This window comes from Archocentrus centrarchus, chromosome 18 (assembly GCF_007364275.1).
Source record: "Archocentrus centrarchus isolate MPI-CPG fArcCen1 chromosome 18, fArcCen1, whole genome shotgun sequence".
NCBI lineage: Eukaryota > Metazoa > Chordata > Actinopteri > Cichliformes > Cichlidae > Archocentrus > Archocentrus centrarchus.
Genome location: NC_044363.1, coordinates 7220781 through 7281728, shown reverse-complemented (window position 1 = coordinate 7281728; position 60948 = coordinate 7220781). Strand labels below are relative to the sequence as shown.

The following is a 60948-nucleotide window of genomic DNA, read 5'->3' as shown; positions in this document are numbered from 1 at the left end:
ACACACACACACACACACACACACACACACACACACACACATTATTAAATTGCAGCGTGCATTGGTTGCATTTGAGTGATTTATATTACATTATAAAGCTTAACTTAAACATGTATAAAATGCTCCCTGCAAGTCAAAACCTAAAGCATTCTTTAGGAAATGCAAGTATCTTTCAAAGGAGATGCATTTATTTATTTTTGTGCTAGAACTTCATCTTGGGAAATATAACCAAAAAAAATTAATAAATAACAAAAAACATAAACAACAACAGGAAAAACCAGTTGTGTTGTAACAGTGAATTTTTAAAAACATGCAAGGCCGTTTTTGGCCCTGACACACACTGCCTGGCCAAAAAAAAAGTTGCCTCGTGGATTATGATCTGGGGTTGCTGCAGTTGGTCAGGTCTAGGTTCAGCAACACTATTATGGATTTTTTCTTCTCTGATGGCAGGGGCATATTCCAAGATGACAGTGCTAGAATTCAATAGGCTTGAATTGTGAAAGAGTGGCTCTGGGAGCATGAGACATCACTTTCACACATGGATTGGCCACCAGTCCAGACCTCAACCCCACTGAGAATCTTTGGGATGTGTTGGAGAAGGCTTTGCTCAGTGGTCAGAATCTGCCATCATCACTGCAAGATCTTGATGAAAAATTAATGCAACACTGGATGGAAATAAATCTTGTGACATTGCAGAAGCTTATCGAAACAATGCCACAGTGAATGCATGCTGTAATCAAAGCCAAAGGCGGTCCAAACAAATATTAGTGTGTGACCTTTTTTTTGGTGGCGACTTTTGTTTTGGCCAGGCAGCGAATTTCTCTAATGACAAATTAATGTGTCACCATATTTCATTTTGAGGTATTCAGAGAAGGAGCTGTAAACCTCTTGTTTCAATCAGCAATCTGATCCATTTTTAGTAAAACTCATCAGTTTCAAATATTCCATAGATCACACATGCAAACACATTTTTATTTAGTCATTATTTATTTGGTGCATTTAGTGTCATATAGAACTGTAACATACAGCGTTCACTCCAGCTACACAGGCAAATGTCACCACAGATGCTGGGGGGGGGGGTCCTCATACACCTTGGGGCCTCTTACTACCAAATGAGCATCATTTAAATGCCGTACATGTAGCCTCCTCGAGCATTGCTGCTCACCATGTTGATACCTTTATGAGAACAGTGTACCCATCTTCTGATGGCTCCTTCGTACCAGGTGACAAACTGGTTTGTGGAACATCTCTGCACTCAAACGGCCTCCACAGCACTTTAAGACGAGATTCACATCACAGATGTGCAGCCAAAAATTTTGCAGCAAATTTGTGTGTATGAAAAATGTAAATTATGTTATATTACTGTGTGTTCCATAACAAGCTCATTTGTTTGAGCATCTGGATAAGACACATCCATGACAACAAGCAGGCAGACAATATATATATACACAGAGGGAACGAACAAAATGACACTAACGAGGCAAAGGAAGCAAAACTAAACACAACACATAGAGAACAGGAGAGCGACAAATTAAAACAGGAAGTGAGACAACGAGGAAACAGAGACAAACTAGATAGAACACAGGGAGACACACTGAGGAACGTTTCATCTTTCTTTAATTTCCCTGATGGGATCTCCCTAAAGGGATTAATAAAGTTTTATCTAATCTAGTTCTAATCTAACGAGATTAAGATATTCATTATATGTTATCATTACCATTTTTTAACATTCCCAACACAATCTCTCTCTTTGTCCTCAATCCTGTGTATGTGGCATCTGTCTCTCTCACACATACACCATGCGGTGCACACACAGCAAAACTTTGTCTTCTCTTCAGTGACAAAAACATTAAATGTTCTAAAGTGTGGTCACACTACAAGTTCTTAAAATAGTTTCAGTGACTTTGATGGTTTCCTGAATTCGACTCAGAGAGGTTTAAAATTTTCAATACTTTTGTGACATGTTGCAGGAACGTTGACCAAACTGAGGATACGAGCACAGGAAACTTGAACCACCTACAAAGTTGCATCAAACACAACATTAGTCTGAACTGCTTCCTTGTTCCACCCACTGAACTCAAACACTGAGGCTCGACACTAAAGCAGATCAGCTTCTCTCAGAAGTAAAACTAGATGACTGAATTGCACTGAAGTGATATTAAAATTATTTTGGCAGCAGGAGGAGGATAACTCTGTTCACTGTTTTTATGCTTCAGGTTACGCTGCAGACTTGATGCAGCTGCAAGACATCATGGATGTCAGAGCTCAGTGCCTCAGACTGTGTGAGTATCTCCTCTGTTTATATGTTATCCAGGGCAATGAAAGGAAGAAAGTTTAACTGAACATTGTCAAGACTAGTTATGAGATGTGATATCATAATACTTTACTAATAGCTGTAAGTCAACAAATGTAGTAAATCTGTAGCTCTGTTCTGTGTCTTCAGTGATGACCATCGTGGTCCTGCTGGGTGCACAGGAGCAGTTAGCTGGTGAGTTAACAGGAGTTATGATGATCTTTTTTTGTTTTATTGACCCTTTTATTCCTTCATGGTTTAAGTTCACTGCAGCAGTTTCAGCAGTAAAAGTCTAAACTGAATCTTTCTTCTTTGTTTCAGATGCAGTTTCTCTGAGTATCGCTCCAAACAAATCGCAGTTCTTTGAATATGAATCAGTAACATTTTACTGTGAAGGAGTCGATTATTGTCAAATTGTACATAAAGTCAAAGGGAAATTAGAATCATGTAGCAACACTAATAAGAGAACACCAACAGGATCATCCTGCAGCATCAACAATGTTTATGCAGATGAAAGTGGAGAGTACTGGACTGAGACTGAAGGAGGGAAGAGAAGCAACATTATCAACATCATTGTCACCAGTATGTTTGCATCAAGACAACAAGGAGACAGCAATATTCATTTTAATTAAATGTAATATGACATAAATAACAAATGCATGTTGTTTCAGATGGTTCTGTGATCCTGGAGGTTCCTGCTCTTCCTGTGATGGAGGGACAAACTGTGACTCTTCACTGCAGAAACAAAATCGCTTCCTCCAACCTCACAGCTGATTTCTATAAAGATGGACATCACATCCACAGAATCTCCACAGGAAACATGAACATCTACAGAGTTTCCAAGTCTGATGAAGGACTTTACAAGTGCAGCATCTCAGGAGCTGGAGAATCACCAGAGAGCTGGCTGAAAGTCACAGGTGAGACATGAATGATACTGACGCTCTTTTTAAGCAAAGCTGTTGAAGGTCGGAGTTTTGAAAAGCTGAAATTTCCAGTTTGCAACACTTTAAATGAGTCAGTATGAAGAAGCTGACATGAACATTTGTACAGTTTCTCAATTCAGTCTTTCTGTCTTTTGAAATCTTCGTTTAGACTCAGAAACTGATCCAGAAGTTCACACAGAGGAGAGCCGTCCCTCCTCTGCAGCCACACCTTGGATCACTGCCACCATTTTATTGAGCGCTCTGTTGATGACAGCAGTGGGACTCTGTCACTTTGGCAAAGGGTGCTGGGTCCGAGGTAAAGAAAATAAATATATTTCATGCATACAGTAACTTCAGGTTCATTGCTTCTGTTTTGTTGTACTGCACACTCACAGTACGGCCTGTTAAAGCAAAAGTGTATGGCAGCTGTAATCTGGAGTCACTGCACCTTAATTATTGCTAGATGGAAAATGTGCTAATTAATTGCATTTGGTCAGTAATCTTTGAAAAACATCGCTCTTGTTTTTTCTTTCCTTCTCAGGTGCAGCATTGCTCTGTCAGTCAGAGGGAGAGGGTTCAGGATCAGCCGAGGATCAAACAGGTCAGAACACAGATGTTTATGAGAAATCCTTTATCGGCGCCTGCTTTAATATTTTTATAATGTTTTTCTCGTTTTGTCTGTAGAGGCCAACACAGTGACTTATGCTTCTGTGCGAACAATCAGTAAAAAGAAAGGTATGCTGCAGAGCAGTTTTTCTATAACAGTAACACAAAAGTACTCACAAAAATTAAGAAAAACTGGATCGCCTGAATCTTTGTTCAGTGTGAACAGTGTGTGTTATTTATAAATGTGTAGATGCTAGTGATAATTTGAGCTTCACAAAGTTGCGCCTCAAATAAAAACCACAAGCCTGAAGCAGCTCTTTTAGACATGCACTGCATCAGATGTTTCCTCGTGCAGCTCAGAATGGTCACATGTGACATGAAGGTCACCTTCACATATGCACTCAGTTTCAAAATCAATTTTAACTTCAACACAGAACAAACTTTTTTGGAAATAATGACACATTTCAAAAGCACTGAAATTATAAATGTTTATAATGTCATTGAAACATTTGCTTTCATTGAGTCTAAATGAATCCAGTGAACCTCATCATCACTGATGTTGCCATGGTCATCTGTCTCTCTCCATCAGAAGATGAAGGTGGACTTTCCTCTGGACCCATTTACTACAACTTAGATCAGAGTGACACTCAACAACAAGGTGAGACTCACTGTGACCAGAAGTCATTTTAATACCTGCACTGAGAATAAGAAACATCAGAACCTGGAACATTGTGATGATCTAAGATAAATAAATGTTTTACTAACTAAAAATGTTAACTATCAACTGATGTAATTCCATGTGTTATCAGAACAGAACCAGGAACCATCACAGAGCCTATTGTACACTACAGTAGGTAAGCTGCATTAAGATAATATGTAATAAAGATTAATACATATGGACTGTATGGTTTGCCATCTTGTGACCTTTACTCACTAATGCTGACATGATATAAAATTGTAGATTTAATCCTTGATTTAACTAAATAAAGGAAGAAAGCTAGTCTTAAAAATCATCATTCATGTTCATAAACTGTTCTATTAAGTGAATATTGGTGTGTAATATGCACCATAAATAATTGCTTATGTTCTCTTTGTTCGTTGTTCTGTACTTCCTGTTTTTCTAACAGCTTGCAGAGTGAGAGCTGACAGAAGACATGATAACATTTGAGAAACTGAAGCAATGAATTAACCCACAGTTATGCATTGTTCTGGTAATTTAACAAGCTCAGTTTGGTGTGCATGTCTATAAACTCTAATATCTTGTGTCTAGTCAGTTAATAAGGCGGGCCTGACAGCCTTCTGTATCTGTGCTCATATAATCTTTGAATGCTAACAAAAGCATCTGTCTGTTAATTAAAGGTTGAACTTAAATGAACTTGTTCCACCTGCTCTGTCTCTGTACAGGCATCAATGCTGTTCACAAGAAAAGAGCTGCTGCGACCTGCACACACACTCGCTGTGGTCAACCGCTTAAACTGTCACACGGCTTTTTCCAAAACACATGCACCGCATATGTGGTCAGCAGTGAAATATACGTGTGAACTTTGATACTGAGCAAGACTCTAACTGAAACATGGCCTAGAACCCAAACAGAATACAATGCTGTGAAAGCAGATCCCCTTCCTTATTTCTTGAGGTTTTTTTTTTTTTCACATTTGTCCTACTTATATGTCTGAGATCATCAAACTAATTAAACAAAGACACGTACAAAATACAAAATGCAGTTTTTAAATGATGATTTCATTTCATATTATAAAGGGAAAAAATGATCCAAACCTGATGTAGGTGAAAAAGCATCAATCTAAAGAGATGAGATGAGCATCCTCTGAAGGGTGCCTGGCCTCTGCCTTAGAGATAAGGTGAAGAGTGCAAACATTCAGGAGGGGTTCAGAGTAGAGCTGCTGCTCGTCTACAAGGAGCCAGTTATGATGGTTCGAGCATCTGATTAGGATGCCTCCTGGGTGCCTTGTGGGTGAGGTTGTTGGGGCATGTTTTACTGGGGCACACCCAGGGCACGCTGGAGAGATTATATCCCTCGGCTGGCCTGGGAACACCTTAGGGTCCCCCCGGATGAGTTGGAGGAAGTGGGTGGGGAGAGGGAAGTCTGGGGGAAGTCTCAAAATCACACAAATCAGCTCAAATTCATCTTCATAAAATATTTTATTTTATTTATAAGTTATATTTAAATGCAGTGACTAGAAAAGGAGGCATTGCCATGAATACATCGCCCTATGGGCTGTGGATTTAGTTAACACATGATGAGTTGCCGTCATCTTCAAGTTGTCTTACTGTGTTCACCGAGGGGACGGTGGCTCTGCTGCTGCTGGTGGGAGTTCACTGTAATCAGAGCTGTCATGATACAGGAAATGATGACAAACAGCACAAACAGTAACTTCACTGATGCATTCATTTTGTTTTGTGTATTTTTAAGCTTCTATAAGCAGATGCATCATGTGCTGTGACATTTGTAAGAAATAAACATGTCAGAAAACAACATAAAGTCATGTCTGTAAAGTCCCACCGTCTGATAAACAGTACCCACAACAATGCTTCCTCTCTATAAAAGACTACTTAAACATTTCTGCACATCGTCAATTTTTTTTGTTTCCATGATTGAAATAATAAAGCCTGAAAACCAAGATTTTATTTTATAGTTTAATTAATTTGTAAGATTAATACAATATCATCCATATGTTTCTTTTTTCTGCCCTTATTGCAAAAGCGTTCACGTGCAGACTCTCATGTGCCCTCTATAACAGGCACAGGCTGCACTTTTAAAGCAGAGGAACAGGAGACGTGTCACAAGTCTTACCTGTCTTATTAAAAAGGAAGTAGTATCATTTGTAATCATTTGTCTGACACCACTGATTTTTCGAGCCTGTGTTGGATTTTTCTCTATAAAAGACCAAAACAGACACAGTTGAAGCACATTTTATGGTTAATGAGTCCGCTATTGACTGACTGCTTTGCCTTTATTTACTATCATTGCTATCCCCTTTTGATTTTGGCTGTCATTTCCTGAATATCAGAATCAGAATCAATTTTATTGTCGTTATATGTGAAACATATAACGAAATGGCGTTCCAGAAAACCCATCCAAGAACATCCAAGACAGACAGACATTTTTATTACATTCCAAAAACCATTCTTGCTCTTCATTCTGGTGCTCATGACTCCCATCTTTGTGCTGGTGGTGTCATCATAGCTCTCACTGCTTGCGATCATAAAGCATCTTGTGACTCTGGAAGCCCATCACACCTTTAGTAGTAGATCTATTTGTTGTTGTTTCCAAAAAGTTTGGATTTTTATGGGATTGAGTTGTTAGCTCATGTCCCAAAAGGACCACAGATCATCTTAGTCTGATCACTAACCTTTGACCCGTCATTATGACTGAACCTAGGGCAAATCTCTCAGGCATTCATACACATACTTCAAGATCCTCTTGTGCCACCAAGAAAACTGTTTTGTTTGTTTGTTTTTTTGGTGGACTTAAGAAAAAATTGGTACAAACACTAAATATTGGTGATAAATATTTAAGTTTTGTTCTTCACGATGTGAGCAGGGGAAACACAAACCACTCTACAGGCTGCATCAAACGCAGCATTGTTCTGAAGTTGTTCCTTGTTCCACCCACAGATGGTGAACAGAAACACTCAGACTTGACTTCACACAGAAGCTCGTTGGTTTCACTGGAAACTGCTTTTGTAAAAGTGGATCATTGCTTTAAGCTGTAGAAATATTTAATATTAAATATTGTTGTAGCAGCAGGACGACACTCACTGCCTTCACAACGGTCTTCAGTCTGCAACAAGGCGACATGAAGGTCGGAGCTCCCAGCATCAAGTGTGAGTACTGTCTTCATCTCTACTTTAGACAACAGAAATAAAAAGAAATATTAAAAATGTGATGATTTTGTGTATTTTTGCTTTAAGACAAAGGAAACTATAAGATGTGATAATACCTTTACTAGTACCTGTGAGAATCAACAATTTTCTCAGTAAATCTGAGGCTCTTTCCTGCCTCCTCAGTGATGATGATCATGTTTCTGCTGGGTTTGCTTCATCAGGAAGTCAGTGAGTATCAGCTGTTTGTTCAATCAACCAAACTTTATTTAACGTTTTGGAGGACCAACATTTTAGAAAAAAGTAGCTATCAAAAAGAAAAAAAAAAAAAATCACATTTAATAAAGCTTGTCTGAATCATCAGAGGAGTTATGCACTTTATTTTATTTAGACTTTTAGTTTCTTGATGTGATTTTCTTTGTAGTCTAAAATGTTTTCAGTAAAAACCATTTTATTTTTTTAATGGATCACAGAAACTGAAATATAAAAATATAAAAAAAAAATGTTAAAAATATATAAAAGTATTATATAAACATTATTTTTAAATATAAACATAAAAGTCCCAAAGCTCACAGAATTCATGGTCGCGTTCTTTAAACAGTTTCTCCTGTTTCAGTGCCGGCTGTACCTGAAACAGGCTCCCCTTCCACAGAAGACGCTGGCTGCCTCAGTTTATCTTTGTTTATCGCAAACATGCGTTTTAACAATTAAAGGAAGTTAATGAAGAAGACAGAAAAATAAAAGCAGGAAAACACAAATTCACATTAAATTTATATCCTGAAAAACCACATGGACCAATATTATCAGCGGTATATCTAAATTTACTAAATATGTTTGTCTACTTTTAAATAATATAAAATACTTTTAAATAATAAATATTAAGTAATAAAGTTTTTACCCAACAATATTTGAGATTTTATCCATACAAGTTTTAAAGACTTCAAACATGAATGTGTTGGTTCCAAAATTTTATACTAATGATCAACTTCATATGATGCAAATATTCATATTAAATGAAGCACATACACTGATTACTTTAACCAGACCAAACAGCTTTCCCCACAGTGTGAGGAATTGTCTATTCAAAAAAAATTTATTAATTCAATTAAACCAAGCACACTTTAAACCAGAGATCAGCACTGAAAATCAAACAAATTTCTTTTTTGTATAACATTCCCATATTTCACCTCACTTTTTCTTTTACTCCAGACTGTCTCACAGAGGCGAGGCGTTTCCCTCCTGTTCCAGCAACGTGGATTGTTACCATTGTTTCAATGAGCGCTCTGGCGCTGCTGTTTGGAATGTACTTGTGCTGCGAATGCTTGGACGGAGGTAAAAGACATGTTTTGTTTTTCCTTTGCACTTTAAGCCTCGTCAACTGGAAAATTTGTTCTTTTGATTTTGTGCTTACTTTTGAAAAACTTCACTTTGTTGTTTCTGCAGTTGCTCATCCTCCTTCTGCAGCGTTGCTCTGTTGACAAAGTCACATGGTTTAGGCTCAGAAGAGGATCAAAATACAAATTTTAATTCTAAATTAATTATTCTGAAACAGAAACACTTTAAATTTATAAAACAGGCAAATTTGGTGACGTCAAAAGAAATTCACCGAATTATTTTTCAAAGTTTTGAAAGAAAACTGATTGGCATTAAAAAAATGGCTTAAACAGAGTAAGCCTGTTAAATGTGCTTCTCTTCTTCATGTTAGTTTTTTTTTTTTTAAGCTCACTAATCTCTGTAGGGTCGAGCTCATCACCTCATGCTACCAGTAGCGACACTGAACAGGTCCTGTTTTTGGTACTTTCTCACTGTTGTCTAGAGCACCTGTTAATTTCATTGAGGCCAAACCAGGTGAAACTAATGAACAACCCCCTCTGCTACTTAACTGACCAGATCAATATCCCAGAAGATTAACTCACACGCTACACTCTAATTTAAAAAAAATGTTCATTTGTTTGGCCTAAGGCACCTGGGATAGGCTCCAGCCCCACCGCGACCCTGAACAGGACAAGCAGAAGAGGATGGATGGATGGATGGATGGTTTCAGTATAGTTTAGGCCACAGTTAGGATGGATGGATGGTTTCAGTATAGTTTAGGCCACAGTTATTGGGAGTTGTAGTTTAGCACAAAGCTAAACTGGTGAAATGTAAAGAAAAACCAAGAAGCTGTGAGGAGCAGGTGATGTGGGAACGCTTGCTTTTACGGCCCGCCCTTAGGCCGTAACTACGCTAATTTACAGGGATTTATCCTGTAGGTAAATTTAAGTTATGTGTAATTAGGCTGTACTATTTTTAATAAGGCCGTAATAATAATAATAATATATTATATATATTATATATCATTATATAATAATATAATGTAATATATACACCATAAATCAGAGTATGTACTAAAAGAATCGGGAAGACAGCATCAAGAGGATATAATACAAAACTTGTATGTTGGATCTTATGTCCTGACAGGTGTGTACCTGTCACAGAAAGAAGAGTTATTATACAGTTTTATGGAGAATGGTATGAATGATTTCTTTATGGCAGTGAGGTTGTATCAGTTGAAGCTCTGCTGCCTCAGCAGTTTGGAGTGGAGTTGTTTAGATGGGTTGTCCATAATAGAGAGCAGTTTGTTCAGTGACCTCCTGACCCTCACTGACTCAAACGTCTCCAGATTCTGACCTATGATGGTTCCAGCCTTGCGAATCAGTTTGTTGATCCTGCTGGCATCTCTGGCACGGATGCTGCCCCCCCCCCAGCAGACAACAGCAGAGTAGATGGCACTCGCTCTCACAGACTGGTAGAAGATCTCCAACATCTTGCTGCACACATTAAAGGATCTGAGCTTCCTTAAAAAGTAGAGTCTGCTCATCCCCTCCTATACACAGCATCACTGTTGGTCCTCCAGTCTGTCATTCAGGTGAACGCTCAGGTACCTGTAGCTGTCCACCGTTTCCACCTACTCTCCTAAGATGTTAATGGGCTTAGTCACAGTTTTGTTTCTCCAGAAGTCCACCACCATCTCTTTTGTGTTGCTGACACTGAGAATGAGGTGATCTCTGCTGGACCACTCCACAAAGCTTCTCACTAGCTCTCTGTACTCTGACTCCTGCCCACACTTACATAATGGGCTGATGTAGGAGTGACATTCATTTTCTGATTCACCTTTGAAAAACCTGATTGTTTTTTTTTTTTTTAGAATTTCCCATTAGACCTCACAAATACAGTGAACAGCAAACAGGGATCATCATCACTGGTTGTCAGTCCTCTCACTCAAACTGTCTCTCTCCATCAGATAAAGATATGTTGTTTTCTACAGTCATTTACTACACCTCAGGCCAGGGTGGTGCTCAACTCAAAGGTGAGCACCACCCTGGCCTGAGGTGGTGCACACCTTTGAGTTGATAAAGATATGTTGTTTCTTTATCTCCATCAGATAAAGATATGTTGTTTTCTACAGTCATTTACTACACCTCAGGCCAGGGTGGTGCTCAACTCAAAGGTGAGACTAATTGTGATTAATAATGCCTTATGTGTTAAATTCACATTAATATATCACTTAGCTTAGCACAAAGCTACACTAATAAATTGTAGGGGAAAATCCAAGAAGCTGTAGTGGTGATAGTGATACTTTTCTTTATTTCTGAAAGATCTCAGATATTAGAGAATTTCAAAATAAACCTCACAGATAACTTGAATATTGAACAGGGATTTTAATCATTAATGTTACTGTGGTTATCTGTCCTCTCTCTCCATCAGATGAAGATGCATTGTTTTCTAGAGCAATTTACTACACCTCAGAACAAGGTGGTGCTCAACTCAAAGGTGAGACTAATGGTGATTAATGATACCTTATGTGTTACATTCAGATAAAATGTGAGGTGATAAATAAAAAATACCAGCTATAAGAAAACTAATGGTTTATAATAAAAATGACCATACTTGTCCTTTAAAGTGAATATTGATACATAATATGCACCAACGAAAACCATTTTTCTATCATTGTTTAAAATACTGTTAATTCCTGTGTGCCTCACAGGTCTCAGAAAGAGAACTGGATGAAGACATAATCATATCTGAAAGTGAAGACGAAGGAGTAACCCACATATTGTAATTGAACCAGCTGTGCATCGTTAGCCGAGTTTAGCGTTCATGTCTATAACTTGTCATATCTCGTGTTCAGTCAGATAAGCTGGCTATCAGAACCGCATGGTTATGAGTACATATAAAGTTCAAATGGTATCAAAAGCATCTGTTTGTTATTTAGAAGTTGAGTTTACACCACCTTGTTCCACCTGCTGTCTTTTTGCATGAGTATGAACTCTGCTCAGAGCTGCTGCAGCTCTTTGCTTCTGAAGAACAGGCACTCCCTGTGGTCGACCGCTAATTTCAAAGTGTGGCATTAAACATGCACCTTTTTTTTTTTAAAGCACTGAAATAAACCTGCAATGTTTGATGCCGAGTATGTACCTATGAGAAGTGCAGTCTAGTGCACAGGTGTTCTGTTTCATGCAGCTGTTCAGTAGCAGAACTCAGGAGCTGAGTGGGTGCTGCTGATTCTATGATAATAATGAAGAGGATGAGGTTTAGATGCTGGGAGGAGGTTCTCAGGTTATTTGGGCTTAGTTCTATACTGTGTGTACATATATAAAATAACATCTACTTATAAAGTTTCAAAGCTTGTCATGTGTGATATGAATATCATTATGCAGAGTAACAAGTTACAAAGTTATCAACTGAATTTTAAATATTCATGTTTGAAGTAGTTGCAAAAAATGTAAATAATGCAAATGAACTTTATGAAAATAATGAACTTTCTGTATTTTATATTACAAAAATTGCTTTGAATCTTAAAACACACAGAATCCACTGTGTCCAAACCTTTGACGGGTAATGTAATTGTAAGACTTTAAAAATAGCATAAATTTTTTAATTTTTAAGGTTTGGCCGGACGGGTAAATTGACCAACTGAGTAAGATTAATAGAATCACAGAAGGATTTCAAATCATCAGATTCTGTCTTAAACCAGTCTCAGGTTAGATCTTCAGCTAAAAAATCACTATAATTTAAGCCTTTTTTTTTTTTTATAAGCCTGTCATGTCTGGCAGTTTTTGCAATCGGAATATGATCCGGATGCTCTGGTGTACCAAACATATTTGCTTTTCCAAGAATAGCTCTGTAAGTTTTCCAATAGGCTACTCTTGTTAATGTTTGTATTTTAATTCAATTTTATTCATTTACACCAGACCTGACAGGTAGAAAGGAAAGGGTAGGAAAAAAGAGTGAGAAATGGGGGCAAGAAACTGCAACCACGCCCCCTGTGATCCAGAGGCGAACAGGGAAGGACCCAGGGGACGCAGCCTATCCATGGCCCACTAGGACCTCAGAAGATGGGAGGCCACAAATCCCGATGGCAACTGCGTACACACCCCAGGGGAGGAGGGAGGGAGACCCCAGATGGACCCCCCCCCCACGGTCAAATGGCAAGAGTCCAGAGAGCCAGAGGCAATGATCAGCCAACCCCCGCCGCAGGCCGAGAATGCGGCCCCAAGGCCCCAGGCGCCCGAGAACCACCCTACACCCAGCAGAGCCCCCCCCTCTCCTATGCCAAAGAGGCCCGAGCCACCCCCAGGCCACAACCGCCAAGGGAGCGGGCCAAGAGCCACGCCAAGACATCCGGCCATGAACCCCGGGACCCACGGGCACGCGACGCCCCAGGGGAGCAGTGGCAATCAGCGGGAAGCAGCAGGAAGCGGTAGGGAGTGATAGGGAGGGGTGACTCCCACCCTCCGAAACCATGTCCCACAGGTGCCAAGGCTCAGTAAGCCACAGACCCAGGCCCTATAATTTAATCCTGATGAAAGTTGCTTTAAAGATGAAGCAGATGGAGGCCTGTAGCATCACACAACAGTTATACAAAGACCTTTGGCTTTGGTTTTCACGTTTATTGCCAAAAATTCCAGTTGTTTACTGATTGATTCTGAGAGAACAGTTGATGTGTGAACTCGTGATTTAACATCTATATTACTCAATTAGTGGGGCGGGCGGGCGGGGGGGGGGCACGTCTGACCCCCAGGAACATGCTTTCTTTGCCATACTAGAATAAAGTGTAATTGCACAACCACAACAGTAGGTAGCAGTGGCGCTCTCATTGTCAGAGTGTGAGCAGTAAGTAACAGCTCCATATTCCAGGCCTCTGGATAGCTGTTACTAGCTACAGCATGAGAGCAGGCTTCAGAGCAAGTGTAGCAGGCTGTGAATCCTTAGAACAGCTCACAAGATATGGCAGGATACATGAGCCAAAGTCCCCAAAACATAAAAATGCTTCAAATTAATTAGCAGACAACAACTTAAAACCGTTTTTTGTAAAAGGGCACGAGTCCTGTTAACAATGATGGAAAACAAACAAACAAACACTGAGCAGACGAAAGACAAACAGAAGGACACGCACATATGTGTGCACATATCAAACAAATATGTAGGACTGCTTTTTTTGCATTTTTGCAATAAGAAAAAACTTCCTGTCTCTAAGTGATACTAAAAAGCTAATTCGTGCATTTATTACTTCTAGGCTGGACTATTGTAATTCATTATTATCAGGCGGTCCTAAAAGCTCCCTGAGGAGCCTTCAGCTGCAGCATTTTGGATTGGCTGGCCTCACATGCATTTTAATCAGCTGACAACAATCATGATAAATTTATAACACAATTGTTTTAGTGTTTGCATCAGCCACATGTACTCAGTGTAAACTGCATATAACCTTTTTTTTGAGCCTGAGGAAAATAAATGTTGCAATGTTTCCTAATGCACTGTAGGTGGCAGGGTTGGACTGCAGTGAATACATCCTACTGTTACTGCAAAGAGACTTGGTCTGCATTCATTGAGGCATACAGGTGCTGGTCATATCATGAATATCATGAAAAAGTTGATTTATTTCAGTAATTCCATTCAAAAAGTGAAACATGTATATTATATTCATTCATTACACACAGACCGATATATTTCAAATGTTTGTTTCTTTTCATTTTGATGATTATAACTGACAACTAATGAAAAAAAGGCAGGATGGATCCATGCTTTGCTGTCATTTATGCCAGATTCTGATCCTGGAATTTCTGTCACAGCAGCATTGAGACCATCAGGCCAGCCAACATTTTAACAGTCTGACTGAATTTTATGAGCTTGTGTGAGCCGTGACCTCAGATTCCTGCATTAGAAACATCACCATAAACAATGAAGCCACTGAAAGGACAATGATATATTCTTTTGTGTTTAATCTTTAATTTAGGTTTAGTGCTAATGAATGTCTGTTAGCGTGCTAATTCATCAGAGTATGGAAGTAAACATGTGGAATATGAAATGATTGAAAGCAACGTCTGCCTTTTCCTCCCCTTTGATAGTGAACTGAAACACAGAGCAACAAGAATGCAGCTCAGCTTCTCTGAAGTCTATTTTTAAATATTTAGCATAGCTTTGGCTGCAGGAAGAAGCCACACAGGAAATGCCCCTGCTCACTGACTTTACACTGTCAGGTGTGCACACAGTCAACAGCAGGACGTGGAGGTCAGAGCTCAGTGCCTCAGACTGTGTGAGCACTTTTATGAGATCTTATAATAACTTTGCCAGCAGCTGCAGAATTAAACTAAAGTTTATATAATCGAGCTCTTTTTTGTCTCTTCAGTTATGATCGTCATTATCCTGCTGTGTGCACATGATCATAAAGCTGGTGAGTATCATCTGTTTGCTTATTGATGTGAATGTTTACTATTTTTGTGTTTGCTGGAGCAGACAGTGTATGAAAAGTGTGCTTTTGTGATGATAGTGTTACATGGAAGAAGTGATGATGCACTTTCAATTATTTTGGTTTCATTTTCTGAATATTTAGTTCAGCAGGTTTAGAAGTAAAAGTCTAAACTCGAAAAAAGTCAAAGTGTTAATTAATTATTTCATTACTTAATTATTTTTATTTAATCAACATATAATTTACTTTATGATTTCTATTTAAATACACTGTCTATAATAGGTGGGCATGGCCACAACATCCACTTTGGACTGTGGATTTAGTTTTGAAGTGACATGTCTGGCATGTTGCCTGCTGCCACTTTGACTTTTTTTTTCACTTCAATTTAGTTCAATTCAATTTTATTCATATAGCACTAAATTGCAACAAACAGTTGCTGCAAGGTGCTTTATATTGTAAAGACCCTACAGTAATTACAGAGAAAACCCAACAGTCAGAATGACCCCCTATGAGCAGCACTTGGTGACAGTGGGAAGGAAAAACTCCTTTTTAACAGGAAGAAACCTCCAGCAGATCCAGGTGACCAGCTGGGGCTGAGGGGAGAGAGACAAGACAAAAGACACACTCTATAAATAAATCAACCATTTGAAAACATATAATGAATATAATGAATATAATGAAAGGACATAATGTCATTAAAACATTTGGTTACTCGTGTCATTCAGGTTCTGTTTCAATTTTGCCACTAAAAAGCATAATGTTATAAAACATTGATATTAATATAAATGTAACAGTCATCTGCATAATAATGCTGGAATACTAATTATCTTACACTAGATTATTCTGCAGGAAAACTTTGGCTCCTGGATTTCATGTATTCATGTACAGTATTCTACTTTGTAGATAACAGACCCTTTAGTTTTATTTTTGTTTGTTTGTTTGTTTCATTGTTGTTGTTTTTCATTTGTTTGTTTGTGTTGTTGCTGATTAGTGTATATTCAACTAGGAATTTTGCCATTTGACAACCCAGATAAAGATAAAGGAGGAACACAATAAAAGAGTAAAATAAATAAATAAACATGTCAGATTATTGTTTTTTTTTAGAAAAATAGAATTTAGAATCTAAGCTTAGCTTAGAACAAAGCTAAAATTATAAAATGTAGCATAAAAACTAAGAAGTGTTATTAATGATGAGTACTGTAATAATCTAAGATAAATGTTTTATTTACTATAAATGTTGGCTGATTTAATTCCATCTGTTTTCAGAACAGAACCAGGAACCATCACAGAACCATCCTCAGCAGGTCTGAATCTATAACAGAGGATCCCTTCTATATTACACTGCAGTAGGTAAGACTGGGCGGTAATGATGCTTTATGTGCTGCATTCAGATAATACCTAATATGGATTAATACATGGTTTCATTATAAAGACATGTATGTGCTATTACATGTCAGTGGAATATGTAATGTATGGTTTGCCATCTTATGAGCTTTCCTCACTTCCATTAATGCTGAAATGATATAAAAGTGTAGATTTAATCCTTAATATCACTACATAAAAGAAGAAAACTAACCTTAAAAATGTCTGTACAGCTCTGTTAAATGAATATTGATATGTAACCATAACAAATTGTTTATATCCTTTTTTAATGCTGTTTGTTCTGTACTTCCTGTTTTTCTTATAGCTTGCAGAGTGAGAGCTGACAGAAGACAGAATCACATTTGAGAGGTTGAAGCAACGACGTAACTCACAATTATCATTTATTGTTTGGGTAACTGAACAAGCTGTGTGTGGTGTGCATGTCTAACAACTGTAATATCTTGTGTCTAATCAGTCAGATCCAGCTGGCTGCTGGACCCACATGATTTTGTACATATACGGTTTGAACAAAGCATGAGTCTGTTGATTAAAGTTTGAAGCTAAATCAACTTGTTCCATCTGCTCTCTTTTTTTAGATGCATGAATGCTGTTTACAAAAATAAGAGCTGCTGCAGCCTGTACACACACTGTGGTCAACCGCTCATCTCAAACTGTCGCTTTTCTTTTCTTGCAAACAGATGCAACATGTTTGTGGTCAGCAGTGAAATATATGTGTGAAGTTTGATACTGAACAAGGCTCTAACTGAAACATGAGCGTGTACCCAAACTGAATACAATGCTGGGAAAAAATATTGGTGCTCCTTATTTATTTATTTCATATTTGACACGCTTATATGTCTCACATCATCAAACTAGTTGAACAAAGATAACACAAGGAAATAAGAAGCCAGCCAAACGTACTGTAGGTGAAAAAGCATCAATCTAAAGAGACAGAGTGATAAACATTAAAATCTGGATAGAGTGATAAACATTAAGATGCATCCACAGAGCTTCTAAGTTGGATGAAACATTTAAAGAGCTGGAGACTCAGCAGAGAGCTGATACAGGCGAGACACTAACAACTGTGAAAAAGTGAAACCTGCAGTTTAAATAGGTTATGACTATAGATTGGTGTATAGTACCTGTGGCAATACCATCGGCGGGCCAGATGGAAAGCTCTGGTGGGCCAGATGTCGCCCGTGGGCCACCAGTTGACGTTCCCTGTTTAATGGTTTCAGTGACATCAGCCTGAAAATCATCAGAGTGCGGACTTGAAAGTGCAGTAATGGTATTATTGTGGTAAATGCTGTATTGGTTGAGCTTACTATGTCTACATGACACTAAAAATGACCTGCCTCTACACTGCGCTTACCTGATCATTTTTGCAGAGACCAGCCTAACCATGCCTGTAACACCAACTGGCCTGTAGGGCAGCAACAAAGGCCCTCAACTTCTGTCTGCTTTTGGATTCTTGGGTGATTTACCCCAATTTTTCTTTAACTTTAAGTCCCATTTTTCTGCTTATGGCTTCATCATAGCTTTCACCACTAGAAATCTTGTGACTCTGGAAGCCCCTCACACCCAGCAGAATTAGATCTATCTGTGGCTGTTTCCGTAACATTTGGGTTTTTATGGGATGGGGTTGTTAGGCCATGTCCAACCTCATCTTGGAGGACCAGGAATTATCTTAGTCTGATCTGTACTCTTCAACCTGTCCAGTATGGCTACGACAATTCTCTCAGGGTCATTGAGACACACAACCCCCCATACCACAACAAGGTGATGATGCAGTGGGGAGACCATTACAACAGTAACTCCTAAAACAGATTGTTCATCTTGATGATTTTTCCTGGTTTTTAGTCTGAAAATATGAAAACTGCATCAAAGCCAAAATAAAAGAGGTATGATCTTTATGAACAAAACTCAGCATATTCAGACTCTTATGTTAAGTCTCAATTATTTGGAGCCTATCCCAGCTGCCTTAGTCAAGTAGCAGGGTATGCTCACATTGGCCAGTTTAGAAACAGCATTTGACCCATACATGACTTAGGGAGGAACCTGAGTACCCAGAGAGAACCCACGCACACACAGGGAGAACACAGGCACCAGGCTGTTATCTCACCTGGTTTTATGTGAGCCAGACACCTCTATCTTTCTCATGACCTGCAGCACACATACAGTAAGACACATAAACTCAAACTAATGATGTGAGCGTGGGAAACATGAACTGGCCTGCAAGGTGCATCAAACGCAGCATGACTCTCTTGTTCCACCCACTGACAGTGACCAGACACACTGAGACCTTACTTCACACAAAAGCAACTCGGTTTCACCGAAAACTGCTTCTGTAAAATTGTTTCATTGCTTTGGGTTAAGCTGTAAAAATATTTTTAGATTAAAATAGTTGCAGCACCAGGGAGAATCTCACATTGACTGTCTTTACACTTTGGTCTTCAAACTGTAATAAGACAAGAAAGAGCTCTCAGCATCAGTGTGAGTACTTTCTTCATTTCCACATTTGAAAAAATACATAAATAAAAAGTTTTATTAATGTTTTTTTTTTTTTCTAAATAGTGAGTGTTGTTAATTTTTTGCTTTAAGACAAAGTATAAATTTTTAGGAAACAGATATAAGATTCAATAGTACCTTTACTAGTAACTGTAAGAGTGAACAAGTATCTCAGTAAATCTGTATCTTTTGTATCTCCTCAGTGATGATCATCATGATTCTGTTGTGTGGACAGGATCAAAAAGTTGGTGAGTATCAGCTATTTGATCATTTACATGAACATTATTAAACATTTTGGAGGATCGAGAACTTTAGAAAAAAGGACGAAGCAGGAAAACGTGTTATTTAGTGAACCTCATCTTTGTCTTAATCACCACAACTTATAATTTTTTGTTGTTGTTTTTTCATGTAGTCCTTTAATTCTTGATGTGATTTTCTTTTGTTGTTCAATTATAGGCCGAAAATGTTATAGTCAAAAAAACAAATCATTGTTTTTTCTTTATTTAATGGTTAATAGCAACTGAAACAAATGCACCAAATGTTCCAAAGGGGTTTTTAGAAGTGTGTAACATTTATTTATTTTAACCTTCATTCATTTTAACTTCTTTTTTTTTTACATTCGACTTTCATCACAGAGACGGGCCTTTTGCCTCCTGGTGCCGCACCGTGGATCGTTAGCATGGCTATATTGACCGCTCTGGTGCTGTGTCTTGCAATGTACTTCTACAAAAAAATGTGGGACAGAGGTAAAGTCATACTTTATGTTCATTGCTTTTGCTTTGGCACACACTCACAGCATGGTGTGTTAAAAAAAAAGAATCATTTCTGAACAGAAATAATCTGCCATCGTACCTCAACTATTGTTAAGGCAGGTGCTCTTCCCTCTTCTGCTGCAGCTTCGCTCTGTCTGCCAACAACAGTTCAGGCTCAACCGAGGAGCAAACCGGGTCAGAGCACCAATGTCGTGCCAACATTTTATGTTAATTTTTTTTGTATTGTGAAACACATTCTTATCTGTTATTAAACAAGCAAATCTGGCAGAGTCAACAGAAATCTGGTGAATGTTTAAATGTTTTTTAAAGTCTTGAAAGAAAAAGATTAGCATAAGCTAGTGTTGTAGTACTCAACATCGGTCTTGGTCTCAAGACCTACACGAGACCACTTTTTGATGGTCATGGAATCGATCGATTTGTATTCGGTCTTGTGTCGGTCTCCGACACTGAGGACTTGGAGTTTTATTTTAATACCAGTCAAGACCACAACTGTGGAAATATCACTAAATTGCCAGAATATTGTCCAATTTATTTGTTAAATGTGCTGATTCAAATACAAAAAAGATTGCACTCCCCACGGACTCCACACCATCTGCTATTATTGCTGCTGTATCATTTCACTGCAATTTGCAATCTACCATAGGGCACGGGCAGTTTCATTCACAATGTGCACATCTGATCTCGCTACGGTCATGGCTGCGCTTGATTTTGCAGGCTACAGAAATTGAAATGAAAACCGTGTCTCTCGTTTTGGCCGGGAAACTCACGTATTTTACCCCTCTGTCCCGCCGTCCTCCCGAAATAGTATTTTCCCGTAAATTTCCCGTATTATAATAGTTATTTAAAAAGCATTCCTGAGCCTCTCCAAACTGAATTCTGTCACTAGCCTCATGAGAACCGTGACCTGCGGCGGCCTTGGTGGCAGTTCTTGCGAGGTTAGTGACGTCAGCGGAAACAAACCCGGAACAACAACTGGACCTCAGTTGGTCTCAGTGTTGCCAACTTAGTGGCTTTTCAGACCCCCGAAGCAACTTTTTTTTTTTTTTTTTTACAAAAAAGCAACAAGGGAGAAATTTAGCAACATTTAGCAAAGTTTGGGAGATAGACGAGAAACCTGAAATCTTCCATCAGCGGCATTAAAGTTCTTTGTCACTGCGACAGATTTCCATCATTTGGCAAAAAAATTACCCTTTAATACGAGTAGATCATTGCTGAAAGTGAAACTTCCTCTAGCTCTTTCCGGTCTCTGAACGAGCTTTGATTTAATCCCTGATTAGTGACTAAAAATAGACCTGCAGTAGAAACGTAATTTGGAGGATACTTGTGAATAAAAAGCATTACAGCATTAAGCTCATGCAACGCCCAGTTTTTCAACAAAAACACAACAACAGCTGTTTTACGTACAGTCTGTCTGCACATGTGCAGCAAGCACAAAGAGGCGGAGCCATTACTGAGACGGTGAGCTCAGGTGGAGCAAAAAGAGCGCTTGTTTCTGTAACCACCTTAAAACCTTTACTGGGAAACAGCTGGAGGTCCTTCATCAATCACCTGATCAGCTACATGAAGAAAAGAGAACTTTGTAGTTGCTCCATGCACCCTGTTTGTTTCACACAGAGAAACATCTGTATGCAAATTAAAATATGCAGATGAATTGTTAATACAAAAAATTATTACTTGATTAATTGATGGAGTAATCGATAGAATACGAAATTACAAAAATAATTGATAGTTGCAGCCCTACTTGTATTCAGAAAGCCATAGTCAAACATTAGTTTTCAGCACCAGTGGAGATATGAAAGGCATTCAAGAAAAAAACTACAGTTCCCAGCAAGATGATGCCACTTCCTGTTGTTGTATTAGTTTACGCTTACAACATGGTGGCTGATATTTGAAGGTAGGAAATGTTTTTAGCAGATCGATCAAACATCTGGATTATGTTTTTGTGGTGTATGCTTTTCACACGTATGCAAACCCATTAATGGAAGGAAACAGCACCCTGGGATACATTAAATCCATGATATATAAGTGTAACTGTTCTGGATTATATGCAAAAATGATCAGTCTATCGATCTAAAAGGGCCTGATTTAGAGTTCTGTGTTGGTCCTCCGTACATAACCGAAAATCCTCTCTGAACCAAAACTGATATGCATCTCAAGAAATGTAACTACACATCCTCAAAGACTGATTACAGCCTAATTATATAATATAATAATTTGGTTCAAATGGAAATTGTTTCCTCACACGGATCAAAAAAGGTTAATGTGGCATAAAGTAAAACCAAGAACAAACCTGAACCTAACCTGAGTCTGTGAGCCTAGAAAAATAATGTTCCAAAATATTCTTAAAAGGTCAATCTGTGATGCTAGGTAACATCACTTAGCTTAGCACAAAGCTGAGAGTACTAGCTTAGCACAAAGCTACACTGGTGAAATGTAAGGGGAAAACCAAGAAGATGTGAGGAGCAGGTGATGTTCTTGCCATCAAAGTGTTACTGCCAGAAAAACAGTAAATTTTGATTTAGTTTAGTGTCCTGTTACCAGTGTTTTACATAATGGGCTGATGTAGGAGTGACATTCACTTTCTGATTCACCTCTGAAAAATAAGATTTTTTTAGAGTTTCCCATTAGACCTCACAGCGAACAGCAAACAAGGATCATCATCACTGGTTCTCAGTCGTCTCACTCAAACTGTCTCTCTCCATCAGATGAAGATATGTTGTTTTCGAGAGCCATTTACTACACCTCAGGCCAGGGTGATCAACTCAAAGGTGAGACTAATTGGGATAAATGATGCCTTATGTGCTACATTCAGATAATATGTCACTTAGCTTAGCACAAAGCTACACCAGGAAGCTGTTCAGAGCAGCTCTTGTCATCAAACAGCAGAAACTTGATTTAGTTTAGTGTCCTGTTAGCAGTGACTTACATATTGAGCTGATGTAAAAGTGACATTGATATTTTTCTCAATCTCTGAACATCAGATATTAGAGAATTTTAAAATTAGCTTCACAAATAATATATATCCAACAGGGATTTTCATCACTGTTGTCACTATGGTTATCTATCCTCTCTCTCCATCAGATGAAGATATATTGTTTTCTAGAGTCATTTACTACACCTCAGGCCAGGGTGGTGCTCAACTCAAAGGTGAGACTAACTGTGATTAATAATGCCTTATGTGTTACATTCAGATAAAATGTGAGAGGTGGTAAATGTAAAATGCATTTGTTCATTTTTGTTCTCTACTTCCTGTTTGTCTCACAGGTCGCAGAAAGAGAACGACTGAAGACACGATCACATCTGAATGAAAGTGAAGACAAATAAATAACCCACGTATTATTTCTGTGATTGAACCAGCTGTGCATTGTTAGCTGAGTTTGGTGTGCATGTCTATAAATTGTCATATCTTGTTTATATTTAGACAGATACAGCTGGCTATCAGAACCACATGGTTATGACTACATATAAGGTTCAAATGCTACCAAAAGCATCGGTCTGATACTTAGAAGTTGCATCTAAACTGTTTCCACCTGCTGTCTTTTTGGATGCTGTTCAGAAGCAAAGACCTGCTGCAGCTCTTTACTAGTTTTTTTAAAGAGGACAAAACAAAAACAACAGCAAACAGCACCTGAAACAGAAGCATAGGATAGAAAACAAGTATATACTCTTTTGCTTGTGTGTGTGTGTGTGTGTGTGTGTGTGTGTGTGTGTGTGTGTGTGTGTGTGTGTGTGTGTGTGTGTGTGTGTGTGTCATGAAACGTACTTGGTAAGGAGGGTGAGAAACCACAACAATGAACCCTAGAGCCAGAGATAGACCCCCACCCCCACCCCCCCCATGGGCACTGAAGACCCAAGACCACACATTTCAATGACAACTGAGTGCCCAACCTAAGATGAGACCACCCCTTCATGAGCCAGTGGAGGGCCCCAGGACCCCAGGTGCCCAAGAGTGGCCCCAAAAATGAGCAGAGCCCCCCCCCCCGGTGCGGAAACAGCCCACCCCCACCGAACCACAACCCCCCAAGGGAGCAGGCCAAAAGCCATGCCAAAACAACCCGCCCTGCACCCCAGAACCACTGAGTGCCCACCTCCCAGGTGGGCAGCAACGACCAGCAGGGAGCAAACATGTCCCAGAGGGGAGAGTCACAGCAAGCCCCAGACCCAGGACCAGCCATACACACACACACACACACACACACACACACACACACACACACAGACAAAGAGACGAACGTGACACACTCTTCCACTCATCAACGCATCTACCGACGCGTGGGCGAATGAGGTTCATTAGAGCCAACAGTCACTTCAGAGCCACTCCAAACACCCTAGCCAATCCCCATCCTGGGTCGGGTGCAGAAAACAGGGGTGTGAAAAGACCTGCCTGCTCTCATCCCCACTTATCTGGAAGTTGAAATGTTGGCTGCATGTGTTGGCATACCTGACTGTATGAAGTGTGAGTATATGATTATGTATGTGAGTATGTCTGTATGAAAACTAGAGTGCTATTAAAATTGAGCTGACAGAAACATGATGAGCACCTGACTGTCAATCAGCATGATTCACCCACACCTACACCCCAAAATCCTCAATGTCTAAAGTGTAAATAAAACTGAAGGGCAGACAGCAGTTAAGTACAGTAGTCCCACCACGCAACTTCTGGGGTACGTCTGCCACCCGACGCCTTGTGCGTTTCGTGAAGTGTTGTTAGCAGTAATGTCTATACTTGTGAAGAACAGGTACTCTCTGTGGTCGACCACTAATCTGAAAGTGTCACATTACATTTTTCAAAACAGATGCCACAATTTTGTTGTGAGCAGTGAAATATAGCTGCAAATTTTGAGTGACGTATGGTCTCGTGCACAGATTGAGTAAACGGTGCCTTGTTTCATGCTGCAGCAGCAGCTGTTCAGTTAACTCAAAGAAAATGAACTGACACTGACAGTGAAGCAACAATGAGCTCTACATTTGTTTGGTCATTTTTTATTCCACCATGTATTTACATCATGTACCTGTCTGCTACAAGTAAACATGTACAGTATAAGGATCCATGTTCCCTGTAGAAGTCCTGAATTCCAGCCTAGGGGGCATACCTGATGATATAAACATGCATGACAGGAAGGTCTCAGTGCTGGACATGAAGGACTAAGCCTGATTTCACTCACAGGGTCATTTGTTGCATTGAAATACAGGAAAAAAAATCAGTATATGTGTGGCAAAGTGGAAATAATGGATGATCTCCTACAAAGCATGGGCTTAGGATGATTTAATGTTAAGTTTTGCATGCTTTTGTTTTTTTTTTGTTTTTTTTTTTGTGATATAGGCCACACTCATGTGGGAGTGGAGGTCCCACTCTAGTCCAGCTGCTGGGTGTTCGGAGTTGAGTACTGGAAGTAAGTGATTGGTGTGGGTTTGGACCCTCCTCTATAAAGGGGAAAGAAAGGAGGAACACTGCACGTGTGGGAGACAGGAAGTAAGAGGGCTGTAGAGCACAGGAGCAGCTGCTCAAAACGCATCTGTAGTGATGAGAAAATGAAGCTTTTGTGAAGCACTGAACCACTTGAACAACTGTTTCGAAAATAGGTTAATTACTCAAAGCTTCAATTATAGCGCCCTCTCCTGGAAAAGTGCAATGTTTTCAGTTACATACCTGTAATCTTGATATGACAGCGTCCGTCATCACGTTGAAAGGATGAGCCAGCAAAGGTTGTCTTTAATTCATAACTCAGCAGTAACTGTTGGCCATCACAACACTAAAACTGTGTGAATATGAACCTGGCTGACTGTCTCGCTCTCGCTCCTTCACTTGTAACCAGCAAATCACCTGAACCAGTCACGTGATTCATTCCAAGAATGAAGCACTTGCTGCTTTGGACGTTTTTTTTGTCCTGAAACAAGCTTCAAAGCAGTGGTTCTCTGGAGTTGGAAGCTCAGGGTTCGAAACACGTATCGAAGCTTCGGTTTTAAACTCCCATCACTACGCGTCTGGATTAGCGATCTCAGTTGAGGAAAACAGCTTTTTAAAGGAAGCTCATCTTTTACCTGGCCTGGTTGAATTTAAGTTTTTTAAAGGAGTCTAATTTAATTGGAAGGAGGATTCATTTTAACCAAACTGTATTTGAAGTGTTTTAACAAAGGACTGGACTGGGAACTGCTGCATGCAAAGGGAGTCTCAGGAGGGAAAGTCCACTGTGACATTAGGAGGTGGCCAGCCTGGAGAGGAAAAGACTGAGTTGCAGTCCTAGGATTTCATGTGGAACCCCACTCCCCACTAACACAAGGCTTTTGAAGGTGTGTGGAAACTCTTTAAAGAAAGATGCAGTATTTGATTGACTGATTATTTCTTTGAGTGACCACCTTTTTCTGTCTATAACCAGGCAGATAACCCTGGTTGTAGTGTTCTTGGGCCAGGATTGTACTCCCAGCGGGAGTACAAGTGTGGTGTTGACACTTTGAAGAGAATACATTTCCAGTGTGAGAGCTTGGGTTTTCTGCTGGTCACTCCTAGAACCCATTGTTCATATTGGGGCAGATTTGGCCAACACTTTGTAAGATATGTGCATAGTGCATTTAAATCTGAGCCTCCCACACAGGATATATACTCATACACACATACATGCCAGTCACACAACCATGCACACACACACGGACTTTACACGGACATTTAGTGTGGGCAAGCAGGTACCAACACCGAGCCAGCAGTGCCCTGGGGAAGCAGTCAACCCAGCCCTGAACTACTAGCCAGTTCCTACACCAGGCAGGGTGTGCAGACCTGCCCACCCCCTCCTCTCACTCAAAGTGGTTGGGGTTGTGTGTGTGTGTGTGTGTGTGTGTTATTTTGTGTGTGCATGCGCATGTGTGGACAGCTGGGCCTCGGTATGTGGGTTGCTGAGCATTGGCCCCTGTGGGACACGGTTGCAAAGGGTGGGAGTTACCCCTCCCTGCCGCTCCCTGCTGCTCCCCACTGATCGTCACTGCTGCCCCTGGGATGTGGGTGCCTGTGGGTCCCGGGGTGTGTGGCGGGATGCCTTGGTGTGGCTTTTTATAAAAATAAAAATAAATAAAAATAAAAATACAATTAACAAGAATAGCCTATAGGAAACTTATAGAGCTCTTCTTGTAAAAGCAAATATGTTTTTGTACAATAGAGCATTCGGATCATCATTCTGATTGAAAAACTGCCAAACATGACAGGCCAAAAAAAAAATCTGAGCCTCCCCATGTAGTTATCAAAATGTCGCAACCAGTGCCAAGTAAAAGAAGAAAGAGAAGAAAACAGGAAGTGCTGCAATGTGTGTTGATGTAAGGTGGACAATAAGACACAGTATACATGCATCAACTGCAAGAAATACATATACAGCACACAGCAGAACTCAGCAGGCTGGCATGAATCTGTTTAATTTCTTGTTGTGTGAGAATTCACCTCTAGCCAGAAATCTTGATGGAACTCTTCATGATTTGTTTGGATGGTTTTGTGCCAGTCTGTCACAGCTTCATTTCCTGTTTCACTGTCTGTACAATAGAGTAGTAGTAGTACTGTAGTACTCGAGACCGGTCTCAAGACCACTTTTTGATGGTCTCAGTCTTGCCTTGGACTTGACTGCATTTGTACTCAATCTTGTCTCGGTCTTAGATGTTAAGGACTCAGGATTTTATTTCAAGACCAGTCAAGACCACCACTGTGGAAATATCACTAAACATGTTTTTTACATATTTGTTAAAACTGTCACCATGTCGCGACAGCACAGCTTAAGACAGACAATCTGTGAAAAGACCAAGCCCCTCCGCCCTCTCTCAGTGCTCCCAGTACCAACTGCAGAAATACACAGCTTGGTCAGAAACAACCAATCTGAGCCACGAGGAGGGTCTCAGCACCATCACCCTCTCCCCCCTGCTCTCTGCTATGCTACAGCTTCTACCTGACAGTCGAGGAGGTCATGAATGCTTCAATTAATTCAATTTTATTTATACAGCACCAAATCACAGCAAACAGTCGCCTCAAGGTGCTTTGTATTGTGGGTAAAGACCGTACAATAATACAGAGAAAACCCAACAGTTACAACAACTCCCTATGAGCAGCACTTGGCGACAGTGGGAAGGAAAAACTCCCTTTTAACAGGAAGAAACCTCCAGCAGAACCAGGCTCAGGGAGGGGCAGTCATCTGCTGAGACCGGTTGGGCTGAGGGGAGAGAGACAGGACAAAAGACATGCTGTGGAAGAGAGACAGAGATTAATAATAATAATTAATGATTAAATGCAGAGTGGAGTATAAACAAAGTAAATAAGGTAAATGAAAAGAAAGAGTGCATTATGGGAACCCCCCAGCAGCCTAGGCCTATAGCAGCATAACTAAGGGGTGATTCAGGGTCACCTTATCCAGCCCTAACAATAAGCTTTATCATAAAAAAAAGTTTTAAGCCTAATCTTAAAAATAGAGAGGGTGTCTGTCTCCCGAATCCAAGCTGGAAGCTGATTCCACAGAAGAGGCGCCTGAAAGCTGAAGGCTCTGCCTCCCATTCTACTCTTAAGTATCCTAGGAACCACAAGTAAGCCAGCAGGAAGTGCTCTATTTGGGTGATATGGGACTATAAGGTCTTTAAGATAAGATGGGGCCTGATTATTCAAGACTTTGTATGTGATTTGTGGGGCAGAGTACAAAAACTTCAGTTTTATCTGAATTTTGAAGCAGGAAATTAGAGGTCATCCAGGCCTTTATGTCTTTAAGACATTCCTGCAGTTTAACTAATTGATGTGCATCATCTGGCTTCATTGATAGATAAAGCTGAGTATCATCTGCATAACAATGAAAATTTATGCAATGTTTTCTAATAATACTGCCTAAGGGAAGCATGTATATTGTAAATAGAATTGGTCCGAGCACAGAACCCTGTGGAACTCCATAATTAACCTTAGTGTGTGAAGAAGACTCCCCATTTACATGAACAAATTGGAGTCTATTAGATAAATATGATTCAAACTACTGCGGTGCAGTACCTTTACCAGTACCTATGGCAGTACCTATGGCATGCTCTAATCTCTGTAATAAAATGTTATGGTCAACAGTATGAAAAGCTGCACTGAGGTTCAACAGGACAAGTCCACTGTCAGAGGCTGTAAGAAGATCATTTGTTCAGAAAAACAACACATCATGGGGAAGTTAGGTTAAAAAAAAGTCATCTGGTACAGTGCTCAAAAAGAGCACTATACCAGGGTCCAAAAAAACCACCTTAGCAAAGCATTTGCACATGTAAAGCTAGGACAGCGGCGGTAGGTGAGGTCAGGTCAGGAGGGAATGCAGACGGAGACGAGAGGTGGGGGCATTGTGGAGCCAGATGCCAGGTTCCAGCCAAAACAGTTCGCTGATAGTGGTGGAATTTCATCAGCGGCCGTGATACACCAGACCCAGCTTCACAAATCACAACGCGGAGTGGGGGGAAGAGCAGCCGCACACAGAGCCCTGGAGAGAGATATGGTTGCCAACCCAAGGCCGGCAGGGGAGCCGAATTCCTGATAACAAATGTTGTTTTGGAACAGGCTGCTTGTTTTTCCAACAGCCTTCAGTCTTAGTGGGAAACCATTCAAAAATCCAATATTCCAAATTCGTCGATTGCCGTCCTCACTGTGCAGAACCGAACTATATCTCCTGATCTAACCCCTCTCGCCTGCGAGCCCGCTAATCTTGCGGCTCAGGTCCACCAGGCTTTGAGTCTGAGTTTGTACGGCTCTGCTCAGCCCTTCCACCTGGGTCGGCAGCCTCTGCAGATGTTGAACCGCCATCCAGATTTTCTTAATTTGCCAGTAAAGCAGGTATCCACCGAGCCCAAACAGAGAAGATACCGCTACCAAAAAGCCGAATATATATGCGTCTTCCACGTCTTCCACTCCAAGGGCTGAGAAGCACACCGGTCTCTACGAGCTCCAAGAGTCGATGACGTATCCAACCGGGTCTGTTCCACTCGGACACGCAGGCTCCCCTGTCCCGGATCTCATAGTGGAAAAAATTCGATCAATGATGGAGAATGCCCAGTTTGCCAGATCCATGTTTCAATCTTGTTCTTATTCGGACAGTGTGTAAAAGATGCTCTCACAGCAAGCAGCAAGCGGAGAGATGGGGAGGGCAGGGAGAGAGAGATAGTGCGACCGTCTCCGACAAGAGCAGGAAGAGGAAATGAAAAAAAAAGTGTGAATTATTTTGTGTGTTTAATGGTTTTAATGGCAATAAAATGCTTCTATATCAGCCATATACTTACTGTCACACTGTGTATAACTTTGTTTCTGCCAAGGAAAAAACAATGATGTAATGCTGGATGATGTACTGCAGGGGGCAGAGTTGGACTGAAGTGATCAGGTGCCACCTTTACTGCAAAGATACTCATAAAGTGGTGCATACTGATGCGTATAATTAGTATCAGGGAACCCACATTTAATAATTTATGGTAGTAAATCTGTCAAGCAGACCTCTAGTAAAATATATTTGCTGTAAATATTTCTATTGGGTTCTATTAAATGGTCACAATCTGCAAAAGTAGTGACATCTGAGCTGAGACAGCAATTGATTTTGTGTCACCTATATGCTGTCATAGTGTCATACATGTGTTATTAATTTAATATGGTTAAAAGACTGAGGGCTTAAATACACAGCAGGTAATCAGAGCAAGAGGAAACAGCAGGGCACAGCAGGTGAAGCAAATGAAACTATAACGGGGAAGCAAAAATAGACACAAAGCACGGGGAACACAAGACTGTCAAAATAAAACAGGAAGTGACTAAACAAGGTACACGCAGACTTGACACGGGGAACTGGCACACAGACACTGGACAGAGACGCAGACCTGACACAGAGAAACACAAGGGACTAGAAATAAACTGAGGAAAACAAAAGAGAATGAATGAACATAATCAGAGAAATAACTGAAACAGAACCAAGAGAACACAAAACACTGGCCCACCGGCCCAGGACCATGACACTTCAAGACGGATCAAACATTTCATTCATGCAGTGAAATATCTCACCTACATCTTACCAACTAGTCTTACCATCAAAACTACTTTTATTTTGTATTTTATCAAATATCTTTGTTAAATTGCTTTAAATGTTAAACTCATCATCAGATCATTATATTATTTTTATACTGTTTGATAATGACTTCATCAACAGCCAAATCTTTATTGTGGGTTTGGTGCTTGTAAGAAAACATTATATTAGCTTAAGAAAACCTCTGACAGTTCATTCAAACAAGCTTTGACTACAACAACAGCAGTTCTGCTTCTATGGAAACTATTTTTAAATCTTGCTTCATAGGCTGAAGTAAAAACCACAGGAAGAGCTGATGCTTCAGTCTGCAGCATGACATCATGGAGGTCGGAGCTGCCTCCACCAGACTGTGAGTACTGTCTCCATTTCTGTGTTTGTCATTTTTAAAGCTGTGAATAAATAATAGAAAATATTTAAAGGTCAAAGTTAACAGACTTAAGATGAATTTAATTTATTCATTTGTATTTATACAGTGACAAATAACAGCAAACAGCTGGATTAAGGCACTGTATGTTGTACGGTCAAGACCATACACTAGTACAGAGAAAAGCCAGACAATCAGAAGATCAGCTATGTGCAAGCAGTTGGTGACAGTGGGAAGGAAAAACTCCCTTTTTTAAAAGGTAGAAACCAGCAGAACCAACTCAGAGAGGAGCAGCCAGCTGCAGCAACTGGTTGGGGCTGAGGGGAAAGAGAGAGAGATTAATAAACCATCCAAAACATTAGAAAAACATTAGAAAAATCCAAATTCCATTTCTTCTTTCTGATCTGTAAAGTACCTACAACACTGCTTCTTTTCTATAAAAAACGAAAATAAACAAACATGAGATGAGATTACAGGTGTGTTTTCAACCAAATTTAGACATAATGAGTATAAGTATAATGAGTATAATAATGTCTCCATTTTGGAGACAGTATTATACTCATTATAAAAATTAGACTTTTCAAATTACAGTTTTTATGCGAATCTCAATGTTTTTACATGTTTAACTAAGTTGTACTTTTGTAATACTAGAACATTGTAGTGCACTAAATTGTAGGGAAAAAAAATGTAAGTATTATTAACATAAGCAGGAAGACAGCCATCCTCACTGTTTTTATGCTGCAGACTCAATTAATCTGCAGTTCCTATGCATAACATTCTGAACAAATTGCAGGTCCTTGAATGTGAATCCGTAACATTTTACTGTGAGAGTTGTTTAATGTGAAGCTGTGCATGAATTCTATTTTCGAACAAACTTAAAATAAAAAAAAAAAAAAGACAATCCACTTTAAAATATATGAGTTATAGACTCGGGTTTGTTTCAATTTTGCCACTAAAAAGCAGAATATTTTATAAAATATTGCTACAAATATAAATGCAACAGTCATCTGCATAAAAACACCAGAATACTAATTTTTTCACACTAGAATATTTTGCAGGAGGACTTTGGCTGCTGGATTTCATGTGTGATTACTTTGTAGATGACGGACCCATTAGTTTTCTTTGTGTTTGTTTTGTTTGTTTGTTTTTTCTCCGGTGTGGATGATTGGTGTATACTGTATACTGAGAGCAACCAGAAATTTTGCCATTTCAAAACCCAGATGAAAATAAAGGAGGAACACAATAACAGAGGTCCAAAATCAGTAAAATAAACATGTCAGATTTTTTTTTTTTTTCAGAAAAATAAAATTTAGTGCACATACATTTTGTGAAATACATTTTTGTCACTCTCAAATGTTGAACAGAAGCTAGGAAATTACAGCTTAGCTTACAAAGCTAAAATTTTAAAATGTAGCATAAAAACCAGGAAGTGTCCTCAACGAGTTATTTGTATCCTTTTTTAATGCTGTTTGTTCTGGGCTTCCTGCTTTTCTTACAGCTTGCAGAGTGAGAGCTGACAGAAGACATGATCACATTTGAGAGACTGAACCAATGAAATAACCCACAATTATCATCTATTAACATGGTTTGGTGGGCATGTCTAAAAACTGCAATATCTTGTGCCTAATCAGTTAGATACAACTGGCTGCCAGACCCACATGATTTTGTACATATACGGTTTGAACAAAGCATGTGTTTGTTGATTAAAGTTTGAAGATAAATCAACTTGTTCCATCTGCTCTTTTTTTTTAGATGCATGAATGCTGTTTACAAAAAAAAAAAGCGAGCTGCTGCAGCCTGTACACACACTGTGGTCAACCACTCATCTGAAACTGTTGCATTACTTTTCTTGCAAAACAGATGCACCATGTTTGTGGTCAGCAGTGAAATATACGTGTGAAGTTTGCTAGTTTTCAAGGCTCTAACTGAAACATGATCTGGTACCCAAACTGAACACAATGCTGGGAAACACTATTGGCAGTTCTTATTTGTTTATTTCATATATGTTGCATTTATATTTCTCACATCATCAAACTAACTGAACAAAGATAACACATGTAAATCCAAAATGCCATGTTTAAATGAGGATTTCATTCAATTCTCTAAGGGGAAAAAAAAAGCCATCCAAACCTACTGTAGCATCAATCTAAAGAGACTCATCATCGTCTCAGCAGTGAATCACACACAGAATCTCTCATTCAGCTTGTTTTACTGACTGTGTTCACTGAGGTGATGGTGGCTCTGCTGCTGCTGCTGGGACTTCACTGTGAGAAAATCAGAGCTACAACTAATGTCATGATACAGGAAACAATGATGACAATTAACACAAACAAAATATGGAATGATGTAAATATCTTTCTTACTTCACTCATGAATTCATTTTGATTTCTGGATTTTTCAGCTTCTATAAACAGATGCATCATGTGCTGTGACATTAAAGAAATAAACACCTCAGAAAACAATGTAAAGTCAGGTCTGTAAAATCCCACCGTCTATAAACATTACCCACAACGATGCTTCTTCTCTGTAAAAGACTGTACTTCAATATTTCTGCACATCATCAGGTGCTTTTTTTTTGTTTCTGTTTGAAATAATAAAGACTGAAAACTGAGATTTTGTTTTATAGTTTAATATTTGTAAGATTATTACAAAAGCATCCATATGTTACTTTATTTCTCCCATTATTGCAAAAGTGTTCATTTACAGACTCTCATCCACCCTCTATAACAGGCACAGGCTGCACGTTTAAAGCAGAGTTAATCTGTGCATATTAAAAAGGAAATAGTACTTATGCATAAAATTTCTATCATTTGTGTAACACCACTGAATTTTCTGTATGGAAGACTTAAATAGACACAGTTGAAACACATTTTATGGTTTCAATGCTGTCAGCTTGAAGATCACCAGAGAGCTGAGTTGAATGTGCAGTAATGGTATTATTGTAGTAAAAGCTGCAGTGGTTAAACTTACTATGTATAGATGACCAACTGGCCTGTAGGGCAGCAACAAAGGCCGTAGACTTCTGTCTGCTTTTGGATTCTCAGGTGATGCTACCTCATGTGTTTACCCCAATTTTTCTTTAACTATAACCCCCATTTTCTGCTTTGTGGCTTCATCATACCTTTCACCACTAGAAATGCTGTGACTCTGGAAGTGCATCACACCCGGCAGTTAGATCTAATTGTGGCTGTTTCTCTAACATTTGGGTTTTTATGGGAAGGTGTTGTTAGTCCATGTCCAGCCCCATCTTGGAGGACCAGGAATTATCTTAGTTTGCTCTCTAACTCTTGACTTCTCCAATATGGCTACCAATATGGTTTCAGTGAGAAAATATAAAAACTGCATCACAGCCAAAAATAAAGAAAAGAAAGTATGATCTTTAAAATCTGGACAAAAATCAGCAAATTTAGACTCATATGTTCAGTCTAAGTTAGCTGGAGCCTATCCCAGCTGCCATACTCGTGAAGCAGGATATGCTCCCCTTGGCCAGTTTAGAAACAGCAATTGACCCACACAATGCATAACTTTGGGAGGAACCAGAGTACCCAGAGAGAACCATGCACACACAGGGAGAACAAGCAAACTCCACAAAAAGGCACCAGGCTGTTGTCTCATCCTGTTTTATGTGAGCCAGATGCCTCCATCTCTCTCATAACCTACTGTACAGCGCACATACAGTAAGACACAAACAGGCTGTTCTTCATGTCCAAATGTGTGGTTACATTACATTAAAGTGATGTTTTTAGTGCTTAATGCCATAAGTGCAGCAAATCTTGGACAGGTATAGCAAATATTGCACATACACAGATGCTGTGCATTACATTTTTTTTAGTATGTCTGAATGAAATCGTCAGCAATGATTGAATCATAGAGTGGCATTACTTCTATCAAATGTTAACTTAAATTTTGACCAAAAAAATGACAGCTTCCAGAAATGGTTTAAACTGTAAACTGAGAAATAACACTTATTGTGTGAAATATCTCAGCAACTAATGAACAGATGAGCACAAACATCTCTGTGGTTTAAGATGATGACTGTGATTGGCTGTCAGAAGCATTCTTAATGTTACATTTGTGCCAAGAAAAGTGTTCATTGGTTTGGACTGAAACAAAATGTAAAACAACACTACAATCAGTTTAGTCATTATGATCTACTTTGTTAACATATAAAATCAAACTAATGATGTGAGCATGTGAAACGTGAACTAGCCTGCGAGGTGAATCAAACGCAGCATCACTCTGAAGTGGTTCCTTGTTCCACCCACTGACAGTGAGCAGAAACACTGAGACGTGACTTCACACAAAAGCAACTCAGTTTCACCGGAAACTTCTTTTGTAAAATTGTATCATTGCATTAAGCTGTAAAAATATTTTATATTAAAACTGTTGTGGCAGCAGCAGGCAGAGACTCGCGCTCTACTGTCTTTATACTTCAGTCTTCAGTCTACAATAAGACGAGATGGAGGTCCGAGCTCTCAGCATCAGAGTGTGTGAGTACTTTCTTCATTTCCTCAGTTGAAAGAACACATAAATAAAATGTTGTATTAATGTTTTTACAATAGTGACAGTGTTGTTATTTATTTATTTTGATTTAGGGCAAAGTATAAAATTTTTAAGAAGCAGATATAAGATTCAATAGTACCTTTACTAGTAACTGTAAGAGTAACCAAGTATCTCAGTAAGTCTGTATCTTTTGTATCTCCTCAGTGATGACCATCATGATTCTGTTGTGTGGACAGGATCAGAAAGTTGGTGAGTATCAGCTGTTTGCTCATTTACATGAACATTATTAAACATTTTGGAGGATCGAGAACTTTAGTAAAAAGGACGAAGCAGGAAAACATGTTATTTAGTGAACCTCATCTTTGGCTTAATCATCACGAGTTATGATTATTTTGTTGCTGTTGTTTCTCAATGTGATTTTCTTTTGTTGTTCAATTATAGGCCAAAAGTTTTATAGTCGAAAAAACAAAGTATTCGTTTTTTTTTTTTTTAATGGTTGACAGCAGCCGAAACAAGTGCACAAAATGTTCCGAAAGGTTTTTAGATGTCTGTAACATTCATTTATTTTACCTTCATTCATTTTAACTTTTTCACTTTAAACTTCTGATCCAGACTGTCTCACAGAGACGGGCCTTTTCTCCTCCGGTGTCGCACAGTGGATCATTAGCATGGCTGTACTGAGCTCTGAGGTGCTGTTTCTTGGAATGTACTTTTACAACAAAATGTGGGACAGAGGTAAAGGTTTTGCTTTGCCACACACTCACAGCATGGTCTGTTAAAAAAGGTGAAGGGTTTCTGAACAGAAATAATCTGCCTTTGTACATTAAATATTATTAAGGCAGATGCTCTTCCTTCTTCTTCCGCAGCGTTGCTGTGTCTGCCAACAATAGTTCAGGCTCAACCGAGGAGCAAACCGGGTCAGAACAGCAATTTCGTGCCAACATTTTATGCTAATTGTTGTTGTTGTGTTGTGAAACAGAAACACATTATTATCTATTATTAAACAGGCAAATCTGGCAGAGTGAACAGAAATTTGATGAAAGTTTAAATGTTTTTTTTCAGTCTTGAACGAAAAAGATTGGCGTGAGCTAAATGACTTAATGAGCTCCTGTTCTTTTCATTTGGTGTATCGTCTCCAAAGAGGCCAGCAGAGTGAAAGCATGCAGAGCAGCAGGTGCTGCTTTGAGACAAAACAGGAAGAAGAACGATACTGAACTAAGTGCATTTGTCCTTTTCAGCTCAAGCACTCCAACCTCACTGGAAAAATAAGGGTCCAAAATGTTTTTAAAAAGTCCAATCTGGGATGCTAGGTAACACCACTTAGCTTACCACAAAGCTACACTAATGAAACATAAAGTAAAATCCAAGAAGCTGTTCAGAGCAGCTCTTTAACAGCAGAAACTAGTTTAGTGTCCTGTTAGCAGCAACTTACGTAATGAGCTGATGTAGAAGTGACAATGATATTTTCTCTACCTCTGAACATCAGTTATTAGAGAACTTCAAAATAAACCTCACAGATAACATGAATATTGAACAGGAATCATAATCACTAATGTTACTGTGGTTATCTGTGCTCTCTCTCCATCAGATGAAGATACATTGTTTTCTACAGCCATTTACTGCACCTCAGTCCAGGGTGATGCTCAACTCAAAGGTGAGACTAATTGTGATTAACGATGCCTTATGTATTAAATTCAGATAAAATGTGAGAGGTGGTAAATATAAAATGCTGTGATAAAACTCCTTTCATATAAAAAAATGACATACAGTATACTTCTATAGGAGTTGCCTGCAAAGTAAATATTGATATCTAATTTGCACCAAAGAAAAAAAATTCTATCCTTATTTAAAATTGTGTTCGTATCTGTTCTCTACCTTCTGTGTGTCTCACAAAGAGAACTGACTGAAGACACGATCACATCTGAATGAAAGTGAAGACAAAGAAGTAACCAACATATTGTTTCTGTGATGGAACCAGCTGTACATTGTTAGCTGAGTTTAATGTTCATGTCTATAAACTGTCATATCTTGTATGTATTCAGTCAGATACAGCTGGCTATCAGAACTACATGGTTATGAGTACATATAAAGCTCAAATGTTACCAAAAGCGACTGTCTGTTGAGTTTAAACCATTTTGTTCTATCTGGTGTCTTTTTGCATGTGCATGAACTCTGTTGAGAGCTGCTGCAGCTCTTTGCTCCTGAACAGCAGGTACTCTCTGTGGTCGACCACTAATCTGAAAGTGCTGCATTACTTTTTTCAAAACAGATGCAACAATTTTGTGGTAAGCAGGGAAATATAGCTGCAAATATTGATACTGAGTGTGTCTTAAAGTGAAGTGTGGTCTTGTGCACAGAGTAAATGTGTTTTGTTTCATCCTGCAGCAGCTGTTCTGTTAACTCAAAGAAAATGAGCTCTACATTTGTTTCTTATTCCACCATGCATTTACATCATGTGGCAGTCTGCTATAAGTAAACATGTAAAGTGTAATGATCCATGTTCCCTGTAGAAGTCCTGAATACCAGCCTGGGGGGGGGGCATACCTGATGACATAAAGACTGAAATTTCTCTGCATTGAAGATTGTTGGGATCTGCTGGAGCTGTACTAGATAAACCTTCAGCACACATTTATAGACTCAGCTTGCACTGAAGGAAAACATTCCTGCATGACAGGAAGGTCTCAGTGCTGGACATGAAGGACTTAGCCTAATTTCACTGACAGGGTCATTTGTTGTGTTGAAATAGAGAAAAGAAAGATTCAATATGTGTGCTCTGTTTTTTTTTTTGTTTTGTTTTTTTTAGATACATGAATGCTGCTTACAAGTAAAGAGCTGCTGCAGCCTGTACACACACACACTCACTGTGGTCAACCGCTCATTACTTTTCTTGCAGAACAGATGCACCATGTTTGTGGTCAGCAGTGAAATATACGTGTGAAGTTTGCTAGTTTTCAAGGCTCTAACTGAAACATGATCTGGTACCCAAACTGAACACAATGCTGGGAAACACTATTGGCAGTTCTTATTTGTTTATTTCATATTTGCCGCATTTATATTTCTCACATCATCAAACTAACTTAACAAAGATAACACATGTACATCCAAAATGCCATGTTTAAATGAGGATTTCATTCAATTCTGTAAAAAAAAAAAAAAAAAAAAGCCATCCAAACCTGCTGTAGCATCAGTCTAAAGAGACTCATCATCGTCTCAGCAGTGAATCACACACAGAATCTCTCATTCAGCTTGTTTTACTGACTGTGTTCACTGAGGTGATGGTGGCTCTGCTGCTGCTGCTGGGACTTCACTGTGAGAAAATCAGAGCTACAACTAATGTCATGATACAGGAAACGATGACAATTAACACAAACAGAATTTTGAATGATGTAAATATCTTTCTTACTTCACTCATGAATTCATTTTGATTTCTGTATTTTTCAGCTTCTATAAACAGATGCATCATGTGCTGTGACATTAAAGAAATAAACAATGTAAAGTCACGTCTGTAAAATCCCACCGTCTGATAAACATTACCCACAACGATGCTTCTTCTCTGTAAAAGACTGTACTTCAATATTTCTGCACATCATCAGGTGCTTTTTTGTTTTTGTTTCTGTTTGAAATAATAAAGACTGAAAACTGAGATTTTGTTTTATAGTTTAATATTTGTAAGATTAAAGCAAAAGCGTCCATATGTTACTTTATTTCTCCCATTTTTGCAAAAGCGTTCATTTGCAAACTCTCATAAACCTCTCTTAAGTGTTAACAGACATCATAAAAAGGAAATACCATTTGTGCTTAAATTTTCTATCATTTGTGTGACACCACTGGTTTTCTCTATAAAAGTGTAAAATTAACACAGTTAACACTGGGTGCCGGGCCGTTCTTGTGTGCCCGAGGCTCCAGGGGCACGCTCTTGGTTTGTGCTGGGGGGGGGGGGGGCTGCAGTGGTGGTGGTGGGGTGCTCGTTGGGGCCAGTCTCTCTCCTTCCTCCTCTGGGCTGTGCACGCAGTTATCATCGGGCTGTGTGACTGAAGATCTTCTGAGCTCCTTGTGGGCTGCCGGTGGCCCAGCTCCCCTGGGCCTCTCCCTGTTTGCCTCTAGATTTCGAAGGGGGGGGGGGCGTGGTTGCAGCTTCTCACCCTCATTGGGTAAGTTTCATGAGAGAAAGACGTAGACACATACATTGCAACATAACACAGCAAGATTGTGTGTATGTCTGTGCATACCGTGTGTGTGTGTGTGTGTGTGTGTGTGTGTGTGTGTGTGTGTGTGTGTGTGTGTGTGTGTGTGTGTGTGTGTGTGTGTGTGTGTGTGTGTGTGTGTGTCTATGTATATATATCAGAGTGTGTTCATATAGGTGTATCTTGCTCTGTCCACTTATTTCTTTTGTTCTCTCCTTTTTTCTTCTTTCTATCTTTTCTTTCCTGCCTGTCAGACAAACTTTAACAACAGCAGCATACACAGAAATTATAGAGATCTTCTTGTAAAAGCAAATATGTTTGGGACAACAATGCATTCAGATCATGATTCCATTTGCAAAAACTGACAGACATGACAGGCATTAAAAAAAAAAAAAAGAAAATCATCTGAGTGCTGGCTCAAAGTGCAGTAATGATATTATTGTGTTTAACACTGTCTGTAATGGTTAAGCTTACTATGTCTACCTGACTTACAGTACATAAAATTTTAAAACACTAAAACTGACCTGCCTCTACAGTACAGTTACCTGATCATTTTTGCAGAGACCAGCCTGCCCATGCCTGTTACACCAACTGGCCCGTAGGGCAGCAGCAAAGATCCTCGACTTCTGTCTGCTTTGGGCTTCTCAGGTGATGGTACGCCATGTATGTCACCATGTTTTCAGTTCTCCCTCCACTGTTCTGCAGAAGGTGTTCTTTGGTTTACCCCATTTTCTCTTTAACTATAACTCCCATTTTTCATCATAGCTTTCACCACTAGAAATCTTGTGACTCTGGAAGCCCCTCACACCCAGCAGAATTAGATCTATTTGTGGCTGTTTCCGTAACGTTTGGGTTTTTATGGGATGGGGTTGTTAGCCCATGTCCAACCCCACCTTGAAGGACCAGGAATTATCTTAGTCTGATCTCTACCCTTCGACCTCTCCAATATGGCTACGGCAAATCTCTCAGGGTCACTGAGACATACAAGCCCCCATACCACAACAAGGTGATGATCCAGTGTGGAGACCATTACAACAGTAACTCCTAAAACAGATTGTTGATTATTTTCCTGGTTTTTAGTCTGAAAATATGAAAACTGCATCACAGCAAAAAAAAAAAAAAGATCTTTATGAACAAAACTCAGCAAATTCAGACTCGTATGTTTTGTCTCAGTCAGTTGGAGCCTTTCCCAGCTGCCTCAGCCAAGAAGCAGGGTATGCTCCCATTGACAACTATGGCCATTTTAGAAAAAGCAATTGACACAACAGATTAGCACAAAAATCTCTATGATTCAAAGACAATGACTAACATTGGCTGTCATAAGCATCCTTAATGTTACACTTATGCCACCACAAAAAATACTTTTTTTAGGGGGGACTGAAAAAAAAAACAAAGTACAAACACCAAGATCAATACTTGAGTTTTTCTTGTATTTCTGTGATAGCAGTCCAATCAGTTTAGTCATTATAAGCTAGTTTATTAGCTTGTTAAACATCACACTAACAAAGCAGAGGTGGGAAACATGAACTGGCCTGTGAGGTGAATCAAACGCAGCATCAGTTCCTTGTTCCACCCACTGATGGTGAACAGAAACACTGAGACTTGACTTCACACAACAGCAACTCAGTTTCACCGGAAACTGCTTTTGTAAAATTGTTTTATTGGATTAAGCTATAAAAATATTTTATATTAAAATAGTTGCAGCACCAGGGAGAAACTCACGTTGACTGTCTTTACACTTTGTTCTTCATTCTGCAATAAGACGAGATGGACGTCCGAGCTCTCAGCATCAGACTGTGTGAGTACTGTCTTTATTTCCATATATGAAAAAATACATAAATAAAAGGTTTTATTAATTTTTTTTTTTTTTAAATAATGAGTGTTGTTAATTTTTTGCTTTAAGACAAAGTATAAATTTTTAAAGAAACATAAAAAATGCAATATTACTTTTACTAGTAACTGTAAGAGTAACCAAGTATCTCAGTAAATCTGTATCTTTTGTGTCTCCTCAGTGATGATCATCATGATTCTGTTGTGTGGACAGGATCAGAAAGTTGGTGAGTATCAGCTGTTTGTTCATTTACATGAACATTATTAAACATTTTGGAGGATCGAGAACTTTAGTAAAAAGGCCGAAGCAGGAAAACATGTTATTTAGTGAATGTCATCCTTGTCTTTATCATCACAAGTTATGATTATTTTGTTGTTGTTGTTTTGTGTAGTCCTTTATTTCTTGATGTGATTTTATTTTGTTGTTCAATTATAGGCCAAAACTTTTTTAGTCAAAAAAAGTTTTTTTTTTTTTTAATGGTTGATAGCAACTGAAACTGAAGTGCACAAAATGTTGAAAAAAAAAAAATCTTACACAGTTTTTTAGAAGTGTGTAAGATTTATTTATTTTACCTTCTTTCATTGTATCTTTTTTTTCTTTTTTCTTTTTTTTTAATTCAACTTCTGCTCCAGACTGTCTCACAGAGACGGGACTTTTGCCTCCTGGTGCTGCACCGTGGATCATTAGCATGGCTATATTGACCGCTCTGGTGCTGCTTCTTGGAATGCACTTTTACAACAAAATGTGGGACAGAGGTAAAGTCATACTTTATTCTCATTGCTTTTTCTTTGCCACACACTCCCAGCATGGTCTGTTAAAAGGAGAGCATGTTTTCTAAACTGAGGTAATATGGGTTTGTACCTTAACAATCGCCAACTGGAACATGTGTTACATTTATTTGGTGTTGAATGTTGAAAAAAAAAAACTCATTTATTTTTATGCTGGTGCTCTTCCCTCTTCTGCTGCAGCTTTGCTCTGTCTGTCAACAATAGTTCACTGAGGAGCAAACCGAGTCAGAACACCAATGCCGTGCCAACACATTGTTATCTATTATTAAACAGGCAAATTTTGCAAAATCAATAAAAGTTTGGTGAAAGTTTAAACATTTTTAAAGTCTTGAAAGAAAAAGACTGGCCTAAGCTAAATGACTTGATTGGCTTCTCTTCTTTTCATTTGGTTTATGGTCTCTAAAGAGTGAAAGCATGCAGAGCAGCAGGTGCTGCTTTAAGAAAAGACAGGAAGAAGAAAGATACTGAAGCAAGTACATTTGTCCTTTTCAGCAATAATTCCAAAAAACAAAAAAAGTCAAGAGCTGGAGAAAAAATAAATAATTTTGGTTTACATGATGTTACGTTTCCCTAAAGAGTCCAAGGTGCCTCAGTTGGCAAAAAGGGGGCACAAAGGCAAAATGGTTAAAATAAAAGATATTTATTAATGACTTAACAACAAAAAGAAACAGTTAGGTTGCTATAAAATAGTTTCCTCACATGGATCAAAACAGATACATCTGGCATAAAGTCAAACTGTGTTTAATCAATTTAGAATAAAATTTGAACAAGAACAAACCTAAGCCGAATCTGAGCCTGTGAGACTCAAAAGATAAAGGTTCAACATGTTTTTAAAAAGTCCAATCTGTGATGCTAGTAACATCACTTAGCACAAAGCTACGCTAATGAAATGTAGGGCAAAACTCAAGTAGATGTTCAGAGCAGCTCTTGTCATCAAACAGCAGAAACTTGATTTAGTTTAGTGTCCTGTTAGCAGCGACTTACATAATGAGCTGATGTAGAAGTGACAGTGATATTTTTCTCTACGTCTGAACATCAGATATTAGAGAACGTCAAAATAAACCTCACAGATAACATGAATATTGAACAGGGATCTTAATCACTAAAGTTACTGTGGTTATCTGTCCTCTCTCTCCATCAGATGAAGATACATTGTTTTCTAGAGCCATTTACTACACCTCAGTCCAGGGTGATGCTCAACTCAAAGGTGAGACTAATGTGATTAATGATGCCTTATGTGTTACATTCAGATAAAATGTGAGAGGTGGTAAATATAAAATGCTATGATAAAACTCCTTTCATATAAAAAAAAAAATGACATACAGTATACTTCTATAGGAGTTGCCTGTAAAGTAAATATTGATATCTAATCTGCACCAAAGAAAAAAAAATTCTATCCTTATTTAAAATTGTGTTCGTATCTGTTCTCTACTTCCTGTGTGTCTCACAAAGAGAACTGACTGAAGACACGATCACATCTGAATGAAAGTGAAGACAAAGAAGTAACCAACATATTGTTTCTGTGATGGAACCAGCTGTACATTGTTAGCTGAGTTTGACGTTCACGTCTATAAACTGTCATATCTTGTATGTATTCAGTCAGATACAGCTGGCTATCAGAACTACATGGTTATGAGAACATATAAAGTTCAAATGTTACCAAAAGCGTCTGTCTGTTGAGTTTAAACCATTTTGTTCTATCTGGTGTCTTTTTGCATGTGCATGAACTCTGTTGAGAGCTGCTGCAGCTCTTTGCTCCTGAACAGCAGGTACTCTCTGTGGTCGACCACTAATCTGAAAGGGCTGCATTACTTTTTTCAAAACAGATGCAACAATTTTGTGGTAAGCAGTGAAATATAGCTGCAAATATTGATACTGAGTGTGTCTTAAAGTGAAGTGTGGTCTTGTGCACAGAGTAAATGTGTTTTGTTTCATCCTGCAGCAGCTGTTCTGTTAACTCAAAGAAAATGAGCTCCACATTTGTTTCTTATTCCACCATGCATTTACATCATGTGGCAGCCTGCTACAAGTAAACACGTCAAGTGTAAGGATCCATGTTCACTGTAGAAGTCCTGAATACCGGCCTGGGGGGGCATACCTGATGACATAAAGACTGAAATTTTTCTGCATTCAAGATTGTTGGGATCTGCTGGAGCTGTACTAGATAAACCTTCAGCACACATTTATAGACTCAGCTTGCACTGAAGGAAAACATTCCTGCATGACAGGAAGGTCTCAGTGCTGGACATGAAGGACTTAGCCTAATTTCACTGACAGGGTCATTTGTTGTGTTGAAATAGAGAAAAGAAAGATTCAATATGTGTGCTCTGTTTTGGTTTTTTTAGATACATGAATGCTGCTTATATTTTTTTCTGTGATGCTAGACAATGAAATGTAGAGTAAAAACCAAGAAGCTGTTCAGAGCAGCTCTTGTCATCAAACAGCAGAAACTTGATTTAGTTTAGTGTCCTGTTAGCAGTGACTTACATAATGAGCTGATGTAGAAGTGACATTTTTCTCTTTTTCTCTACCTCTGAACATCAGATATTAGAGAACATCAAAATAAACCTCACAGATAACATGAATATTGAACAGGGATCATAATCACTAATGTTACTGTGGTTATCTGTCCTCTCTCTCCATCAGATGAAGATACATTGTTTTCTACAGCCATTTACTACACCTCAGTCCAGGGTGATGCTCAACTCAAAGGTGAGACTAATGTGATTAATGATGCCTTATGTGTTACATTCAGATAAAATGTGAGAGGTGGTAGATGTAAAATGCAAGCTATAATAAGAAAACGTACCTTTCATGTTAAAAATGATATATACTTGTCCAGGAGTTGCCTGTAAAGCAAATATTGATATGTAAAATGCACCAAAGAAAAAAAATCTATCCTTGTTTAAAATTTTGCTCATTTCTGTTCTCTATTCCTGTGTGTCTCACAGGTCGCAGAAAGAGAACTGACTGAAGACACGATCACATCTGAATGAAAGTGAAGACAAAGAAGTAACCAACATATTGTTTCTGTGATGGAACCAGCTGTACATTGTTAGCTGAGTTTAATGTGCTTGTCTATAAACTGTCATATCTTGTATGTATTCAGTCAGATACAGCTGGCTATCAGAACTGCATGATTATGAGTACATATAAAGCTCAAATGTTACCAAAAGCGTCTGTCTGTTGAGTTTAAACCATTTTGTTCTATCTGGTGTCTTTTTGCATGTGCATGAACTCTGTTGAGAGCTGCTGCAGCTCTTTGCTCCTGAACAGCAGGTACTCTCTGTGGTCGACCACTAATCTGAAAGGGCTGCATTACTTTTTTCAAAACAGATGCAACAATTTTTTGGTAAGCAGTAAAATATAACTGCAAATATTGATACTGAGTATGTGAAGTGCGGTCGCATGGACAGACTGAGTCAATGTGGCTTGTTTCATTCAGCAGCAGCTGTTCGGTTAACTCAAAGAGAATGAGCTGACAATGAGCTCTACAGATGCAGCCACCTAATGTTGCCGCATCCAGCCAGACGTCGGCCAGCTGAAGTCCAGCTCCCAGCTGGCCGACGTCCGGCTGTCGTCGGGCTGGAAGTCCCCCTCCTTCTCCTGGGCGTATCTACTTTCCAGCATGAACACACCCCTTTCCCTCAATTGTAGACTGTCACCAAAAGGTGGCGCCTTCTTAACAAAAACGTTGAGTTCTGTGATTCAAAAAAGTTTTGGTGAAGTATCAAGTTTTGAAAACCTAAAATAGATGCCTAAAATTTTTGTCAGTATGACCTTTCACACATTTCCATTGCGAATCACCAAAAGATTCCTTTGTTTCACTTCATCTTTTAACTAAATAAGTAAATAAATACAGTAGGTTAAAAAAGAAGCGGTGCTGCGCTGAGCCAACCCGGTCTCACGGCAGTTCGTGCAGTAGTCACGAAATTTAATCTATTGATTCGTGCTCATGAACACGAATTCCCTCTTTTTTTCGTGTTACTCGGCACGACTTCTAACCTGCCTGAAATGCAGTGGGATAAAGTTCGTGCCTCTGAGCACGGCTTCTAAGCTGCAGTATAGTTTTTTTTTTTTTGTTTTGCCCCTGTCCCCCTTTTTTCCCCCCTTTTCTTTTGAACTGGAAGCTCAGAAGCTGAATTATGCCTTTAATTGCGATCCTTAACCGCCACTTTTCCTTTTGACATGAATTTCTCCTTGTTTCATTTAATGTGGGGTGCTGCTTATGGTTGTAACGATGACATTTGTGGGGCTTTTTATGTCTAAATTTATATTTACGTGTTTATGGTTAGTGCTATATTCGGTGTCCAATTTTTTCTGTGAGTTCCGTGGTCTGAAGCCGTTTTCCCTCTGTGTTAAATCCATGAATCAACGATGAATAAATAAATGAACTACAGTACCCATCACCCCATCGGCCGTAACCATGGTCACGCGTATTCCCGTTGCTGTCCAGCTAATTGCATTAGTTCACCCGCTTCGGGTGTTATCAGGTAATTACTGACTTTATTAGCGGTTTTCAGGCCTGTAAATATGGGCCAGCAAGGGCCGTCTGCACCTCGTAGTCAGTCGAGAAGGTAGTTATCGTTCTAACGGAGGATCACTGACAGAGAAGGACTACAGACGAAGGACTACAGAAGAAGGACTACAGAAGCCATGCTCGCTGACTTCCGGCGGATGCTGCAGTGTTCAGGTAAGAGGATTTCAATGGACAGCGTTTATATAGTGATATTATTACGGCAGTGAGTTCAATAAGCACTTGAAATTAGATTAATGTGGTGTAAGAGAGCGCTGATATCCCAACTCTGAGATGCATTTGTAGAGATTATTGCGGGTTTTGCCGTCTTTGAGACGCTAGCTTAAATTTTCTGTGCAAATGTTAGCGGATATCGTAGGAAAGCGTTCACTATTTAAACAATGTTATGACAGAAATATGAGCTTCTGGACTTACTAGTTAAGTAAAATGATTATTTTCAGCCACAGATTCCAAATAAATATCCTGATGAGCTTCAGTGCATCCATATTCAATATCTGCGAGTACAGTGCTTCATTTAATCTGCATTGAACTGACCCAGGCTTATCACAATGTAAAATAAAATGATACTGGTCTGAACACAGTTGCTGGATCAGGTGACCCTGAAGCCTCTCTTAGTTATGCTGCTATAGGCCTAGACTGCTGGGGAGGTTCCCGTGATTTCTTTATATTCACTGTAAACAAACCTTATATTAGCAAGTTTCTTATATTCAATATTTAAACAAAGAGCAGTCTGTTTATACTTCAGACTGCTGGCTTACTTGTGGTTCCTATGATACTTAAGAGTAGAATGGGATGCAGAGCCTTCAGCTCCTCTGTGGAAAGAGCCTTGAGGTGACTGTTGTGATTTGGCACTATACACATAAAACTGAAAGTCTGGCTGCCTTTAATCCTCTGTGACAAACACGAGGATCCATGAAACCTGCCAGCACCTGAGAATGAGCTGAAACTTGCAGTGTATTACATTCCCATCATGGAGAAGCTTCCAGACTCTGGGAATCCTGTCAGTGAGCAGGGACTGATTCACTGTCCTCAGCTTTAAACAAACCCAGTCTCCATCTCAGGTTTTGACTCAGCCTGCTTTGGAGTCACTAATCTAGAATCATCAGGCTACTTACTTTCAACACCATAATTTTGTTACTGATTCAGTTTATAAACCTGTTTAGTGCTGCAGCAACAATCAAACATTTCCGCTTCATACATCATTGTAGTTTGTGTCTTTACTCTTTCAGAACTGAATTGGAAATCCAAAGGTGCTGGAAAGCTTCTTCTCCAACCCTCAAAGCCAAACTTCACCCATGAGAGCTGACAGCATGCAATCATTTTGAGAAGTGACACTCTCATAAATAAAGGTGAGCAATGATACTTAATGTGTACTTTTTGATTATCATGTTTAAAGGTTTGTCATTGCTCACAGTGGCCTTGTATTCATTAGGCATTTCCAGAATAGTATCCAGCAGTTTCTTGTGAGCTGAGCTGAATCATTTTTCTTTTAATACATGTTTAACATTCACTTGAGTATTACTTGTTATACATAACTGTGGCTCTGAAACAAAGGCTTTCCTGAAGGAGAAGAAGAGAACCTTTAGATCAGGAAATAAGGAGGAGCTGAGAGCTGTGCAGAAGGATCACAGAAGGAAAATCAGGGATGGAAAAAACACCTACAGAAAGAAGATGGAGGACCAGCTACAGCAGAGTAACACCAGTGGAGTTTGGAGAAGCTTGAACTCAAGTTCAGGCCACAAACCAAGCCCACTCTGAGACTTAGAGTAGAGTGGGTGAACAACTTGGACCACTAGAACTACCAGCATTTTCACACTACTCCTTTTTCTACCAAGCGCCTCCAAATGGCAGTTTACATCTCATTAGGCCACCTTTTGTTATGTACACGGGGCCAGTAGATCGGAATGTGTGTGGGATGGGTGTGGGGGTGGGGATGGGTTACCACTGATGACCCAGGGTTGCCAGGTGTATAAAAAGCCAGGTCACAACACATATTTCACCTTTAATAAGAACAAATTTGTAATTGGGATCCCAGATTTGGAAGAGATGTTTTGTGTTCTCCGTGCTTCAGGTTCACAGCAGATGGAAGGAAACTCAAACACCCACTAATGTAGCCTTTGTGCTGACTGTAGACTGAGGGATCTCTTCAAATTGTTGTATTCCTCCTCTTCCTCGTCACCCACTGCTTCAGATCTTGCTGTCACCATCAGACTGCAGCAGTTATGTTATTTAGCCATGAAACATGTCGTCACCCTCCCTTGATTTTTTTCAGGCTTTTCAGAAAACACAAAAAACTGAACCGAATGTTGAAAATTTAATTTAGACAAAAATAAAATTTTAAAAATGTCTTTGACCATTTTTTTAGGAGGGTGACGATAGATAACCTTGTTCAGCCTGTTTAGGAATGCACTGAGATCAATAACCTAATTTCCAACGCAGATCTGGAGAAACAGCAAAAACCAACGGGACCCCACACAGCCACAGATGATGCTCCAGAGCTAGAAGTTCTAAACCATAAACACCAACCTGGGAAACTTGCTAAGTGTGACAGGTCCAACGTAACCCCAGATACAGCCCAGCCACAGGGTGAACCAAATCTTTCAGATAATGACAACAGAGAACCAAACGCACCTCCCTCCTAAACTCACCAGCCTGCACCAACCTGACATTTCTCCTCCCTGAGTTAAATAGATGAATGGAAGTTAAATGGTTACAAACATAAAAACCACGGGTCCACAGACAGGAGCAGTGAGCTGAAATCAGCACAAAGCTACCTGAGAGGCTGTATTGAACTACTATATATAATTTAATCATTTGTCCTGACTGGTTTCACCTCAGATGTTCTTTCTCCTTTTGGTAGATTTCTCCCACCTCTGTTTTGATGCCAAGAAGAAGAAGAAGCTGCTTCAGAGAAGTGGGCTTCATGGTCTCAGTGCACAGCAACATGTGTTTTCACTGCCACAATCAAAACATTGAATAAAATCTATGTATTGTTGTTTGGAAACGTGTCATATTACTGCATACTAAGGTGTGTTATTAAAGAAAAAAATGAGTTCTATATTTCTGGTTTGATGATATCCGAAGCTTTTGATTCAAAACGTTTATTTTCCACTGCACAAAATATTTACTGTTGCACATTTATTTCTCATAGGGATTTTTTTTTTCTTTCCATATTTCAGTCTCTGGTTCTTGAGAGTCATGGCTGCTCTGTCTGGTCTCTGACAGAGATCCTTAAAAATATTATTGGAAAGTACCTATTAATTTTACTTTCAAACAGCTTTATGTGAATGTTATCTTTTCATTTATAATTTTTAATATATTGATCACAGTGTAGTGTACCGTAGAGGCATCCAAAAATGATGAGACTGGGCTGCTTGTGTGTGATTTGGAAGGTTTGTGTCTGTCTGTGACTCTGCAGAGGTTAAAGCTGTGATCCAGTCTCAGTCTCTGACTGAAGGTTGCTGAGACTCTGATTAGATACACAATGTGAAGTTCACAATTCTCTAAACAAATAAAATGGTAATGACAAACATGAACATCTGTACTTATTTCAGAGACATGAATGTTTACAAACATAATATTTATTTTAAGGATTGGACTTCATAAAGCGCACTGATGTTAGAGTGTGTGTTCATATTTAAATTATTTTGTAGGCTGAAATTGTAACGGTGGACCTGAGATGGTCCAGAGAAAGTAAACACATGTTAATTAGAGTAATATCAACAACAGACTGAGACAGACAGCTGTGAAATGCGCACACAATGACGTCACCTCATTCACTGCTAGCTACACTGCTAGCTACATCGTATCATTCATGATCATCTATGTAAACAACGTTTAAAGAAGCCGCCACAGCTCTGCGGCTGTAACTGTTTCAAATCATATATTTTTGCTCGTTTGAACTCTGAGGATGTTTTTAAAACGGTCTTAAAAGGCTGTTTCTATGGTGGTTGTCACGGACGCCTCAGTAGCTTCTTAGGCTAACCTGGCGCGTCCGGTTCCTGCTGCTAGCTGTCTGCCGCAGGAAGGCTGCGTCCCATTTCAAAGAGCCGCCGCTCCGTCGTAACTGTGGCTCAAACACCACTTTATCCTTTAAGAAAAGGCCTTTTATAGCCATTTTGGTCGCAGTTTTGATTATAAAATAAAAGGGAAAATATAAACAAGCAAAAAGCTTAACATTGTGAAGACTTGGAAGAACAATGTGACACTGATGAGAGGATTAGGCTTCCCTGGTCATTGCCAGGCCAAACCGGCTGGTGATCAGAATTATTATATTTATTTTTTTACCCAGTGTCGCTGGCGGTGCAGCGCTCACAGCCTGTCCGAGGTCCCGGGCTGAACTTCAAGCCCAGCCCGTCCCTCCAGACAATACTCACCGCTCCACTATAATGACCGCTTTACTCTCATCTTTCTATTGTTTTTAATGGACAGTTCCGCTTACAATTACAGTTCAATGATGTGAGGATCCTTGGTACAGTATACAGCGGGCTGCAAATGAATGCGCTTCCACTATTACTGCTCCTCCTGGTGGATAAACAAGACATTACCACCATTTTCCCCAAATGCTGCTTAGGGGCGTTCCCACCAGTGGCCGGAATTCCTACGTCATTAGCGGGGGATCGCGTTTAGGCCGAGGTTCGGCCACGAATCGGCCAAGGACCGGCCAAGGTCGCGTCACGGATCGGCCGGAAATTTTCAGTGGCTGCATCTGTACATTTGTTTTGATCATTTTTTATTCAACTGTGTATTTACATCATATGGCAGCCTGCTACAAGTATACATGTAAAGTGTAATGATCCATGTTCACTTTAGAAGTCCTGAATACCGGCCTGGGGGGACATACCTGATGACATAAAGACTGAAATTTTCCTGTATTTTAGACTGTTGGAATCTAATGCAGCTGTATTAGATAAACCTTCAGCACACATTTATAGACTCAACTTGCACTGAAGGAATACTTTCTTATTCATGGTCTCAGTGCTGAACATGAGGGACTCAGCGTGATGTCACTGTCAGGGTCATTTGTTGTGTTGAAAAAGAGAAATTTCAGTATGTGCTCAGTGTGTTTAAATCTGAGCCTCCCCATGTAGCAACATGATGCAATCAGTGCGAAGTAAAAGAACAAAGAGAAGAAAACAGAGGAAGTGCTGCAATGTGTGTCGATTTAAGATGGACAAGGAGACACAGGATACATGCATCAACTGCAAGAAACACACAGCAAAACTCAGCAGGCTGCCATGAATCTGTTTAATTTGTTGTTGTCTTAGTGAGAAAGAGAGAGAGCACTTTCAGCCAGATTCACAAAGTCTATCTAGATTCAGTTCTAGTCAGAAATCTTGAGTTGTCTTTATGATTTGCTTGGATGGTTTTGTGCCTGTCTGTGGCTGCTTCATTTCCTGTTTCTCAGAAATATGACAGATGAAAATGGCCGGTCTCACAGTAATCTTTTTTTTTTTTTTTCCTGTGGTTCTCAGCAACCACAGACATCTGTCTTACAAGCATTTTGATTTCCATCCATCCGTCCATCCATCCATTCTCTTTTGCTTATCCGGGGCTGGGTCGCGAGGGCAGGAGCCTAAGCAGAGAAGCCCAGGCTTCCCTCTCCTCAGCCACCTCCTCCAGCTCATCCCCAAGACGTTCCCAGGCCAGCCGAGAGATAGAATCTCTCCAGCGTGTCCTGGGTCTGCTGCGGGGCCTCCTCCCGGAGGGACATGCCCGGAACACCTTACCCAAGAGGCGGCCAGGAGGCATCCTATTCAGATGCCTGAGCCACCTCAACTGGCTCCTTTCGATGTGGAGGAACAGCGGCTCTACTCTGAGCCCCTCCCGGATGGCCGCACTCCTCACCCTATCTCTAAGGGAGAGACCAGCCACCCTTCGAAGGAAACTCATTTCTGCTGCTTGTATGCGCGATCTTATTCTTTTGGTCACTACCCAAAGCTCGTGACCATAGGTGAGGGTAGGAACGTAGATCGACCGGTAAATCGTGAGCTTCGCTTTTACACTAAGCTCCCTCTTCACCACGACAGACCGGTGCAGCGTCCGCATCACTGCAGAAACAGCCCCGATCCGTCTGTCGATCTCCCGCTCCCTTCTCCCGTCACTTGTGAACAAGACCCCGAGATACTTGAACTTCTCCACTTGGGGCAAGAACTCGTTCCTGAGCCGGAGAGGGCACTCCACCCTTTTCCGGCTGAGGACCGTGGCCTCAGACTTAGAGGTGCTGATTCTCATGCCAGCCGTTTCACACTCGGCTGCGAACCGTTCCACTGCGAGCTGGAGGCCATCCCCTGATGAAGCCAACAGGACCGCATCATCTGCAAAGAGCAGAGATGAGACTCTGAGGCCACCAAGGAAGAGGTCATCCCCCTCGTCCCCAGACTCTGCTTCCACTACAGAAGGCGTGTCAGTGGGATTCATGAGGTCCTCGAAGTATTCCTTCCACCGCCCAACTATAGCCTCAGTTGAAGTCAGCAGCACCCCACCCACACTATAAACTGTGTGAGTGGAGCGCTGCTTTCCCCTCCTGAGTCGCCTGACGGTTTGCCAGAATCGCTTCGATGCCGTCCGAAAGTCTTTTTCCATAGCCTCACCGAACTCCTCCCACACCCGAGTTTTTGCGTCGGCCACTGCCCAAGCTATGTTCCGCTTGACCTGTCGATACCTGTCAGCTGCCTCCGGAGTCCCACAGGCTAACCAAGCCCGATAGGACGCTTTCTTCAGCTTGATGGCTCCCTTCACCTCCAGTGACCACCATCTGGTTCGGGGGTTACCACCACGACAGGCACCAACCAACTTGCAGCCACAGGTCTGAGCAGCAGCCTCAACAATGGAGGTACGGAACATGGTCCATTCGGACTCAATGTCCTCAGCCTCCCTCAGAATGCTGTCGAAGTTCTGCCGGAGGTGGGAGTTGAAGATCTCCCGGACTGGGGCTTCTGCCAGGCGTTCCCAGCATGCCCTCACAATATGTTAAGGTGCACCAGGTCTGTCCGGCATCTTCCCCCACCACCTGATCCAACTCACCACCAGGTGGTGATCAGTTGACAGCTCAACTCCTCTCTTTACCTGAGTGTCCAAAACGTACGGCCGCAGATCTGATGATACGATTACAAAATCGATCATCGACCTGTGACCTAGGGTGTCCTGGTGCCATGTGCACTTATGGACATCCTTATGTTCGAACATGGTGTTTGTTATGGACAAACTGTGGTTTGCACAGAAGTCCAATAACAAAACACCATTCGGGTTCAGGTCGGGCAGGCCGTTCCCCCCAATCACGCCCCTCCAGGTCTCACTGTCATTGCCCATGTGAGCACTGAAGTCTCCCAGCAAGACTATGGAGTCACCAGATGGAGCACTCTCCAGCACCCCACCCAGCGACTCCAAAAATGGTGGGTACTCTGAACTGTCATTCGGCGCATAAGCTCAAACAACAGTCAGGACCCGTTCCCGTTTCCCCGTCGCCCAAATGCGCAGGGAAACAACCCTCTCGTCCACCGGTGAAAACTCCGACATACAGGCAGCAAGCCGGGGGGATACAAGAATATCCACCCCAGCTCACCGCCTCTCACCGAGGGCAACTCCAGACTGGAACAGAGTCCAGCCCTTCTCCAGGAGACTGGTTCCAGAGCCCAGGCCATGCGTTGAGGTGAGCCCAACTATACTTTGCTGGTATCTCTCAACCTCACGCACTAGCTCAGGCTCCTTCCCCACCAGCGAGGTGACATTCCATGTCCCAATAGGCAGTCTCAATAGCCGGGGATTGGTCCGCCAGGGCCTCTGCCCTCGGCCACCGCCAGACACACACTGCACCTGACCCCTACGACACCTCCTGCGGGTGGTGGGCCTACAGGAGGGTGGGCCCATGTAACCTCTTCAGGCTGCGCCCGGCCGAGCGCCACGGGCTATTGCCCGGCCACCAGACGCTCTCCCTCGAGCTCCCTCCCCAGGCCTGGCTCCAGGGTGGGGCCCCGGTAACCCTATCCTGGGCAGGGTAAACTGTTCCCTTGCTGTTATAAACATAGGGGTCTTCTGAACCACTGTTTGTCTTGACCCTCACCCAGGACCAGTTTGCCATGGGAGACCCTAGCAGGGGGACAAGCCCCCGGGCAACATAGCTCCTGGGATCACCGGGACACACAAACCCCTCCACCACAATAAGGTGGCGATTCACGGAGGAGGCATTTTGATTTATCAGAAGTAAATATTACCTGTGACAGCATTAAAAATGATCTGCTTTTAATGGTTTAATGGTAAGTTTAGCACAAAAGATAATCAATCTGTTACTTCTGTATAGTATGTAACAGTAACTTCATTATTTCCTGTGTTGGTTCAGCATGACGTGGATGATACGGTGAATTTTTTTTAACAACCACTTGAGTTCAGTACTTGGGTACAAGGGCAGCATGGTGGTGCAGAGGTTAACATAAACTATTGGGTTGAAAATCTCCTGATTTTGAAGTCAACCATGTAGTTTTATTGACTAATTCAAACCAAACAACAAAAAGGTTGAAGATTAGAAAAAGAGGTTGTGTCATCCATTACATGGGCCTCCATTTTGTTCTGCTTTGCATTAAACTACAATCAGAGTTTTTGATCAAACAAATGGATGGATGGATGGATGGATGGATGGATGGATGGATGGGTGGATGGATGGATGGAAATTACATAGTTCTCTAATTTTCTTTTTTCTTTTAAAGAAGTGTTATATTGGGGACATTTTCAGTGTTTCTCATTAAACATTCACGTGGCCTTTGGTGGCACATTCACTTTGTTGACTCCAACAACAGCAACTCTACTTTGAAAACTACTTTTCATGATCACATGATCTGTGATTCAGTAAGTAACAGCTAGTTTTTTACTGATGTGAACATTGATTATTTTGTGTTTGGAATAGAAAAAGTTGAGAGTTACAGTAGAAATGTATTTATTTTTACCATCATCACGATCATTTTGACAGAAACCGTGGAGAGCGCTGGTGACAGACCGGAGTAGAAGTAATGTTATCACCATCACTGTCACTGGTATGTTTGCATGGATGCAGTATTATTCTCTCATAAACTCATGAGTCTGACCTGAAATACATGTTAAGCTCTGGTCAATCAGCTGGTTCTGTCATCCTGCAGCACCTGTGATGGAGGGAGTGAGAAGCTGTGACATCTGCTGCAGAGACAAGACAATTTTGAGCCTCACAGCTGTTTTCTATAAAGATGGACGTGACATCAGGAACAGCTCCACAGGAACTATGACCATTCACATAATTTCCAAGTCTGACGAAGGACTTTACAAGTCTAACATCCCAGGAGCTGGAGAATCACTAAAGAGCTCGATGAATATCACAGGTGAGACACTGAAGAGTTCAGTCTGTTTATTTATGTATTTGTGTGAGCTGTATTATAATTGCATCTCTCAATGAGCCTTGGTTGATTCATGTGTCAGTCATAAAGACACTAAAAGAAATAACTACGAATCAGCTGTGTCCACATGACACAGCTAAACACATTCAATTCTATTGGTCTGCCTCAGGATTCACATACTTTGGAATTTAAATGGCTCCAAATAGCAAAGAAAACATGGACATAGTGTTTACAAACATTAAAAAAGACCTCGCTAGATGGATGGATCTCTCTGTTTCCTGGATGGGCAGAATAAGCGTAACTAAAATGAATATTCTGCCTCGTCTCCTCTTCCCTATTCAGATGTTACCAATTTATAGAACTAAAAAATTGGCCGGAGAAATTGAACAAAATTGATCAAAATTCATATGGAAAGAGAAAAAAATCTAGATTGAGTTTAAAAACTCTAAAATTACCTAAAGACAAAGGCCTTTCTTTCCCTGATATTACGCATCACAACCGGGCTTGTCATAGCTGACTCATTCATGAATGGATTTATAGTTATTACAAGGGAGGGAAGAACTCTGTCAAAGTATCAAAACTCTGGTGGTGTATAACTAAGGAAGTGGATACAATTTTAAAGAGTGAGATTGTAAAGATTCACTACAGTTTCTATTGGGTTTGTCACCTGTAAATAAAATTATGGATAAAAACAGATCAATATTGTTAAATAAACTGCTATTTTTTTGCCCATAAATGTGCACTTCTAAATTGGATCAATGAACAGCCTCCTACATCAACTCAGTGGTATGAAGATATTACCAGCAGAGAGGCTTAGTGCAAAGTTAAGGAACAATGATGATGGTTTTATGAATGAATATGGCGACCTCTAATGGAACACCTGCCTCATGATCTGCAAGATCCTCTTCAGAAAGGAGGTGACAGGTGAGTGTGGTGAGGACATGGAGGAGTTACTGAAACATAGTGAAATGAAATGTGCCCCCCCCCCCCCTTTTTTTTCACTAGTTTCTTTTCATCATTTCTGTTTCAGTGCAAATGGAGGAAAGGTCCATGTAGATGATTCAGTTATGAAGAATTCTTCATGTTACTATTTTTGTTTGTGATTGTATTTGTTAATAAGAAAGCAGTTAGGACTTTGACCTGCTCTGTATTTTCTTCTTGTGGTTCTCATGGCGAGACAGAAAGCTCCATACTATCATGTTATCTTTTGCAAGAATGTTCTGACTGTATCTGTGACCGTGGCAGGAAGATAATCTATAAGTGATTCTATGTTTGTTATTATTCTTTGTCAGATACCTCACAGACTGCTCTCTCTTGGTTTTTGACCACTTTGCAAAAGCAAAATTAATTTTCTCAAAGTCAGCCTGTTTGCATAGATCAATTTATTTCAGCATTCAGAGAAACGTGCAGTCATAACTGCTGCCTGAGGTTGAAGGTACGATACCTACAGCATACACGACAGCCTACTTATGCACACAGTTGTGACACAAACTATTTCCTGTTTTGAAGAAAGTTATAGTCCCTCTGTGGGCTCATGTGTTGAGTGCAGATGTGTTTTGGAAAATGTCTCAGGATGATCTGATTACTTTCCTTATCAATGTGGAATCCACACAGTAAAAGGTGGGCAATTTCCTGCACCTCCATAAATAAATGGCAACTTTATTTATGGAGGTGGATTCATTTCATCATCTGAGAGCCTAAAAGTTGTTGAAACTGAAGGATTTGATCCGGACACATTTTTGGCCCTGATGAGTTTTTATGGTCTTCTCAGTGGAGACTACAGCTGGTACAAAAGCGACCAAAAGGAGGCACAAAAATGCACACAACACACACACAGCACATGCAGCCTGACTCTCTACACTGTGCCTCACACATCTCTATGGTGGTATCACTTGTTCTGCTCAAAACACAAATGTACAGCACTTGTGCAGTTCATTATGACCTCAGCTCACACTGAGCTGATGCTGCTGCAAAATAAGATTTTAGATCAACTCTCAGCTGCTTCAGGTGGTGCTGGATTTTGTGGTTGTCCTCTACCTTGCTGTAATAATGTGCTCCAGTGCTGACTGTGCTCATGATTAGGGCTGTTTTTCTCTGTTGTGTAGCACCATGTTTTAGGTTGGTGGTGATGAGTTTGATTGATCGGCCTGTCTGACTCTAAGTGACAGCCTCTGAGTGATGGGTCACTGATTTCACCTCATTTTTATTTTGATGAAGAATCTGAAAGTTCAGAGTAAAATTGATGTATTATTTTATTAATATTACTCCTTATTGCTTGCTATACATCCAGGGGTGTCTGTGCCCTGCAAAAACAGGTACATGCTTTCTGTATGACACTCAGTGATGACCTTGATTGAACCTGTCAGGATTTTTATTTTTTTTTAAGCCTGTCATGTCTGGCAGATCTTGCAAACAGAACTGTGATCTGAATGCATTGTTGTGCCAAACATATTTGCTATTTCAAGATGAGCTCTATAGGTTCTCTATAGGCTCCTCTTGTACTGTGTGACCCTTTATTTTATTTGAATTATTTTTAACATGCTATGTGACAAATTGTGCCAGAAATGACAGGCTTAGGAAAAAGAAAAGAGAAAAGAAAGAAAAGAGAAAGGGAAAGAGGAAGAAGAAAAATGAAGAAAAAAAATAGAGAGAAAAATAGAAAAAAGAAACAGGAAAGAGTGCAAGTAAGTGAACCAAATAGTTCGTCACTTGTTAAACATAAGATATTGACAATATTTGCAAAATTAAAAATTGTGTGGGGAAAACAAAATAAAAGAAGAAACATAGTTACACAAACCAACCATTTTGTGTTATTATGTGGGTGTATGTGTTTGTGTCATGAAATGTGCTTACCAATGAGGGCAGAACGCCACAGCCCTGCCCATCAGAAGCTAGAGGCAGGCAAAGAGAGCCCCAGGAAGCCCAGGCCACCAGCAGCCCATCAAGACCTACGAAGACCCGCGGCCACTCATTCCAAAGACAGCCGTACACCCCCCCACAGCAGGCGGGGGAGGGAGGTCTCAGACGGAGTCCCCCCAGTCAAGGAGCAAGGTCCAGCCAAACATACAACCACACGCACACCCGCAAGCACATCCATGTACACATTTATGCACAAACACACTCACCCACACACATATAAACATAGATACACCATACGTACACATCCACTCACCCACCCATACTCACGAAGACTGTGACAAATACAAAGACACACATTCATCCATAGCTACCCACCCTCTGAAGATGGGGCGAGTGGAAACCACCCCAGGGCCAACAGTGACCCCAAGACGCCGCCAGCCCAGTCCCAAGGAACCACCCGACCCCCACCCCGGGCAAGGTGTAAGAAATCGGGGTGTGAGATGACCCACCCCCCTCCCCCTGCCCAACTTGTAAGTGTATGTGTTTATGTTTGTGAATGAATGAGGTGTATAGGGTGCAGTTAAAATTGAGGGGGCAGTTGTGACACAAGCACCAACTGCTGGTCGTCAGTGCTCGCCCACACTGCCCCCCCAAGACCCTCCATGTCTAAAGTGCAAATAAAATTTGGGGACAGACAGTAAAGAGGATCTGAATGGGGCCACCTCAGCGGCCCCATCTCATCAACACTCCTCTTTCTTGTGCTGCTAACACATTTTATGGTCCAAACCAAACTACTGCAGCATCTGTGTGCAGCACAGAGGGAAACACAGACAGCGATTAGAGCAAGACGACAAGTACGCACTTTGTGTCCTTTTATCTGTGATATGAACTGATACAAAGCAGCAAGTTCAGCCTTAGAGCCCAACCTAATTCACAGCCGTGAAAATCGCTTCACTTTTCTCATGTAATACACATGTAATATGGTAGAAACTGGATCTTGAGACAGCAGAGTAATGCCCCTCTGCTGCTTTCGTCACGTGTTCTTGGTTCGAGACCAGCTGGCTGGCAGAGGCCCAAGTTGAACCCGTTTTTCACCAAGTGTGTTCGAGGTGGAAAAAAACGGTGAAAGGTTCAAATACTGGCACCGGTACCGGAACCCCGTCGGTGGAAAAGAGGCCAGAGGGTCACCACTGTCATATTTACTTCAACATCATCACCATCATTATCATCATGCTTCATCTGCTTGCTTGACAGTTCATTGATTCTTTTTCTTTTCTTTTTGCTGTATTTCTAAGTTTCTAGAAGCAGGTGTACCATGTGCTTTTACTGTGTCAAGAAGGGAACATCTTAGAATTGATGTGCTGTGTATACAAATCATTTTTTTTCCCCCACTCCCAGTTTGCACTTTGAACATTAGTAAGAAGCATCTACCAAGTCACCACAGTGACTCT

At 40.2% G+C, this 60948-nt stretch overlaps 1 protein-coding gene and 2 long non-coding RNA genes across 3 annotated transcripts; all 3 read left to right on the top strand.

Moving 5' to 3' along the window:
• Positions 1–2251: 2251 nt before the first annotated feature.
• LOC115796634 (low affinity immunoglobulin gamma Fc region receptor II-like) lies at positions 2252–4690 on the top strand. Its single transcript, XM_030752998.1, has 9 exons — positions 2252–2282; positions 2444–2488; positions 2615–2875; positions 2965–3210; positions 3386–3532; positions 3758–3817; positions 3901–3951; positions 4361–4480; positions 4632–4690. The coding sequence occupies exons 1-9, from the start codon at positions 2252–2254 to the stop codon at positions 4688–4690; spliced, it is 1020 nt and encodes a 339-aa protein (XP_030608858.1).
• Positions 4691–10988: 6298 nt separating this feature from the next.
• On the top strand, positions 10989–11792 carry LOC115796755 (uncharacterized). The gene is made up of 3 exons (XR_004021336.1): positions 10989–11013; positions 11412–11477; positions 11692–11792. It is a non-coding gene; the product is annotated as an uncharacterized LOC115796755 (long non-coding RNA).
• A 3539-nt stretch (positions 11793–15331) lies between these two features.
• LOC115796758 (uncharacterized) lies at positions 15332–17139 on the top strand. The gene is made up of 3 exons (XR_004021337.1): positions 15332–15378; positions 16660–16743; positions 17081–17139. It is a non-coding gene; the product is annotated as an uncharacterized LOC115796758 (long non-coding RNA).
• Positions 17140–60948: the final 43809 nt, after the last annotated feature.

What these genes read in the sequence shown, in the direction of transcription:
- LOC115796634 (XM_030752998.1), top strand. Translation starts at nt 2,252, where the DNA reads ATGGATGTCAGAGCTCAGTGCCTCAGACTGT. An exon ending in CAAAGGGTGCTGGGTCCGAG is followed by an intron (nt 3,533 to 3,757) that starts GTAAAGAAAATA and finishes TTTCCTTCTCAG; the next exon opens with GTGCAGCATTGCTCTGTCAG. An exon ending in ATCAGCCGAGGATCAAACAG is followed by an intron (nt 3,818 to 3,900) that starts GTCAGAACACAG and finishes TTTTGTCTGTAG; the next exon opens with AGGCCAACACAGTGACTTAT.